Source organism: Cryptomeria japonica, chromosome 8 (genome assembly GCF_030272615.1).
Source record: "Cryptomeria japonica chromosome 8, Sugi_1.0, whole genome shotgun sequence".
NCBI lineage: Eukaryota > Viridiplantae > Streptophyta > Pinopsida > Cupressales > Cupressaceae > Cryptomeria > Cryptomeria japonica.
Genome location: NC_081412.1, coordinates 58,201,233 through 58,273,321, shown reverse-complemented (window position 1 = coordinate 58,273,321; position 72,089 = coordinate 58,201,233). Strand labels below are relative to the sequence as shown.

The 72,089-nt window shown below is 37.1% G+C and overlaps 1 protein-coding gene across 5 annotated transcripts; it reads right to left on the bottom strand.

Annotated features, from left to right (window-relative positions):
* Positions 1-29,151: 29,151 nt before the first annotated feature.
* Positions 29,152-68,208, bottom strand: LOC131042078 (uncharacterized). Of its 5 annotated transcripts, none has more exons than XM_057975383.2 (7): positions 67,901-68,208; positions 67,740-67,792; positions 62,668-62,709; positions 58,383-58,649; positions 30,036-30,167; positions 29,789-29,905; positions 29,152-29,655 (listed from the first exon to the last, which is right to left on the bottom strand). In XM_057975383.2, the coding sequence occupies exons 3-7, from the start codon at positions 62,698-62,700 to the stop codon at positions 29,332-29,334; spliced, it is 873 nt and encodes a 290-aa protein (XP_057831366.1). In that variant the 5' UTR covers positions 62,701-62,709; positions 67,740-67,792; positions 67,901-68,208; the 3' UTR covers positions 29,152-29,331. The 5 variants fall into 5 exon arrangements, with proteins under 5 accessions (XP_057831366.1, XP_057831368.1, XP_057831370.1 ...); XM_057975385.2 differs by lacking the exon at positions 62,668-62,709 and adding an exon at positions 65,193-65,346 and having other exon boundaries at positions 67,901-68,207; XM_057975387.2 differs by lacking the exon at positions 62,668-62,709 and adding an exon at positions 65,193-65,346 and having other exon boundaries at positions 67,740-67,788; positions 67,901-68,207.
* Positions 68,209-72,089: the final 3,881 nt, after the last annotated feature.

Below are 72,089 nucleotides of genomic sequence, written 5' to 3'. Positions count from 1 at the left end.
TCACCCCTTCTAATAATTCATCTGATCCCTAGTACACTGCTCAGTGCAAGTCATAATACAAATGAGTCAGCATGCATGACCCCCATGCAAATCGGGTTCCCTGTGTCACCAACTACTCAAGAAGGTGACCCCATCCATCAAATAATCCCTTTGATCTATGAGCAGGACAAAGGAAACCCCCAATGAATCTGGCAAGAACAGTGGGTAATGTGGCATAACCTAGCTCTAACATCTCCTGCCATGCAATGTCATATCCACCAATCCCATCATCCCCAAAAATTGGCAAAGTGCATTTGTCCCACCCTTCTCACTAAGATCGTAATACACCAGCTTTCCCATCACAGGGATGCGCAATATCCGATATACATCCTCGGGTGTCACTGTCATCTTGCTCGTCAGTAAGTAAAAAGTATTGTGATCACTATGCCAACGCTATGCTAAGGTTGTCAATAATCCTCGGTTAATCAAAGGTCGGGGCATTTTAAGAAGGGAAGATAAACCACAGCTATCAATGTGGTATCGCTCCACCTGGCTAAGGCGGGGTATCAGCATCCATGTCTTTGGGAAGCGCTCCTGAGACTGGAGGATTCTAAAGTGCTCCTACAATCAAAGCATCTCATCATATCAGTCTCTCGATTTATCTATCTATCAAATCAATCTCTTTATCAGTCTATCTTGCTCACTTGAAATTTTTATCAAATCTCATTGAGCCCCCATCAATGACACTCATCTATCATGAGGTCATTATAAATCCTATCTCATCTCGCAAGTACATTAAGATACTCAAAACTGATCATCAAAATTCATCAATCAAGAGTATCTAATTTTATCAATTAGATAGCTAATTCAATCTATCTTACCCATAGAATAGTAGGGATGCAGCCTATAGAATTTGAGGGGCTCGACGAAGGTTTCATTTTAGTACCCGGGGATCGATCCAACCAAAGTTTCTATCGGTTCAATCAGCCAGCTTCTGATCCAACAACCGGCCTATTGTTTCTTGTCGGCGGGTGGGAGGGAACTATAGCATGTTACGTATAGAATCTGCCCCTCCCTACATTCCCTTCGTGTTTCTTGAAACATAGGCCAATAGAAAGGCCCTACTATTCTAGACGAAAAAGATTTGAATCAATTGCTCAAAATTGGACATGAAACTATCGGACAGAAATGGAGAAACAATGCTTTCAAACTTTAGATGCATGTTACGTATAGAATCTGGAATCTATGACTAGACCCTATAGAGGAAACTCCCACTGCCATTAATCAACCTGCTAGCCCTTTAGATAGTAGGGGGGAAGCAAGAGTTCCGGCGAGAAGGGTGGGACTATAGTTTCCGGTACTTAGATTCTATACGTAATATGCCCCCTTGAAAATAGTAGGGCAATGTAACAATAGAATAGAGGGCCACCCACCCAACAACATTTCTACCGACTACTAGAATTCCCCAACCCTCCCGCCTCCCACAAATGGCATCTGGGAGGGAGATAAAGGTAGTTTCCCTCGGTCCAGCTGCCTAACCCATCTCTAGTTGAACAAGAACAAGGATCTCAGTGAGGCGACGAGCTTCCATCCTTAAATTCAGATTAGTCGCTTTTAAGGGCCCTCTAAAATGGAGCACCCCCAGTTGGAAATATTTTGGATCTACCGATTGGAGTTTGCCTCCCCTCACCCACAGGTAACTTTGGATGGGATGGAGGCAAACTCCCCTCACCTTAGGTATCAAGTGAACTTCAAGAAATAGCTTTCCTTGGCTTCGAGAAATAGCTTTCTTCGGCATCGCATCATCTGCTAGATAGCTTTCTTCGGCATCGCATCATCTGCTAGATAGCTTTCTTCGGCATCACATCATCAACAACTAGTTTAAGGAGGGCAACCTAAAGCCCCAGGCAATATCCACTATAGGATGCATGGGGTTGGGTGGGCTCCTACAAATAGAAGGAAGGTCCATCGCTCCTACTACTCCTACAGGTTGGAAGTTCACACCTGTCCTAATAGAACTGGATGGAAGTCAAGGAGAGATGTTCTAACTAGATGGAAGTAACATAAACTTCTGAGCTCGATCGCATAAAATTCAAGAAATAGCTCAGTCAAGGTAGTTAACTTCTAGCTAGCTTTCCTACTTCTGGCATCGCATCATCAACTAGACTGGTCCATCAACTACTTTGACTTTGTTGTATCTTCCTCCCTTAATAATAGAATAATAGGGCTCCTTGTTGCCTTCTAGCATGTTACATAGAGCCCTACTATTCTATGGTGGTCGAGATGCAAAAGATGGCCTTTCGAGCGAGCTTAACGACCGATCCACATCATTCTGCAGAGTAAATGGAGTACCTGCACCAATGATAAAGTAGTTAATATAGGCCTTTTCTTCCTTCTTAGTCTCGCCTACCCCCAGCTTATTATTCTGTAGAAGCAACGATAAAGACAGGGGTTTCACCACCTCGTCCAGCATCCTTTCCATGAGCATCACTGATAGAGCCAGAAGCAAAGCCATATGTAGGAGCAGAGCTAACAACACATGTTGTTTATCTAGCAGTAGTTGTTGATTTTGATCCAGCTTATCCACCGCCACCAGCACCAACACTAGTAGCAGTAGACCCAGCTTCAATAGAACCATAAGTAGAGACAGGAGCACCAGTGATAGATAAAGAAACAACAGTTCCAGATCGTTCTTGAAATATGCATATATAACCAGAACAGACACGGTATCTCTCCATAATAAGATCCAGTCCCATAAGCAGATTGAATACGAGTAGTTCAAGCTGCAGGAGCAGTTACAGGTCTAGATTAAGTAGTCGATCCAACACCAGCAGCAGAGCACTGCACCATCTTGTCTAGATTCAGAGCCACCAGCACGATACGCAGTTCCAGTTGCAGTTCCGGGTCCAACAGCACAACTAAAAAACTATAGGCGGTAGGACCTTACTTTAGGGACTCTCCCAATAGGAGGAGCCCAAGGATAAAGTGGGCAATCTCCTAGTTATTATCCTTCCTATTTCTTATCTAACTGATGCAAGAATATTTCATGAGTGAGAAACCATAGATTAGATTGGATCTACCCAATCGAATAGATCAGGATTGATCCCCTATGATCTACGAGAAAGGGAGGTAGTTCCCACTTCGATATCAATTAGCCTACCACTTCTTTAACGAGATAATGAATGTTGGACCCTAAGGAAGAAACATCTGGCTCAAAGGGGAGATGATCCATCAGACGCGAAGAAAGTCTCCATGCGGGCAGGGGATGGACAATAGTTTTTCAAACGAAACTGATTGGCCCATAACATAATAGTAGGGGTAGGGGCTATAATACAAAGCAGTGCATTTATAACAGTTGTCCCAACTCCTACTTGAAATCATGTTTGTCGATCCGACCTCGCTTGCAAAGCTCGATGCATCAAAACAAATTGACAACATTCCAGCATCTTTATCGAAAATCGTGATGTTTGTGGGTCGAAGGGGCAACGAGATTTTTATCAAAATCATCAAATTCAATCATCCGAAATTTACATCAAATCATACAAATTCATCAAAAATTCAATCGCAATCAAAAACTTAATAATGCGAAATCGAGAAAATCATGTTGAAAATTATTTGTGAAATCAAGAAAATCATGTCTAGCAATTTAACAAAACGCAAAAAACCATCCCATCAAAAAATCATTAAATAAATAAATAAAAATAAATAAATATTTTTATTTTTATTTTTTTTATTATTATTTTTGGATGTGAAATTCATTTTAAACCCAAAAAAAACTATTTTAAAGTTCAAAAAACCCATGTCAAAAACATAATTTTTTTTCAAACTCACATGGTGAAAATGCTAAAAAATAATTTTTTCTACAAATGGCTAAAATTTTTATAAACTAAAAATTGACGAAGTTGGGTTTTCTTGAAGAAGGTATTGGTGGACCGTAGGCCGGAGGACGCTCATGCCGCCGAACTCGCTCAAACCTGTGCTGGTGATACAGGATCACCATTCTTTCCTCCAGAGAAAATTTTTCAAACAACTGAAGTGCACAAATGAAGAGTGATAAAAAGAATTCACCTTTTTAAACTCAAAATGGGACATTTAAGTGGGATTTTTATTCCACTAATTTTTAATCATCTAATCAACTAATCAGTCTCGCAGGGAAACGTTTTCAAATTTCTTATCAGGAAATGAATCGGATCGACTCTAGGTATATCTAAAAATCGGAAAATCATTAAAAATCTAAAAATCATTAAAATTTCAAAAATATTAAAACAAAAAATTAAAAAAACGCGAAAAATGCAAAAACATTATAAAAAAAATTATCTGATTCATCTCCCAAGGGGGCATCCTCGCATTGATATCTATCAGTCAACGTCTGAGGCATCATATCGAGATTTATCATCTCAAAATCGAATTCGCATCAAATTCGCATCATATCGAGATTTATCATATCAAAATCGAAACCGCATCAAATCCACATCATATCGAGATTTATCATCTCAAAATCATATCAATATCATATCAAAACCAAATCTGCATCGAAATCAAGATCAAATCTGCATCCTATCAAAATCAATATCGGCAACATCATCAATCGAGTCTTCTATGAACCAATGCGTCGTCACACATCGCTTCAAAGAGGGGTAAAATGTATACACCTAAAAATGGTTTGAAGATAGTTAATTAAATACGCAGTTATTTGATTAATCCCCCTTCCTAATTAATTGAATTCGCAAGCGATTTGATTAATTTCTCTATTCATCTACTAGTAAATAAATCTACATGATTTATTTATATAGTTCATTTCATATCCCCCTTTTGATTAATTAATTCCCCTCATTTTAGTCAATTCTTCTAATTCCTTATTAAGATTAACAAACTCAAGTTTGTTGAGATTAATTACCATTTTCCGATTATTTCAATTTCTAAATTCAAATGAGCACATGGCTCCTAACTTTTAACCACCTAACCTAACCATCCCCTAACCTAACCCATTCCACCTAACCCTAGGTTTAACTAACCCTATCCTATCTTGTACATCATAACCTCCTTATCCTAACCTCCTATGGTGTGGATGTTCTCCCCTTAAGACACATGGCACATTTGCCACATGTCTCCTCCCTTGGACACTTGCCCTCTCATGAGCAAGGCTCCTTGACACTTGTCACCACAGAGATGACAAGTGTCCCTTCCTCCAATCTCTTCTCCAACTTCCTCAATCTTGGCCCTTGATATCTTCAGATCAAATCTGGACCGTCAATTCCTACCACCTCAGCTTTGGCCTTGGAATTCCTATAAATACCCCTCATTTTGGAGCAATAAGGATCCCTTGCATTGATAGTTTTAGCATCATTACTATAGGCAATTTTCATTTGAATTATCTAATAATTAGCATTTTGGATTAATCATAGCATGTTAATCTAGTTTCTTAGATCATGATCAAGTAGCTACTCAACTCTTGAGTTGCCACTTTGGAGGTCATTGCTCCGCTGCGAGCCAATCAATCCAACACCTTCAAGGTCCTCAAGAATAGAGGAAAATGGGGCATTCCAAGGAAGGCTTATGGTTTGCATCTTTAATTAAGTTTTCAATTAATCTTTCCATTGTGTTTTATTGTCTCATTATATGTGTATGCTTGCTTCTATTTACCACATTTTTAGCATCACAGAAAGAAAGGTGTTCAAACAATTAGAAGAATTGTTGAAGGTCAAATTAAGTATTGTTTGATTTCAAAGATTGAACCTAAGGATGTGAATGAAGCATGTAAAGATGGACATTGGGTAAAAGCAATGGAAGAAGAATTGATGCAAATTGAAAAGAACAATACATGGATTCTTGTTCCTAGACCTAAGGACAAAAATGTAATTGGAATTAAATGGGTCTTCCAGAACAAATTAAATGAGCAAGGTAAAGTTGTTAGAAACAAAGCAAGACTTGTTTGTAAAGGATATTCTCAAATGGAAGGAATTGATTTTGAAGATACTTTTGCTCTTGTGGAAAGGATTGAAATTGTTAGATTATTTCTTGCTTATGTTGCTTACAAGAATTTCAAAGTTTATCAGATGGATGTGAAGTTGGCATTCCTAAATGGTGAATTGGAAGAAGAGGTGTACATATAGCAACCGGATAGATTTCAATTGTATAAAATCAAGGAGATATGGTGTGCCAGTTGAAGAAAGCAGTGTACGGACTGAAGCAGGCCCCTAGAGCATGGTATGCTAAATTGGATAAGTATTTGTTGCAGCTTGGATTTAACAAAGATACTGCTGATAGTAATTTGTACTTAAAGATTGATCATGATAACATTCTGATTGTTGAAGTTTTTGTTGATAATATTATCTTTGGAGGGAATGATAGTTTGTGCAAAGAGTTTGCTAATGAATGCATAATGAATTTGAAATGTCTATGATTGGTGAGATGAAATTCTTTTTGGGATTGCAAATCACACAGTCAGAAAAAGGAATATTTATATCTCAATCCAAGTATGTAAAAGATTTATTGAAGAAGTTTGGTTTGGAAGATACAAAGCTAGATGGAACTCCTATGGTGACTGGATGTAAGTTGACTAAGGATGATGATTCCCATAAATCAAATCAAACTAGATATAGATCTATGATTGGTGGATTTCTATATTTGACTCAGACCAGACTTGATATCATGAATGTCATTGGTCTTGTTGCTAGATTTCAAGTTGATCATAAGGAATCTCATGTTGCAGCAGTTAAAAGAATTTTTAAATATTTGAAAGGAACTGTTATTTTGCCTTATGGTATCCTAAAGATGATGATTTTACGTTGAGTGTTTTTACTGATGTTGATTGGGCAGGAGATGTGGATGGTCGGAAGAGTACTAGTGGTGGTGCATTTTTCTTGGGAAAAAGATTGGTTTTTTGGTTGAACAAAAAGCAGAACTCTATTTCTCTATCTACTGCAGAGGAAGAATATATTGTTGCTGCTAACAATTGTACTCAGAGGTATGGATGAAGAAGATGTTGAAAGATATCATAGTAGTGTATGATGAACCTATTGTTATCTACTATGACAATGCAATTGCAATTAACATTTCTAAGAATTTGGTGTTGCATTCAAAGACTAAGCATATATCAATCAAGTTTTAATTTTTGAGAGTCAAGGTAAATGAGAAGGAAGTCATATTGGAGTATGTGCATACAAAGGAACAGATTGCAGACATTTTCATGAAGCCTTTTCCTAAAGATACTTTTGAGTATCTCAGAGGGAAGTTAGGGGTGATTTCCCCTCCTAATAAAAACTAAGATACATTGCTATGCATCAATCTAATGCATTTTACAGACATATCTTGTGATCCAGATTGATGAGTGGTGGCTGCTACTCAAGGGGAGTAGTCAATTTGTGAGTCATTCTTGTGGTTTAATTGCAAATGTGTCTTTTTTATTGACGTCAAAGGCGAAGAGAGTCATGTGAAAAACTGTAAAGTGATTTAGGGAGAGAGAGTATGCAAGGTCTAAGAGAGAGTTGTTGATTTCTTTGTCATTGATTGTTGTTCACATCATATGTTGCCATCAATGCCAAAGGGGGAGATTGTTGGGATATTGTTGGAATTATGCTACAAATATGTGCTTAAAAGAGAGATGTGTTGTCATTGATGTCAACATATTTCTCTGTCTGTGACAGTGATGCAGTGAAGTTCAATATGTCAGTTTGCGTATTAAGTGTGATGTTGATCAGATGTTGGGGCTTGCAGGATGTGTTGAGGATTGTTTGTAGATGCTCCAAAACAAATTTCTGAGGTCCGCATGAAGATTTGATTGAGTTATGGGTGTGTTCTCTAAAGTGTGGAATCTGCAAGAGAGAATCAAACAACATGAAACATTATGTTAAAGTTAGAAATCAAAATAGAAACTAAACTAAGTTAGCTTCAAAATCTAAGGTCCCCAAGCACATCTCATATTCCTCTATCTCCAAAGATCTTCAAGATTCAAGGTGGCTCTCACTTGGAAAAGTACTTGATCTTTTAGATGTCAACCTAAAGAATGATATTGAAGGATATGCCAAGATCAAAATGAATGCAACTAAGATCCTAGCTAGATGATCAAATGATATGAAAAGATGGAATACAAGATATGAGACTAAGATTGATTCCAAATTAAAAGCTTAAGTGTGCTAATTAAACTAACATGGAGATTGCTATGAAATTGATATGCAATGGCTATGGATTAAGCTAGCATGATACTATCAACATGATGAAAGCTAAACTAGCATGCAACTAAGATCATATAAGTGCTTGAAGATGAAAAATTGACCTCCTTGATAACCTAAAAAATGACTATAAGTTTGATGCACAAGATGATGGACCTTGAATAAAAAAGGCATTATAAGGCTATGATCAAAAGTATCTCTTTGATTGATGGATAAAGGCTCAATTTATAGAGTTGGAGGCTTGAAAACCGACAATCAAGATTGAAGATTGATCAAGGGCTAAGATTGAAAAGGAATGTGTTCCGAGGACTGAAGGCTTAGCCTTGTGAAAAGTGTCACAAGGAGAAGTGGGTGCAAGGGTAAATCTACTCACACATGTGTGAGAAAATCTTGGGAAGTCTAAGAGGTGACAAGTGGAAACACTTGTGGAAAGGTGTAAGGGCTAGTGGAAGAGAGTTTATGACACACGGGCCAAAAGGGGAAAGAGTAGGGTAGCTTTATGGGGAAGAGAATCTTCACACATGTGTGAGAACCCCTTGGTCAAAGGTGATGTGCACATGTGAAGTGACTTGTGAGTCACATGTGGAGTCACATGTGGGTTTTGGTAGATGTGTAGTATTTTTAATTTGAATAAATACTAACACTGGTTAGGATTTGGATTAATTAGGATAATGAGGGGTTCTAGAATAATATTATCATGCTAATGGAAAATGTACAAGAATGCAAGTGGAGGGAAATAGGCATTTTTTAGATAAAATAAAAGATTTATTTTAACCAAAAGGGGTGCAACTTGCATTTGTAGGATTTTGCAAGTGGGGGAACTATTCACAGATAAATAATGAGTTATTTAAATGCAAAGGGATTTAATCAAATGTAAATTCAATTAAAAGGGAAAAGGGGGGTTTTAATTAAAATAAATCAGGTTTATTAAATTAAATGGCTAAAGAGTTCTTAATCAAACCTTAGTTTAATTAATAGGTTAGGCTAGAAGAAAAGGATTTTAATCAAATCTTTAATTTGATTAATAGGTTGATTGGAGGAATAGGGATATTATTTAAACATTAGTATAATTAATAGGTGAATGAATGATAATTATTTAATTGCAAGTTTTAGGTGGCTACAATGGGTATTTGTTTTGTGACTACTTTTTCAGTTGTTCAGTGGTGAGAGTGTTAGTATTTTGATCCACACTGTAATATCTTAATCTGCGGATTTGGAGGAATGTTTGGGGCGTTGATGTGTCCTTAAATCATATGGTTAATGGTTTGGAGGTTGACAAGTAATTTTTCAAGGTTGACAGTCATTGCAGTTAGTGTTCTTGAAGTTCAATATGATGATGTTGTGATTCTAGTAATTTGTGTTGGTGTGGATGTTGTTGTGGTAATTTTTGATGCTTGTGGATGTTTTTGGATCATGTTCCTTTTATGTTGGTGGTCTGCATTGATCGTTGAGCTCATAATTGATGATTTTCTTTGATACGTTAGTGTTCTTCATGTTTTTGGCCGACCGAATGCTTGTAGCGTGCTCTGAATGTTTGATGCATAATTCTTGGAGGTGTTTCGTATTTGAGGCATATGATTTGGGTATGTGTTATGTCTTGGCTAACATTGCTTGGTCCGCATGTGATATTGTATTATGTGTGGTTATATTTTTGTAATTAGGTGGTGAGTGTTGAGCCAACCTTGATGATCTTTCCAAGGTTGATGTCATGTATAAATAAAAGTAATATCTTTGTATTTGAGTGTGGTGTTGTGGATGAGAGTGAGTAGATGTGTGAATAATGTATTGATCTTTCGGAAGCAAAGAAGAAGTGTGAAGAAGGAGAGAAAGTTGTTATGTGATTAACCGGAACTATAACCAGGCATTAAGGAGATGCTATTTTCATTTCATTTCTTTCGAATGTGATATAAATCTATTTGTAAGGCAGTGAGCCTTCCCTAGGTTGTATCCCTTTCTGTTAGCTCTAGGCAGTGTGCCTGAATTCATGTGCATTCACCATTGTAATACTTCTATACTTCTAACAGGATATACTCATATTGTGGATGTGTTCCCACCATGGTTTTTCCATTGACCAGGTTTTCCATGTCAAAAATCTTGGTGTTATGTGTGTTTATGTTGTGTTGATGATTTATGCTTTAATGTTTAATTATCGAATTTGAGAATAAGTTTAAGTAATGTGAGTTTTTATGACAACTAATTCACCCCCCCCCTCAGTTGTCTGCCCTATTTCTATTAGCAAGAAGGCTTCCAAATAAAAAAGATCTAGAAATCCACCTAAGCAACCCCTAGCCTTGTCATAACATTCCAAGCACCCTTGACCAAGGTGTAGGAAACACAAGCATATTTAGGAAGACCTCTTTTTCTTCTTTAAACAATCTTGCATGAGGCATCATCCTCCAAAGACTTGAAACAAGGGGGATGTTTGAAGACACAAACAACACTCTCACATGCATAGAAATAGGAGTTGAATACTACATTAAAATCTTTAGAAGATCAATAATAGAAGACTCAACATTTAGTGGAAGGAGGTCCAAAGGTGGAGTGGCTATTATTGGTCGTTGAGAAGATGACACATTAGGAGAAATATTTGGAGCCTTGTTAGCCCTAGAGGAGGGAGCCACCAAAGACTCAACATTGTCAAAATCAAAATTGTCTATTATAAAATGGTCATGAAGGGAATCCCTCCATCAAGGCACCTCACCCTTCTTCCAATGAGAATGAGGTAATTACAAATAAATGTGTCATATAGTAAAGCATCTCCTACAATATAAAAGAAGACTCATAGTCAAGTGGTTGAGTCCATGGTTTATCCCTAAAAATTAGGAAAATATCCCTAGGTAGAACCCTGATGTCCACAAAATTGCAAAAACAAGTAATGTATCCAATGTTTGATGATATTTGTCCATTTAAAAGCAACCAAGAGAATTGTTAATATATTTAAAATAAAAAACTTCCCAAAATTGGAGAGGGAAATTAAGTAGTTTGACTCAAATAGGCATGATACTTAAGGATTTCATTAAAGAGTTAAGGAGAGAAACCATGGTTTGAGTGGGGGATTCCTCATATGTAAACCCCATTCTTCAACACACACTTCCTATGATCTTCTTATAGGAAAGGCACAATGAAACATCCCCTAGCATAGAGATATAGTTCAATCTTTCCCTTAGTGAGAGGCCTCCATGATTCCAAAACCCATTTTTTTAGTTCCAAAAAAAAGAGGGCTAGAAATGATTGAATTTGAAAATGAGGACTTGACATTTAAAATGTTCTTCACTATCGATCATCTCCTAATCATAGATGATGATAGGTGCAAAGGAGAATAGGATATGGGCTAAGGTATGAGTACATCTCGTTGAATGGTGCAAACCAGGAACACCAATAGGGACAATTGCCCTAGCAATATTTGCATATGATTTCACTTGAACAAGAAAAGGTACAAGTGGGAGTAGGCCATGTGGTGACATAATTGATAAAAGCATAGTCAAGGATCACAACAATAGAAGAACCAACTACCAAAAAGGTGTCACACCCACTACAAATGTTGCATTGAATAATTTCATCTTCTACTATGGCAAACAAACCAAAAGCGATGGTTAAGAGCACAATGATAAATCACAATATTCTTATATATTTTGACACAAGGGAAGCATTTTATTTTTCTAAAATGTAAACTAACAAACATAAGACCCACATTTATGTGAGGGCAATTTGAAGACATTAAAACAAGCTAAAACTAATATTTTGAAATTTTGAACTATCAAATCCATACACATAAATCAACTTATATGATTCATATTACAATCATGAATTTGACTCAAAATAATAGATAAAACATCATTAATTTTCAAATATTTGACTAATATTTCTAACATCTCTACATAACTAAGAAACTAATTATATCATTTATCAAAATATTTCTATTTTAAGAAGAAGAATTATGTTATGGATTATTTAGCTCAGGGGGGAATAAAGTTTTAAGGTGATACCTTAAAAGACAAATTTGAAATCTTTAAGGTGCACATTCCTATAAGGAGTAGAATTACATTATGGATTAACTTGCTAATAAAGGAATAAATCAAAGAGATTATCTACATATTAGAAGTGACAATGTTATGGATTATCCAAATACATATAAACTTCTTAAATATTATTATCTACCTTGAATTATAGACTTAGACTATAATATTCAATAATTATCACAATCGAAGGTTGTAAGATATAATGTGTTGATATAAATGAGTAATTCATTCAAACACACGATGTCGAATTCACTCCAATATGAAATCTCACAACTAAAAGGAATGATGGTGTTGTGCTTAAGGTATTAATGATGGGAAAACTTGGTATTGTGGTAGAATGGGTATATTGTGCTATCAATTTGAGTGTGTTTGTGATAGGTAATTCTAGGTGGGTTGCTAGGTTTTATAGGAGGTATTGTATTAATGACAAGTGACAATAATTCTAAGGATTCAATTTAAAATAAAGGGACCTACATGATATTCTAACATATCCAACCATTTCTTGTTGAGGGGGGGAACTAGATGTAATTGACAGTTTGGTCTTTCCCTCCTTCCCAATTAAAACACAGTTACAAATTTATATACAACCCAAAGGATCAAGAAATTATTCATTTTAGAGCATTGACAAGCGATCAATAATGACACATTTCAATTTGGTTCACTAGAAGCAATAAATCAATTTGGTTCACTAGAAGCGATAAATCTATATTATTGAGCAATTGCATGTTGCTTTTGATCCCTATTCACTTTTCGAGAGTTTATTTAAGATAACTTGCCTCCTTGCAATGAAGCAACAGCACTTTTAGTATTTCTAAATAGCACCAAGTCCCTAAATCTTTTGGAAGAGCATAATAGACACCCATCCACCAAGTGACAAAGCAGAACATAGCCATGTACAAAGAAGAGTCCAAACCAAGTACAAATCCACAACCACAACTTTGTCCCAAATCTATGAAACTCATCTTTGACAAAGCAAAGATCTACCATAAGGCATTTTACTTGTTGAAAGGCACTATTTCCAAATCAAATGTCAAACAAAACCTAAAATATTCAACAAAAGCACCCAATCATTGATCATAGTGCTAAATACCTTATCTAATGCATTTACATTTCAAGTAATACCTTGCACATTTAACAAATTATTGATTTCCCAACCATAATTGATTATACTAGCGCTTGCACCTAAAAAGGTTCAAGGGTTACGCCGATAGTCAAATATACTCTAGATAAGATATTGGAGGGCACAATTTACTCTGAATAATTACAATAAGTTATACAAAAAATAATAATAATATATCGTGTTTCTAAAATCTATGTAAATAACTCTATTGGTAGGCAACCCTTGTGTGATACATTTGAGAATATGATTATCCACTATCACAGTAATTGGTATTTGATGCTCTGCAAAAAGGGATGGTTAGGATATTGTCACGACAAACACAAAACAACAAGCAACAAACAAGTGTTAGTGTTAGAAATCACAAATCAAACACTATCATAAGCAAGCATATCAAGAGAGACACAAGACATAAAATAGAAAGCTTGATAAACCTAAGAAATGCAATAAGGCATCTCAAAATGCCCTCGACCATGCTTGTAGCTTCTCCTCCCTTGTTCCTCTCCTCTCCAAGTTCCCAAATGAGTGTAGTTCTCAATAGCTTTTTGCACTATTCTGGATGTCTTATGGAGGTTCAAGATTGTAAAATGGATGATTATGAGAATGCAAATGTGAACAAGCTAAAATAGGATATTATCTAATTATCTAATGTTAATTTTAGCCCAAAATGACAAATGTAGATGATTATGCTAATGCTCTCTAAATTTCACGATAACTTAGATGCATACAAGATTTCGGGATCTGGATTATGAAGAAATGAGCTCTATTTATAGGTAAAATGGAGCAATGGAGGGTTGAGATTGAGTAATCTCAACAAGGGCCAAGATTGAGGGATTTATGATCCATGTGAGGGCGTTCAATCCAATCCCGGGATGACAAATGTCAACAAGAGATGGGTTGAGAGGGGAGGGAATAAGCATTAAATGCTTGACATGACTTGAGGGTTAACTTGGGAGGTAAGGTTAATGTTGAGTTGAAAGAATAAAGTCATTATCCAATAAATAATGTCTTTATCCAATGGATAAACTCTTGTGCAAGAGTGAGTGAGGATAACAATGGTCAAAGCAATAAATGCTTAAAGAGACCCATGGGCTAAATGAGGGTTGAGTTAGAGGCAAAGTCTCTAACCATGGGGGCAAGTGGATTTAACCATAAATGGTTATGTAAGAGCCATTAATGGTCATGTAAGAGCCATTAGTGGTTTGGAAGACTTTAGGGGTTAGTTTGTTGAACACATAAAGCATTAAATGCTTTTCAAAGACTTTGGAGGCTTTGAGAAGTGACTTCAAGTTGCTTAGGAATGTGACAATATTTAGAGGATGGATTAGGCTAATTAAGAATGGTTTAGAAGAGTCTAGAAGGGGATTTAGGATTGCAAGTGGGTTTGGTGGGTGAGAAAAAATAGGATTTAAATTAAAATAAAATTAATTTATTTCAATTATGGTGCAACTTGCATTTGTAGGAGAATGCAAGTGGGGGGGGGATTTAATGATTTAAATAAATGTTTTAATTATTTGTTTAAAAGAGGAAAGGGGTTGAAATTAAATAAATAGGATTTATTCATTTAATTGATTGGGAATTTGGTTTAATGAATTAATTAAAATATATTAAATAATTTATTTAATTAATAGGAGAATAGTTGAGGAGGAATTAATTAAATGTTAATTTGATTAATTGTTGGCTAGTGGGTTTATTAATCAAATAAATAGTAAATATTTATTTAATTAAATGCACATATTTATGTGACTACATTTGCCCCTCTTTGAGACAATGTGGTTTATCACATTGTTTCAAAGAAAGAAAAATAGGCGTGAATAAATATGCCCCATAAATGTTAATTTAGTGGGTGGTATGCCCCCTCGAGAGATGGGTCAAAAAATTTTGAAAAATCGAGCGATCTCTCGAAAAAGAACGAGAATTGGTGGGGAGGTAGAAGAGAAGAAAATAGCAATAATGGTGAAAGAATGGAAGAAATCAGGAGTAAAACGGAGAAATGAGAGGCGCTGGAAGTTCACGAGGACCACGATGGTGAACGGGGTAAAATTAGGGTTAGGGCTTAGGGTATACATGGAGAAGAAGGGGTAAAAATAGGGTCTCTTCAAGAATTTATAGTGACTTTTGTGAAAGAGCGAGTAGCAGTCAGCATGCCGGTACCGATAGCAAATTATCAGCTAGAGCGGGTCCATCTATTCCAGTGGCCAGATGACTACGGACCAGTGGTACGCAAATTTGAATTTTTGTGTTTTATGCATTTTTGATATGTTTTTGCAAGTGTCCAAGTCCAACTACGACAATAGCACTAAAATTGTGTTTTAGCGCGGTTGTCATCTAAAATAGCATTTTTGTGCCGCTATAGTGCTATTGCATAGTAGTTTTAGCGCTATTGTCTTGTGTTAGCGTAACTGTATAGTAGTATTAGCACTAATGTTGTTGTACCGCGACTGAGTCAATGTTGTAGTGCTATCGTCATGTTATGGTGCTATTGTATAGGCCATTTAGCTTGTTTGTTGTTTTAGCGCTAGTGTGTAGTGGTTTTAGCGTGATTGTTAACAGAATAACGCTATTGTCCGAAAAATAGATGCGCCAGTGTTAGAAAAAATAATCTCCTGATGTCGATGTTGGGTGGATGGATGGATAAGTTGTTTTGAATCATAGCAGCCCCGTTGAGACTAGGTCATTATGATAAATGCCTGTTGTAGTCTAGGTTTGCCATGATCGCTTACCTGTTGAGACCTGAAGATACTTGATCAAAGTATCTGTTGATAGTCTAGGTTTAAACTTAAGAAAATTTGAAACAAAACAACTGATGATGATGTTGATGTGTGTGTAGGAGGATCTTCTCGTGCTTCAGATGCGGGAGTAGCATCCGGCCACGCAGCAGTTGTGAGATCAATTGACTGAGGCGGAGATTGATTGTGTCACGGCGACTAGACTATATGACATGATGTACGTGCCCGTGATTCGGATGAATCGCGGACTAGTGACTACATTAGCGGAGCAGTGGCACAATTAGACGTGCACATTCCATTTATCAATGGGAGAGATGACCATTACACCAGAGGATGTGTGGAGGATTTTGCACATTCATATCCGAGGGGACCTGGTGATGTATGACCGTGGATTGGGTACAGCAGCGGTACAGCAGTTGTACAGCAGATATTCGATGAGGATGTCTACATTCAGGATGGCTCGATCGTGTGGGAGGAGATAGTAGCATTATATGAGCCATTACCAGTGGTTTTATCAAGCATTGTCGGGGGTTTGATGTGCCTCGATCGACCATCACATGTATTGGTCGTGGGTTGGGTCCAGGTGATTGAGCACATGATGACAGATGAGACCCGTTATGCATGGGGGCCTTGTGTGCTATCACACCTATGTAGGGAGCTTCATGAGGTGGTTTACCGGGAGATGAGCTCTCTAGGAGTTGGCATTACTTTATTACATATCTAGGCATGGGAGCACCTACCATTTACACAACCAGTATGTCTAAGATTTAGGGTGGTAGATCAACCATACGTGTACATGTATGGAGGTATGATGAGTCAGCCCCACCTGGGGAAGTTGGAGTGGTGGCGGAGGGCATTGGATGATTTGGATGCAGTGATATGGAGGCCATACATTGAGTGTGAGCCTTGGGAGGATGATGCAGAGGCTTTGCCTTATGTATTTATGACACGGTATTTGATTGGTAGGACATCCTACAATGTTGAGAGACAGGTGTCAGGTAGAGTGATGAGGTAGTTCAGTCGGAGGTAGGGATTGTCGAGTGGATCAAGGGGAGTATGCACGGGCAGTATGGGAGAGATTCCAGTGGGGGCCAGTGTTACTATATGATCAGGTCTTAGCCGAGTTCCAAACTTTACAGGTGAGACCATGGCATATGAGGTCGGGGATTGTGGATGCAGGAGTGACAGAGGAGTACATGCAGTATCGTACTGCGCATCCTATTCCATGCATTTTAGATCCAGCTGAGTCGATACCATCATTTGAGGATGATAGGAGACAGCAACGGAGGAGAGGAAGCATAGGAGTAGGAGTAGGAGGAGGAGGAGGTAGAGGTGATGGAGAAGGAGGTGGTGGGGGGGTGGTGGTGGTGGTGGATTTGGAGGTGGGGGTGGATTTGGAGGTGGAGGTGGAGGTGGTGGAGGAGGATGGTTACAGTGGAGAGGGAGAGGGAGAGGCGGACAGCTGTTACGACTGTCATAGGGTCCTTTGATTCAGGGAGGAGTCAAATTAGGTGGCAGGGATATTAGGGAGGGAGAGGCACCTATGGATATGGAAGAGGGAGCTACTGGTGGAGGAGAGGATCCTATGGGGATGGGAGGAGTAGATCTGTGGGAGCATATGCTAGTATATATGTAGACTCGACTTACAAACGCCAAGGCACGGGTGGAGGATTGTGAGGCAAAGATTGCAGCTAAAGATGTTCAGCTGTTTGCATAGGAGTCAAAGTTGACAGTAGTGAGGCGAGAGCAGGATGATGTTGTGGATAGGGTGATTCAGCTGCAGGAGAGAGTTCGAGCCTTGGAGGGAGCACAGGGACATGATTCGTTGATTGTTTCGTTGACGAGGGAGCTACGGCGGGCAGGTGGAGAGGCTGACTATTGGCGGGGCCTATATGAGCAGGTGGTGCCATCCACTCAGCGAGCACTAAGCTATTCGCAGATGCGTCGAGCGATATCAGAGCGGTCTTAGAGGATACAAAGCAGTGGTGGTGTTATAGGTTCTCCACAGCGAGATAGTGTGAGTGGTGCAGGGGGTAGTGGTGGAGCAGGCGGTGATGGGGGTGCAACATCTGGCCAGAGTGCCATTTGAGAGAGATTTTATGTATTTTATTACATTGTCATTTTGGACTGTGACTTGGATGGCTCTTAGTAGCCGATATTTTTGACATCATTGTACTCTGATACATGTATGTTTTTTAGAGATGATATATGATGTGATATATGAGGAGATCCCATATTTGTGATGATATGCATGTTGATGATATGTATGGGTTTATGTAGGATGATGATTATGATTGATGCTTTATATGCATGAGATTTTTTTTACTTGCTAGATGTACATGTTGATGAGATGATTTTTATATGTGTATGATGATGATTGTATGATGTCTATATGCATGTTTATGAATGTGATGCTAACATGTGGATGTAGGTTAATATATGTATGATGCTTTGTTTGTAATTATGTATGTAATGCCATGATGACTATGTATGCAAAATGATGAATGAATGATGTTGCTTATGAGTTAGATTACAAAAGTCAAGAGAATAGAAAGTTACCTTGGTTTTATCCACTGCATATAATTCAAAGGCAAATAAACGTGCCAAGACCGTTCAATTGTAACCTCATAAGGTCTAACTAAATTCAAAGGCTGCAAAAAAATTTTAATTTTAATTGAGTATGATCTTAAAATTATAGAGGGGAGCTTATTAATTCAATATATAACACAGCAAATATTACAAAATATTTGGTAGATCGTATATTTGTTTATTTTATTTAGACAAATAAATTATTTTTTAGATGTTAGTTTATGTATAAATAGATAGTCAAATCAATCTCAATTTTTTTAGTGAATTATTTAGTATGATCTAAAATAATTAATTTTATTGTTATTTCTATTTATTTAATAAATTATATTTTATTTTTTTGATAATAAAAATTTATCTTTATCTTTCTCACTAAATATATATAATAATAACAATGCATACATAAATACATGCAAATTGTTAATACTAATTTAATATCTTAAAAGAACAATAAAGTACAAGTACATAAATTCTATTCATTATAAAAAAAAATTATATATGAAATTGATGAAAGTGTACGATTCATTAAATGGTATTATATATTTTGATTTTTAAATTTATTGTCTTTTCACAATCTAACATTTAAGAATTGTTGATAACTTGTTTAATTTATTATATATTTTAATATTTAAAATTATAATAAAATGTTTTCATTTATAGTCTATGTCCTATTCACTTTAATGACATCTATTCTAGAGATGAAACTTTTTTGAATAATACTTTTCCCTCTACCAAAGTTGGTCTTATTCATAAGGATGTTTTGGTACAAGCGGAGGATGTCACTGGAAATATTATTAATTCTCTATTTATCTATACTAAAGATGAAAGTTTAGTGAATAAGGAGCCCAACCATATTCAAGTTAACCATATTCATGTTATTAGTAATGTGAAACCTCAAAGTGTTCTCCATATTCATCAAGATGCCCTTCAACTTTTTAAAAAATCATGCTTATTGTAAAAGTGGTAGGAATCCAACTAGACATCCAACAATTTCTTAAACTTGGCAATACAACTTGCTCAAAGTCATAGGCTTAATCAGCAACCTAATCATAATGTAGTAGCTCACACATATAACACTCATAATACAACAAGCAAGATTCAAATGTTCTCATCTTCCCAACCTTTTCTTCCTCCAACCCCAAATTTTTCACAACATGGTTTAAGGAGTATCGTATCGTTTAGCAACTTTGTGCTACTATAGCTAAGATGTCCCTTTGGGATTTGATTCAAATTTTAGATACATACCATGAGATACTCCAAGAATCCTTGCAAAAGGTATTTATCTCACATTTTGCTAGACCAAATGATGTAACGCCCTTGCTAGATCATATACATGAAACAAGGTTGGATATTAGGTTCAAACAACATGAGTTACCACCTTGTGAAGTTCAAAATTTGTATGATCCCCCTAATTATTATCATGCTCATTAATGGTACTGTAATAAGAAGTATCTTAGTTGATAATGGATTAGATCTTAATGTTTGCAACATATACTTCTTACATAAAATTAAGGTAAATACCTCCTTAATTCAACCTAATTATGTCTCTACTCGTGGATTTGATAATGTTGGTAGATAGTCTTTAGGTACAAATACATTTCCTATTAAAGTAGGACATGATCTTACCCAGACTTATTGATTCCATGAGTAAAATTCTCAAAGAAGAAATCAAAACTTCTCACAAGATCTTGGATGTAAATATGTCAATATTTATTCCTATCAAAGTCGCCATGCCCATTCACAAAGCTATATCTCTTGATATTGATCATGGAAAAAATTGCAACCATAAAAAAATTGTGAAAACCATAAATGAATAGAATTCAATAACATGAATATCCAAAAAATGTGCAAAATACAATCAATGGAAAGCTTGAAATTATGACATGAAAAACTGTGATAAAAAACTCTTCCAATTGAAGATCATCATTGCAAAAAAGTGGTTAATTTGGTTCCATTAGAGAACCACACATGGAAACTTCTTATAGCTGAATATTACACATGAAATATTTAAAAGAATGAACTTCTACAAGTCTGTAAAATTCCTTAACTAAGAAATGATTGCAAATAGATGTATATATCCAGATTAAAACACAAACGTATTATTCAACACAGCGAGTGGATTATTGGCATGCTAATGAATATCGTTTAACAGTATTATTGTTCAATAGACGCAATCTCTATTTTACTTTCATGTTTAATGATAAACATAGCATTTATCAACAGAGAACAGAACAATTATTATTCAACAATCATTATCAAATGATTAAATGTTTCACTAGGAAATGGGTTAAAGAATTTCTTTCATGATGCACCTGTTAATTACGCAGTGACTGTTGATGCCAAACTTGTTGTTGTGTGCCACCCGAAGAGTCTTCATATATTCACTGAAGACAATGTAGAAAGAAACATCCACAACCGCAAACGATTCCCCCGAACTTAATTCCACAGAAAAATCAATTTACATGAATAGGTCTGGGTTGCGATATCATCACTATGTACTGCGTGTTTAGTAACTCTTCCAATTTCCGCTGCGCGATGACTGCGATCCCCCACTATGGTAGAAACGGACCATACACTACAACCTGATATCGAATTACAGGGCCACGGAAGTAAGAATGAGTTAGATGTGTCGTCTTTCACCTACGTCTGGAGGTCTTATTCCCGTCACGTGCATAAGGAAATGCATGCATCTGTATACAAATCTGAGACTCATGCCATTAAGTCACTCCATTGCTTCTATAAAACACGGTTCCACTCCAGAACTTACGTCCAATGGGTCAGACAATAACTGACGAAAGGAGATTTGATTCAGTATCATATCACACAAATGACCAATCTTTTCCCCCATTTGCCAAATCACCTCCTCCTTAAATCTGTTCCCAGGGTGGTTCCCCAACTGAATCAAACCAATTCTCTTTATTAATCATAATCATCGAAAAGTTTAAGCTTTTATTAGTTATTTTATATTAACAGACGAGTGATTAATATAAAATAATTAATATTACAATAAATATTAATTAATTAATTAATTAATTTATATTAATGAATTGGAAACTAATATAAAAGAATTAATGTGACTTTGACTTGGAAATTATTAGGGCATATTACAGACTCCCCTGCCTCTTGTAGCTTGTCCACAAGCAACTATAAGGTAGAATGTTGGAGAATATGTTCATTTTCCCATGTAGCATCATCTAAAGGCAAATCCTTCCACTTAATTAGATATTCTCGGATAGTCCTGTTCTACAATTGTCTGTCTCGAGATTCTAAAATCACTTCAGGAATCATTTCCAATTTTCCTTCATCATTCATGGGGGGTAGTTCTTTCGACACGATCATTTGTTGTCCCAAGGCCTTTTTGAGACAAGATACGTGAAACACATTGTGTATCTTGCTAGTTGCTAGTAAATCAAGTTCGTAAGCTACTGTGCCAACTTTCCGAACAACTGGATACGATCCATAAAACCGAGGCTTTAATTTTTCAGCACCACTACGCTTAAGAGATTATTGTCGGTAGGGTTGTAACCTTAGATATACCAAATCACCAACTTCAAAATGTCGCTCGACTCGTCTTTTATAAGCATAAATTTTCTGTTGATTCTATGCACATTGCAAATTATCCTTAAGTGCTTTCAAAATATCCTGGCAATCCTGAAGCAAATCACGGGATTTGGGAACATTACTCTGATCAAAAACAAGATTAAGGAAAGAGAGTGCATCATAACCATATAATGCCCTGAAAGGAGTCATACCAATTGACATATGAAATGTAGTATTATAGCAGTATTCACCCAAATACAACCAACGAACCCAATCTTTTTAATGTCCTGCCACATAGTTATGAATGTAACCTTCTATCCATTTGTTCACTATTTTTGTTTGTCCGTCAGTTTGTGGATGATAACTAGTACTGTGATTCAATTCTGTACTTGTCAATCTAAAAAGTTCTTCCCAAAATATACTCAAAAATCTGCTATCTCGATCACTGATTATATTCGTCGGTAATCCATGTAAACGGAATATGTCTCTAAAGAACAGGTCTGTGATCTGAACAGCTGTAAATCTGGTAGTGATAGAAAAGAAATGTGCAAATTTAGCCAATCTATCAACCACAACAAAAATACAATCTTTACCTTGGGACCTAGGTAAACCCGTGATAAAATTCATAGATATACTTTCCCATTTCTGTTCCGGTATTGACAGTGGTTGTAACAAACCTGCAGGATAAGTATGTTCTGCTTTATTTTGCTGGCAAGTGGTGCATTCCTTGACATAACGAAGGATTCATTTTTTAATCCTTTCCATGTGAACCTTTCTCTTATCTGTCGATAAGTTTTAAAGTATCAGGGATGCACTGCTAAAGGAATATCATGCACTGATTGGAGGATTTTCTCCTTCAGCTTTGAACCGAGTACCAACTAAATTATGTCCTTGTAATAGATAACATTATTTACAACCTTATATTTGTCATCTTGTACATTCCCATCTAGCAAATCACATGCAAAAGAATCCTTAGAGTATTCAACCAGCGATAGATATTTCCAATCCATTGTTACTACAGATGATGTATTTATTTCAGGCTTCCTAGACAAGGCATCTGCAACAACATTGTTTTTACCCTTCACATATTCAATTTCAAAATCATAGGCTTGGATCTTACTAATCCATTTTTGTTGCCTGTCATTTAAATCTTTTTGTCCCAAGAAATATTTCAAACTGTTATGGTCAGTTCTTACTACAAATTTGCTACCAACCAAATATTGCCTAAATTTTGTCACTGCATGCAAGATTGCCAACATTTCCTTGTCATAAATGGAATATAATCTCTCAAGGTTACTAAGTTTCCTGCTTTCATAAGCTATAAGATGTTTATTTGCATTAAAATTGCTCCTATTCCCTCACCGGAAGCATCACATTCCAAAACAAAAGGTTGATTAAAATCAGGGAGTGCAAGTACTGGGCAAGAACTCATTACCTCTTTAAGTTTCTCAAAAACTAATTGTGCTTCTTCGGTCCATCGAAATGCCCCCTTTTTGGTAAGATCTGTCAACGGTGCCCCAAGTTGTGAAAACCCTCTGACAAATCGCCTATAATAACTGCATAAACCAAAGAATCCTCTTAACTCGGGAAGATTTCGTGGCGATGGCCAATCCAAAATGGCTCTTATCTTTTCTTGATGAACCTGTACACCTGTAGCACTGATCATATGCCCTAAATACAAAATTTATGTCATTCCAAATTCACATTTAGAAGCCTTTGCATAAAGTGAATGAGATTCCATAATACCAATAACTATATCAATGTGTTTTAGGTGATCATCCAAGGTTTTACAGTAAATTAATATATCATCAAAGAAAACCAACAAAAATTTCCTCAACTGTTTGCTAAAGATATGATTCATACAAGACTGAAATGTTGTCGGAGCATTTGTTAAACCAAATGGCATAACCAAGAATTCATAATGACCATAATGACAGCGAAAAGTTGTTTTATGAATATCTTGATCTCTTAACTTAATCTGATGATATCCTGATCTCAAATCGGTTTTAGAAAAATAAACAGCACCATGTAATTCATCTAACAACTCATCATTACGAGGAATTGGATACATGTTTTTTATCGTCTTCTTGTTAAGAGCCCGGTAATCAATACACCTACGAAGAGTTCCATCCTTCTTTTTTACCAATACTACTGACGATGCAAAAGGGCTAGAACTAGGTCTGATATGCCCCATATCCAACAATTCTTTAATTGTCTTTTCTATTCCATCCTTGAATGTTTTAGGATGTCTGTAAGGAGTTGTGATAACTGGTTGGGCACCCTCTTCTAGTTCAATGGTATGTTCAAATCCTCTATCAGGTGGGACTCCTGAGGGAATATCACTGAAAACCACACAATGTGAATCTAATTCCTTGAACAAATCATCTTGATAAGATTTTGATTCAAATCTTGGTACCTTGTTAGAGATTAAACATTGTGCTGACCATGCCACATCTCCATGTTTGAATATAGCCTTCATTCTTCTAGCACTAACGATCCTGGTACCATCGTTAGACATACCACGAAGCACTACTTTCTTATCATCAATCTTAAAAGAAAATTCCAATCTTTTAAAACTCTAAGTGTACTTGTCTAATGTTTCCATCCATTGAATGCCCAAAACAACATTAGTATCAGCCAAATCAATCACATAAAAATCATCAGTAACAGTATAATTGCCAAGAGTAATACTCAATTTAGGAACTTTATGAGTACTGGACAAATTAGTTCCACCTGCAACTCTAACATCAAAACCTTCATGTTTTTCAGTTTGCAATCCATGTTTTTCCACAAGAGTTGCATCTATAAAATTATGAGTAGAACCACTATCAAGCATGACAACCACACCCTGCCCATTCAAACTCCTCTAACTCTGAAAATATTATAATGTGGTGTTCTTGACATAGATGCTATCACCCCTTCTCCATGTTTAGTACTAGACTCTGATTCTGTGTTATGTGGCATAAGTTCTATGTTAGGTTCAACATTCTCTTCGTCGTCACTATCTGACATAACCTCTATGTAATGAATTTTTCCCTTTCCCAAACATCTATGTCATGGCTGCCATGATTCTCTACAGCTGAAACATAGTTTTTTCCTTCTAAATTCTTCCCTCTCTTCTTTAGCTAACTTGTTTTTAGGGAAATTATCTTTATTGAAGGGTTGTTTATCTTTTTCGGGTTTAGGTGGTGGTGTTTTATTTTAAAAAATCCCTTTTGAAGATGGTTCCAATTCTCTTGCTCTTTTAATGGTTGTTTGTAAAGTAGGAGGGTTCAAGGATTTAACCCAACCTTTGAGTGAATCAGACAATCTATCTATGAATATCACAATTTTTTGTCTCTCTGAAATTTCAATTACTAAAACTGCCAATTTTTCAAATTCAGAAATGTATTGTTCAACAATTCCACATTGCTGAAGTTGAGTTAAATCTTTTAGATGAAGTTCAAGATCTTTAGAATCAAATCTGTCAATAAGTTTCTCAGTGAATTCAACATATGTAATAATCTGATTGTTCCAAAGTTACTTGCCCATGATGCCACCATTCGTGTGCTACACCATCCAGATGTAATGTTGCATATTTGATTGCTTCATCTTCTAAAATAAGATTTAATTGAAAGTAAGTATCAAGTTTTTGCACCCAAGCCCTAGTTGTGGTTTTCCCTAACCCATCAAAGTAAAGAATAGACATCTTACCGATTTTCCTCTGTAATTCACTGTTATTCCCACGTTGTCATCTTGGCCTATGTTTCATTCTGACATCCAGGTACTATCTAAAGGTCATTGTAGACCTAAAGTCATCCCCTGATAATAACCAGTCATGGTGTATCTCATCCTCTAATTCTCTATTTGTCGGTTCATTTTTTCGTTACACATTCCTAACAATGAAAGTTGGCATAAAAGGTCTGGATGTTCTTGTTCTTTCCGACTGATTATTATTGACAGAATGCTCATCTCTACCCCCATTATTTGCCCCAATATTATGGTGTTGATTATTTCCATTATTTTGATGCTGATGAATAAATTGGGTCATTAAATTAGTCATTTTGTTGACATTGTCCTACATATCTTGTTGACTTCTGATTAAAGTTGTTATAAGATCCCTATTGTTTTCAGGTTCTCCCAGACTATTTGTTTCAAAAATAATCTGTTCGTCAGTTGCCATATGGTTGTCCCCAATCTCAAACTGAATAAAAGAGCTACTTTGTGCTAAAGGCAAGTTTTGATCTCTGTCTTGTCGGACCCTAGTATTCTGAAAGTTATAATTTCCCTGGTGCATACTCAACTACACAAGAATTTTCAACTCCAAAACACCCTACAAGCTGGCAAAATTTCAAGGCTCTGATACCACTATAAAATTCCTTAACTAAGAACTGATTGCAAATAGATGTATATATCCAAATTAAAACAGAAACGTATTATTCAACACAGCCAGTGGATTATTGGCATGCCAATGAATATCGTTTAACTGTATTATTGTTCAATACACACAGTCTCCATTTTACTTGCATGCTTAATGATAAACATAGCATTTATCAACAAAGAACAAAACAATTATTATTCAACAATCATTATCAAATGATTAAATGTTTCACCAAGAAATGGGTTAAAGAATTTCTTTCATGATGCACCTGTTAATTACGCAGTGACTGTTGATGCCAAACTCGTCGTTGTGTGCCACCTGAAGAGTCTTCATATATTCACCGAAGACAATGTAGAAAGAAACATCCACAACCACAAACGATTCCCCCGAACTTAATTCCATGGAAAAAACAATTTACATGAACAGGTCTGGGTTACAATATCATCACGGTGTACTACGTGTTTAGTAACCCTTGCAATTTCCGCTGCACGATGACTGCGACCCCCCACTACGATAGAAACGAACCATATACTACAACCCGATATCAAGTTACAAGGCCACGGAAGTAAGAAAGAGTTAGATGTGTCATCTTTCACTTGCGTCCGGAGGTCTTATTCCCATCACGTGCATAAGGAAACACACGCGTCTGTATACAAATCTGAAACTCACACCATTAAGTCACTCTACTGCTTCTATAAAACACGGTTCCACTCCAAAACTTACGCCCAATAGGTCAGACAATAACTGACGAAAGGAGATTTGATTCAATAAGTATCCTATCACACAGATGACCAATCTTTTCCCCCATTTGCCAAATCGCCTCCTTAAATCCGTTCCCAAGGTGGTTCCCCAACTGAATCGAACCAATTCTCTTTATTATCATAACCATCGAAAAGTTTAAGCTTTTATTAGTTATTTTATATTAACAGACGAGTGATTAATATAAAATAATTAATATTACAATAAACATTTATTAATTTATTTATTTATTTATATTAGTGAATTGGAAACTAATATAAAAGAATTAATGTGACTTTGACTTATAAATTATTAGGGTATATTACAAAGTCCACCACTTATTATTCCATGAACTAATGTTTTTGATTAAAAAAGCAACGTTAACTAGGGCATTGGCCCTTTACATAGCCAGAGACTATCAATTTTAAACAAACCAAGCAAGGGTGCAAACCCCAAAAGAACAAAGTCGGGCAGGCCAAACAAACCTGTCAAACTGGCAACAACCCAACCCAACTCAAGAGGGGGGAGAAATATCCAAAACTTGACAATGGGGGGGTTGGGAAAGGGGGGTAAAATTTCCCTTTCGCCTACGACAAACAACCGTCCAAACAACACTATCATGAGGGCCAGAGTCGCTATCAAACTGCTGCTGCAGAACAACAACAGGTTGTTGCTATAGAACAGCAACAAGAGCTGAATCGCCAGGAGAAGAGCAAAGGTGTGGAGCAGGAGCAACAGAAGTAGGAGCCAAGGAGACAGAAGAGTCCACAGGAGCAGTATCATCAGCAGTAAGGGGCACTTCATGAACTAGTGTTATGCTCACTAATAGCTTCAGAAATTTCACTCATGAACCACACTAAACCCTAATAAAATTTCATGATATTTCTAACCAAAAAAATTCATCGTCTACATAATTTACAGAGTATAAAAGGAAATCATGTATGCTACGTACCTTGATGATGATATTTTAAAAATCATCCGCTATCAGAGGGGACAGAAGTGAACGCAGATTTCCATTATTGACTCTCTTGTGCGGAGGCATTGCATATCAATACTGTCATTACCGAGCAGTTTACACAGAGAAAAACAATATCTTTGCATATCAATACTGTCATTACCGAGCAGTTTACACAGAGAAAAACAATATCTTTGCATATCAATACTGTCATTAACGCTGCTATAATTCCACAGACAGGAGATTTGATGATAGCAGTGAATGATGGCTGGCGGTCCCAAAAAAAATGACAACCTTTCTGCATGAGTTTCCGGCAACGTGAGATGGTAAAAAAAAACGGGCGGCATAAGACAATTTCCCGGTGGGGAGCTTCCCCACAGGGAATAGCCTATCAGCTAACTAGACTAACTATACTTGTTTAATTGTATGTATTTAATCAAGCTAGGTTACCCTAAGAAAACTTTCTTTCTTTCACAAGCCTGTTATACTACCTAATACCAAAAATCATACCTAGACATTGAAGGGTAGACCGTATAAATATTTATCTTCATGACTAAGCCAAATGAAATCAATTTGCAAAACAATTTGACAGTTTAGTTTGCAAATAAATTAGTTAAAAACAGCATTAATTATCAAAGATCCAATGAACCCAACAATTTATAAATTTGAGCATTGATCCCCAATGAAAAAAAATTATAAATCAATGGCTATAGCATAAAGACTTCTAAGGAGAATCACAATAATGGACAATCATAAGCTGCAATATGGAGTTTCCACATATCTGCGCGATCAATGGTCTGCAATAATGTCAGGTCTAGTTAGTTAGTTAGTTAGTGAATGATAACCATCTCAGCAATCTCTAGGGCATGAAACATTTTGACAGCGGATAAACATACTTCAGCTACTTGAAACGCTATATTTCTGTACAAAAAGTACAGTGGCCAATCTATCCTAAGGTAGACAAAAAGTTGTAATTTATAATCAGTGTTAAAATCCAATTACAGTCTCAAAATCAAACTTAAAAATCTTCCAATTGAACCATCACATATAGACTCATTTCTTAACTGGCTTGCAGCATAATTGGAAGAATGAAGGTTAGCATTAGAAATTATCTTAAAATCCGTTATCTGAAATTTTTCATTTGAAAAGCTCTGGCATGTGGACATTGGTTAATTTTGTTCTCTTGGAAAAATCACGCTTCTTCTTTTGTTTTGGTTTCTGCTGGGCTCCCTGAACTTGCATTGCAAGCTTTCTGTTGGCAGTGTTGGTTGCAGGTTTCATCCCACTTTTAAATAAATCTCTTTCAAGGTCAACCATGTCTTTTGGCAACTCAATTTCTCGATACAATTGTTTCACATCATCATCAACCTTGATCTTCATCTTTGGGTCATTTGGGTAAACAATATCTTCCTGGGAGTCGTAATTTGATAACAGCCAAATATCACCATTCGCCTTAAGTTCCTGCACAACAAAGGGAATATTATAATCCTAAAACGGCTTACCAGAATTTAATCGCTGGCATTTTAAAATCTCTCTCAATGATGACAAGCAACTAGAGTGTTTAATGATTGAAGAGACAATGATCCAACTTAACCTGCAAATCATTTACGACAGACGGGTATGCATCCTTCAGGTCAACAACCGCTATACCTTCTGGACATTTGCGTATCAGCACCAGGAGCTCATTTTTGTCCTTAAGGTCATGCTTGGACTGCAGAGAAGTTGAAATAGTTCATTCCAATACCAATATACATCTCACACATATAAGTATGTGTATGTGCACACTACCTGAAAAATTTAAAAGCCTACAGCCAATCTATGCCAGATGCACAGAAGAGTACCCTGTAAGAGAACCGCCGACCATCATAATTGACTTTCACATTTTTCTTCAAACTCTCAAAAACACCCTTATTGTTATTTATATCCACATAACATGCCTCATTTATCTCCTCTGCTGTATGAGCCCGCCTGGTCTGTGTGCAAAGACAAAAAGTTATAAGAAATTTAACTCGTTAAAAAAGGTTGATAATGGTCATGTCAAGATCATATACATTCAGGTAAACCGTATATATATAGGTGAAAGAAAAACCATACCAAGGAAAAAATCACTCCCATTTCTAAATTTCTTCACATTTTGGGGAGGAAGTATAAATAGAATTAGATTTCAAATACACCGATGTGTTCTTTAAGCACTGCGCTACTATCTCATAATATGGAAGCATGACCAATCATAATAAGACCCAATGTTGATGATACAACTAAATTTCAAACACTTAATCAACGAGTAAAATATTTTAAAAAGTCATATCTAGTTTCCATACTCGTAACAAATATGAGGAATGCAATTATGAATCCAACAAAAACTAACCAAAATCATATAATTGTTGGGGGATGTAAATGTGGTACAACTTGAAGTAGGGTTCTCTCCAAGAAAAGCAATAGTGTGTCATAATAAGCAACAAAAACCCAAGCAATTGTTATATCAAGGCCTCGTGCAAAAACAATTAAAGACCCAAGCACTTTACGCAGATAGAAAATTTAATATCCAATTTCTATACCCTTAGTAATAGATGTAATTGTATGCACTGACGTGAGTCAAATGCTCATGAAACCAAGAAATACAACCAGAATAATGTAATCTTTATGCTATAAACATGGTAAGCATAAAAACATCACAATTACAAAAGGCCGTACCCACTCATTTCATTCTTACTAAATACCCTGGTACTTGACACTCAAAGAATTAACATCCACAGATCTGGTAAGAATAAATAGAATCAAATAACTGCAAACAAAATGGATACATTCACAGTCATACACAAGAACTTCTGGAGTATGAGGTAAAGCATGAATAAAAATTAAGCTACATAAAGGTCTAGCATGGCAATATTATGACAACAAAAATGCCCAAGGAATTGGCATAAAGTGTTATATTTAAAATCCTATGTCTGTAACTTGGAAGCTCCTTTCAGATGACGCTGCCAGCCAACAACAAATTTTGAAATTCTGCATTCAATTTTTCCTGTCTTATTTTTCCTACATTTATGGGAATTTTGTTATGGAGTCTTTACTTTTGTGTGTGTTTAATTTCTTAATATTTGCTAATTTGCATGAGATTTGGAATAGGGCATGCCCTACTGGATACTAGCCAGTAATTTCAGGAGCATTTTCTGCCTCTTGTTTTATGTGTTCATCGCAAAATTAACAATTAATTCACACAGATTTGGTTAAGCCCACGAGAGAGACAATTTATTCAAACAATTTCACACAAGCCTCAGAAAAATCTGTTTTAAGTGTGTTTCAAAGAAAACCGAAAATCCAATTGTAAAACTAATAGGCTGTCCATGAAGTGATGCAATATATACAGATCAAGAACAGTTATTTAAGTGTGATTATAATGGTATCTCTTGTTATCATGGTTCTCAAATGTAATTTGCAATTCAAAACCTTTTTGGAAATCTTCAATTGCTATGGCACTATAAGAAGGATATCAATATAAGACATTTAAAGTCAAAATATTTGGTGTTCATTGACTAATCAAAAAATCAAAAAATTGTTTTGAATCTTCAATAAACCTTAACTAATCATTCTTCTAGCTTCCAGCATTCCATGGGGAAACTATGCCTGCTTCCATTGAGATGCTTGGCCCTGTACTTTCAAAAACTGTAAGCATCAAGCAGCAGTTTCCTAGGCCTACTAGATGACTTATTTCATTGTTCCACCCAATCAAAGCTATAGCATATAATGCATGTCCTTCAGCCTCACCAGATATCAACACTGAAATAAGAAGACATGTCAGACTCTGCACGTACCACACTTTATTGAGAAACCTCCATGCTGTTAAACATCACAGTCAACACATAACTAATAGCCAGTTTTCTGATATCCTTCAGGAGATCTTGAAACTTGGATGTCATTAGAATGATGAGAGATAAAGCACATCTAAGGATTAACCCACCAACTTCAATCAGGCTTGTCCGTCTAATAACTTTAGCAACTAAATTTCACTTATTGGAAGACTAGGGTTCTCACTTAGTTTATACCTGGGGACTGTTTTTCCTATGACTAATGCTTTAAGATGTTGAATTTGCACTTTTTCCACCCACATTTAGTTTAAATTTTCTTATTCTTCTCTTCCTCTGTATCTATACTTTCTACTTCAACTAACCTAATCCAATCATTCCATTTCTTTGAATTCGACTAGAAAGGCCTCTTTTACAGACCATTCAAATGTCAAATATTGCATGGGTATCTGTATAAGGGAAATTTAAAAACATTGTCTTCAAAATAACATCTTCACAATAGTTTTCTGTCATAGATTCTTAATTATTCACTTCTTAATGTTCCAATCAAATGTGTATGATTACACGAATCTTGCCACCCTTTGTCAGTTATTTCGACCAAACACCTTGGTGCATACTTGTTAGCAGAAAAAAGTGCGTCTTGTTGATGTGTTTTTTACTCACATGCAAACACAAAATAAAATACCTTAAAGTATCTTATCCTCTCTTGAACAAAATCTGTCAAATGCTTAAGATTGGCTTAAGGATCACTTGAGAAGACTCAAAGGTTCATGAATGTAGGGTCACTACGTGTGGATAAGCTCATTGGTTTGATGTGATTATGCTGGAATCACAAGGGGACTTACGTTTAAATGCCTGAATACTTGATTTGCTGGAACTTAGATCATTTGATGTTGCCATATGGTGATGCTTTGTTTCCTAAACTAACTTGATTTTGAAAAAAATAGCAAAAGGTGAAGGGTTAAGAGAGTCTATTCTAAAGCCTAGAATGTAAGAAGATGAGTGAATGACTAGGTGGAATCCTACTGGGCAAGGTCTCACCATCAACCTGAACAATTGGACACAAGCTCGGTGCAATCTTCTAAGGACATTTCAAAGATGTTCAAATCATTACCATCAAACATTGATCACCATTCAAGTTAATGCATAAGCAATGAGTGTAGAATGATTCGAAGTTAAGCTCATATCATTCCAGTTGACCATGCAAGGCACATTTACAGTCAGCAAGAGGCTAGTGGTATGGACTAACGGATTCCACGCAAATGCATTCAATAAATTCCTCCATTCAATCTAATTATTTACCATCTAACATGAAGATCCAACAAGAAACCATGCACATTGTAAAGAAACAACACACTTCACCATAACTTCAATGATAATGGAGTTCATTTACAACTTAGGCAACAATTTCTGCCTTGTCCTCCTATTCTATTCTAACTGCTATTCCATCTTCTATTCTCTCCTATTACTAACTATTCGCTATTAGCTAACTATCAACTATTAACCTTTACAAATGAAGAGTCTGAGCTTTTATAGAGAGCTCATTTACAATGAATGGCCAAGATTGAATCTCCATCAATGGCCAAGATTTTACAATGAAAACCCTAATTAGGGTTTGTTACAACAAACTCTCCTTAACCAATGAGAAAATTACATTCAATGAGTGTGGACCAATAGATATCAAGGATAGGTACATCGGAGTTTGTGCATCCATGGATAGGTCTGGTTCATTGAATCTAGGCGCACTAAAGTGGAACCTTTCTGATTGGTGGAGTAGTGACTGGGATGCCACCTCAATCTTGCACTTGTAAACTTGATTTGATTCATCATCATGAAGGCATGTTGAGAGATATCTCTTTGATACTCAACATTATTTAGTTGCTCAATGTGATGATTGATTGTGTGATGACCTTGATTGTTCCTGCCTTGCTCTTGATACATTTGATGAATGGTGCACCTGATTGAATGCAACTCTTCAATGTACAGACTTCAATTGTTGGACTCCCGAAGGGAATTCAAGATTGTAAAACATTCTTCCCCTCATGTAGGTTATCCTTCCTTTATGCTCTAGTCCCTTGAGGTAGTTGTATGATCTCTTCTTTGCAGTTTATGATATCCTCATGCTTCCATGATGTGGTGAGAGCCTTCGAAGATCATGAGATCTTCTCTTGCTTGATTTCCTTGTATTTGATGAAGCTTCTTCTTGAACTTGCATAATGGTGATAGGAAGTATGTGTCGTGGCCAAGTCATTCCTTAATCTTTTGATTGCTCATTTTGCCTTGAAGTAGTATCATCTTCCTTACATATCTGCAAAACAAAGCAAGTATAATATCAAACACACATGATTTATGACCTTTACATACTCCTATTTTGACTTGATCTCTTACTCTGATCTTATGAGATTTTTCACTAAATCTGATCAAAGGACTGACAATAATCAATGAATTCACCGTGTGGAAGGTAAATTTAATGTCCTAGGGCAAATCTGGGCTGCCTTAATGATGAAATCTGCTGGTTGATAGGTCTCTTAACTGGACAAATTCGCTCCAACCTGATGCTCCAATGATAAATTGCCCTTCTCAAAACATCAGACCTGCTCCTTTAATGATTGAAATTCGCCTTTATGTTGACTGAAAATCGCTGATGCTTGATGAAGTTCACTGTCCTTCTGGTGAAATTCGCTGCTAGAGAGGGATTATGTTCTGAATTGATGCTAAAATGATTAACTCAACCTCTCTTTATATATGCGCTTAGGGCAAAGGATGTGTCTTTTGGGTATAAGGCTGACTTGATAACAAATTACCTTTCTCATGCTGACCGACTTCACCTCCTTGCCAGAATGCTTGAATTTGAGGAATTCGCTCAAAACAGGGGACAAGGTACATGATTTCAAAAAATTCGCTCTCAAACTTGGACAAGGTACATGCCTTGGTAAATTCGCTCAAAACAGGGGACAAGGTACATGATTTCAAAAAATTCGCTCTCAAACTTGGACAAGGTACATGCCTTGGTAAATTTGCTCCAAGGCTTGGACAAGGTACATGCCTTCATGAAAAAGTTCGCTCTCAATCCTTAGCAAGGTACGGGGGTCTATGTACGCAAATTTCGCTCCAGCGAGGTACAAGGCCTAAATGAAATTCAAGGAGGACACCATTCAAACAACCAAGGTTTACTCTTGCAACTAGAAATATGATCAGATAACACAAGAAACCTAGGCATGATCCTAGGGGTTCTAGATCTACTTTCATGCTCACAACCAACTATCTTCACTTCACCCTAAGGAGACCACCCTGACATGATGAACCCTCTAGCTACTTGAGAAACTCTATCCCTTCAATGCAAAGATTAATAGCAAAGACTCTAACACAACCTAGGACTGAGCAAAAAGCAGGGGGTCCCCATTTGCAATGGGGCGACGTGTGAGTACCTCGCAACAGGTCTCCACTCACGGGCTATGACAGGTTTTCAGGATGCATTCTCTAAACAACTTGGGGCTGCACTTTGCAAACTACAAGCATATATGACACAGGCTTGTACTCCAAGTAATATGATGACTGAACAAACAGCAATAGATGGATTTACTTTCTCTGGAAAATCTTTCTGTCCGTATCACAAAAGGAAGACAGACATTAATATATGGCTTTACTTTAAAGCAGTCCAAGGCCATTATGAGTTTTCGACAAGATGTTTTTCTCTTCAATGTATAATCCAAATATGACTTACATTTTTTATTTCTACACCTACACTTAAGTCTACTACAAAACCAGATAACATGACCTCACAATACACTTAAATATTTAATCTTATCCCATTTGAGCCACTGTTGTCCCATGAAAACTTATCAAAATCAATGAGAGTAACCGTTGTTCAGAACTTTTTCCTCTCCCATTCTTGGAATTATATAATAGAAATGCTCAAGATATGGTGGATCTCTCAGAGATCAACTAGGCAAGATTTGCTTTGCACACAATCCTGGCTCTATACCTATTGTGTATTACAATACCATTCACCCTTTTATGGGTAAATGGTAAAGCAATTCTGTATCAACACCAGGGACGTTACATAGAATGCAATGTAACCCTCGGAAAAATTGTGTTCAAGCATTTTAGTACTTTACAATAAAAGACCTGTCTTAACAATAGTATTCAGTACTATGACCATTACAAATACTGGTACTGGTTACTTAAGTTGTACAAGCAATGTGGCTTGGGCTGACTGGTTAGTTACTAGACTGTGATGGCATTGCATCTTAAATCACCCAGCTTCTCTGCTTGACCTTGAAGTTCTTACAAGTGTTATCATTACAATTGGGATTAATCTAAGTATAACTAAACCCCTTGCACTGAAACAACTATAATGGGAAAGTATTTTACCTCTGAGTGAGAAGCTCAAATCTGCATTGTTGATTTAGCTATTTACCACATTTTGTTCTTTCTAGCAGCTGTCGTGGTCGTTCTAAGTTTCTAACTACTGATTGTTGTAACATAGTAACAATTCGAGTAACTGCTCGTATTTGCACTGTAGCCAATTTCACAGATGCACTAACTTCCATCACCTACAATATACGGATGGAGCATAAAAGTGTTTGACCATTACCTAAATTTGACTAAATGAGTTATAGAACTCCAAATGTTTCAATGATGATATTAATAAACAAAATTCCAGAACTCAATTTTAAACATCATGTTCTAATCAAGAATAGGTTATTTTTAAAGCATTTGACGACCAAAAGAAAAACTGGATAAAGAGGATGGATACAACTGGGCTTTATTGTGAAGTAATTATAGTCAGAATGTTACAACCCTCTCTCTCTCTTTTGAGCAATTTTATTTTTTCCTTTGTTGCATAATAGTGATGTGATGAATATATGTGAAGCTATGTGGGTCCATCAGTTAGATGAGTTGCAATGAAATGTATGAATTTTGATTTGAATGAACATATGAACTAATGCTTTGATATGAATGTTCTTGAAATGGTATTAAGTTATTGCCTAACTACATTTGTGTATCTAAGTGGATGCAGCAGATTCACTAACCTCCGGGAGGAGAGGGAGAGTATCATTGGGAATAGGGATGCAGACATGAGAAGAGGTTGTGTTGCCATTAGAGCCAAGAACACCCCCTAGTAAGTGGAGTCAACCATTGGTCAAACCTAGGAAGGGATTCCATGTTCTCCCTGTTGTGTCAGTTGATCATTAAGGTAACTTCTGTCACCAACCTTGATCCAAGATTGGAACGAGGGATGGACAACATCAATTGACTTGTGCCTTTAGTTTGGAGGCATTTTTGTGTTATTTTGCGTCTATCTTGTGGTGCTGTTGATATGAGTTGCGATTAACTAGTATACAAGTATAGTATCTTGCAATTCACGTACACATGAATATATGAATACAAATATTTATATAAATATATATATATATAGACATAAATACATATATGTACCTATTGTATGTATATAAGTATATATGTATGCGTTTCTTATTGTAACTTATGCTTAAGTTCGTGTGTGAACCAAACCAAATTTCATTATCAACTTGGAGTGACCATATCCATATCGGCTAATAACATTTAGAGCTTTGTATGTCCTCAATATTATCGTGGGAGCTAGAAAAGCTCATACCGCTGCATAACAATAACTTGGAAAGCTTCAATGTGCACTTAATGCAAAATCGATGGTAGTGATTCGTTGAACTATTTTGGAGCCACATGAAGGCAGATGCTTTGAATGGGAGTATAACCATTTCTTGTTTTTGATGCATTGTATAAAAGATTTAGAATCCAGCCTTATAGAGGCTGCAGTCTTGTCTTGGATATAAGTATGCATAGCATTGAGCCAAAAACTTAACAAAAAGTAAAATACCAATATGTTGGAAAAGGCTCGAACTAAAAGCTCCAGTGAGCATCAAGGAGCATTACAAAAGGAAGATACAGCTTGTCATACTATCACCAGTTGCCAGATAATCTTCAGGCGTGAATCTCCTTCATTTAATCCTTGCTTTATTGAAATATTTCTTGAGTATTCTTAATAAACTAAGTTTACGTGGAACTCCTAATGAGTTCGAAGAAGCTAGTATGCAGTTGTTGGTATATCAAATCCAAAGAAATCTTTCTTCAACCCATTCTGAAAGGATTGCATGCAATAGTAAAGTATATTGATATCTTATGGGAATTCTCTGCATTTCCATTCTGAAAGTTAGCAAACTGTAGTCAAGTGCGTTGAATTTTTATGGAATCATTCTTCATTCAATCCCCTCTGAGCTGTTAATGCCGCCATATTAAGGATCTTAGAGCTCTGTTTTTATTCTCGCGACTCGAGCAATGTAGAAGTAGATAACATAAGTCAAATGAAAGAACTTCTGTATATTTTGGATAAGACTAACTTCTGAAGAAGTACATCCTAAAGCTGAAATGGAAGGGTTTGAATTCTTACTATAGCAATGTCTTTTAATTCTTTCATTTCCAAAGACATGATAGAACAAATGAGCTCACTGTCATTACCTTTTGAACAATATAATAGCTACATAAATGTAATAGAATTTGGCTTGACTGAATAGATTTTTGTGCACATGCAGAGGACTTATAACCATCTGAAGTTAATCACAATCGGGAAACCCTTTATTATGTCCACTTCATGGACTGTAGTCTTTATATTTTCTAATGCTAATTTGTATAACTGAAGTGACAATCAATTCAAGTAGTACAACCAAATATCTGTTGAAACATGACTTGCTCAATTAAGAAATGTCTTTCCAACATAGCTGTGTAGAGAGTAAGTGGGCAACGCTTGAGCTTTAACATGTTACCAAGAGTGCAAGTAGGCACATAATTGCATGCATGTTGGGTGCAGAGTAGCACACGAATGTGTGTAAGCTAAGAAAATGAGACCTACTAGTCCCTAGACATTATGAAATTACAATCATTAGTATGAGACACTATGGTAGAATGATCATTCACATAGGAGTTTATTGTAATACTCATCCATTCCTTCACATTTGTAAGGAAAGATAATAGTGTCGATTATGAACCTTATCCTAATACTAATGAGCAAACTAAGTAGAACTACTCTGAAAACTGTCAAGAAGTGAAAGACAGAATGCAGTGTATGCATGTCCTTGTGATACTTGACAACTTTAAACACAAGGGTCAAAGATACCAATGATGGTATGGAAGTTCAAGTAGAGTAGGGTGGGTGGACAAATGATTGCATGTATGACGTGCCAATTAACATAGTTAAAAACCTTTGACCATGGTGGCACAAAGTTCTGCTTGTGCCAGTCAGTCCACTAAGACCAGATACATAACCTTGTAAGAGGGTCATACTAGTTAGCAAGGGTCTATAGTGTGCGGCCAACTAGAGTTGTGTAGGTATCTAAAGAACAGGCCCAAATGGCGTCTAGACCTAGTCCTGTGTCTGCACCCTTGTGAAAGGTAGGGCTACTTCTGTAAGGAAGGTGTGCGGGGGACCACCAGGTCTGTGGTTGGAGGTGAAGCATCCTAATGATACTCTCCCTCAAGCAGAATATGCCAAGACTTGATTGGACATCAACACAGACAAGCTAAGAAACACTGTAGCTTCTAAACCCTACTTAAATCTTTCTTATTTACAAATGGCATGATTTCATGTAATAGTAGAAATGAATATATTAGAATCTCTTACTTTCATTCTTTCTTTCTGTTAGTATTAAATGCTTACTTGTCAGATCTTGAAAGATGAAGTGTGTATATATATAGAGAGAGAGAGAGAGAGAGATATGCAAAAAATTTGATTATGCAATTTTAGATAGCATTTTATTTTATGAAAGTTGCATGACCACCTTGTAATTTTATCGTTGGAATAAAAGTTACTTTTACAAAAAAGGTTGTACAAACTTTCTAACTATCCAACTCAAAATGCCAATCAATACTAGGAGGAATGCTTCTCAAAGGCTATGTTTCAGAGTATCATGAAACATTAGTTTCAATGCCCTCAAAGGTGTTAGAGCGAGCTTATTTACAACCAACATAGTTTTTTTTTCAAAACTTTGCTCACAGCCTGTTACACTGTTTGTCAATCTGTTGCCTAGTTAGAAGACCATGTCTATTCTTAGTCATGATCAAGAGTAACAACCAACTAATTCTACGACCATTGTCAAAAAATAATATATAAGTTACACGTAGTCTTCAACACAGTAAAATGTGTAAGAAGTTTTGCATTTTGATTCTAATATAGCAACAAGGTAGTATTAAATTGTGCAAATTCAATCAAGAACCCGGACATAAGCATTTTAGGCTAGATAAGTCACACATAAGAAGTTAAACTCTAAAAACCCCAAGGAAATGATAAATATACACATAACGTAACAGAATCCAAATCCATGGAAAGGCATACGGTGCTATAAAATCAAATTCATAAAAGCAATTTAAGGCCATAATTTCATTTTTGCATGTCAAAGCATCAATCTATAACAGCGACCATAGTTACAGTACCAAAGGTGTCTAAATAACTACAGAAAGAAATTATTGGTTACACCACAGAATTGCAACAGACAAGGCTTCAAGGCTTGCACTGTGATGCCCCCATCCCTTACACATCATAGTCTCCAAGTCCTTCAATTTTGTGAAATCTCTTTAAGAGACAGAATTGTAAATGAATAGACAGTTTGAGTAGGGAAATCAAACGATTACATACAAGAAGGCATCGTTGAACATCTGACAAGTATCAGTAAAATAAGATGCCGAATTGAGAAGATATGGCTAGATAACAATAACAAATCAATCACTCAAATACCAACATCGATTATAATACCAATTTTAATACAAGTCAAAGCTAACTATCGACGGTAACTATAATGGGTGCAGTCAGTAATCCAGTAATGAGGAATTCTCGCAGACGATGACTATAGTTAGTGACTCCCCTAATATCAATTGGAGAGTAGCGATTATATCAAAGATGAATGGAGACCCCCTTAATTACAAAGGGATTGGCTATGACATTAAAACAACCATTAAGAATATATGATATCGATGAATGATTAGTGTTACCATTACAAATCAATAAACAATTAACATCAGTATATCGATTATCTTCAAAGTCCTGGATCATGAAGAGGTGACAACAACTGTCTATATCATCTCTGGCGGAGTATTGGACGGCAGTGAATTATGTTAACAATCATCCAAATTGGTGTCAAACATCGATTAATGATTACAATGTGTTCAGTACAAATCAGTGACTCTGATTAGGCAGCGATGATATAGGAGCTAGATGTATGGAAGCAGCGGCCACGATTATGATCGATTCGACCAAGTCAGCAATCACAATAGTAAATTAACATTAACTGATAAACATTAAGCATGGAAGACACAATGAAAGGAGAGGTGCAAGTAGATAGACAACGAATATACCAGACTAATCAATATTATTAGGTAAACCAATCATCATGAAGAGTTACAATTTGAATAACAAATCTATTTGTTATAAAGAGATCCCATCTGCACGAGATGTCCTTTCCTTATTCAAGAGGTTTTAAATTTAAAACCTTAAAGAGAAGGTTTTAAATTTAGAGAAGCAGTTGAAGTTTTCAAAGGATGAAAATGAAGAATACAAGAAACTTGTAGAACAGAATGAAGAAGATTGTATCAAGTCGTTTGAAAGGGCTTTGCAGTCGGATAACTTACTTCTACTAACTGAGTCAAGGACAAAAGAAATGGAAAATTTTATAATATTACTACAGAAAAAGATTTCTGAGCTTTATCAAAAGGTCTAGAACTGATAGTGAATAGGGAACTCAAGACACAGTGATGTAAAAGGACAGTCATTGTGTAAATGTCAGTTCTAAAGATGGTTAAGGGGCAGCTTTGATCATGCTTAATGAACAGAGATTAAAAGGAAACGAGGTCAGTTCAAAGCCTTCATAACAAAGTACAGAGCTTCAAGAAGGCAGAAGTAAAGTCTATGAGAAGCAAAGGAGCAAGGTTCTCAATACCAAAAGGTCAAGCCTCATGACAAAATAAGAGATGGAAAGTTCTCATACCTAAGAGAAGGTATAAGATGGAAATAAGAGCAAAAGATCAACTAATACAATCAGAGTAATAGAGATAGCAGTAGAAAACAGTCATTGTGTGTTTAGGGTGACTTATCAAAGGACAGTACAACTAGATTAATAAGGACAATGTATCTACAAAAGGTTGGAGTGATGATCCCCTAATACCACGATCATGATGGGTAAAAGTTAATGGCATTTTCAATGAGCAAAATGGAGTAAGAAAGTCCTAAAAAGGATAACAGAAGACAGCTCTTGCAAAATCCAGTGCCCTATCAAGGAACACTGAACAGTCAAGGTTCTTGGGAAGAAAAGATTGAGCACATAAAAGGTACAACCTCATAAAGTCATGCAAAATAGTGTTTTTCGAAGGAACCATAAAAGATAGCCTCAAGAAACTGTCACATGATATACCTTAGATATCAGGCATATGGCAGTGATGCAGCCATCATGACGAAATCACAGCCCTTGGCAAGAAAAGCATAAAGAATACAAAGAGGGAGAACTTATGATTCACAGAGACAATGCATGTTGAATCATCAAAGAACTCTAGATAACGTGATATGTTTAGTTACAAAGGCAATTCAAGATCTTTTTTCAAGGAGATGCAAGATTTTGATAGCAGACAAGATGCTGGTGTATCCATCAAGCACAAAGAGTTTTCATCTCTTATTCAAGCAAATCCAAGCTCTGCTGACATTGTTGATAGTTTTGGCCCCAAATCGTTTATGAAACAACTAGAAATCGTCTAAAAATTTCAAAAGAGAAAAATCATTATTCTGAGGACATTAAAAGATAGTCAAAAAGCTACAATATCCGAGTCATATGAAACCACCAGTGACTTTAGCAAGCCAGAAACAACTCCAATGCTTGCTATAATAAAACATAACCTGGAATCAGCTCCAAGGAATAATATTTGTGCATCAATTCACTACTTTAAGGGACTAATTCAGAATCCAGACAACTTGAAAGCCAATTATAATATTATTCTATTCTCATGAAACTGAAGCATGTTAGGACCTGCAGTACTAGCTATTCCTTTCTAATTATTTTCTTTTGTATTAAACTTTATTAATAAAAGCATTGGGTGCACAAGCTGTGTTAGTTATCCCTTTTGTTAAGTATCTTTATCCCACGTGCATGGGAAGTAGTACTTTTCTTGAGTAGTACTAATTAAATAGAGGATTTAGCTAGAAGAATGGGTTATCCATGAATTACATTGTACTAAGCTTTGTTCAAAGGAGGACTCCCTCTCAAAGAGGCCAGCATTATATTGTAATTTGATTTTTTCATTTCAATGCAATATTGTTCATTGTGTTCTCATTTACAGCATTCATTTATGGGAAGATTAATTATTCTGCACAGAAAAAAAATCACACTCGTAGATTTGGAAATGGATGGTAAAGCTAATGTAATTGCATTGGAAATTGTCATATTCCCATGTAGACAGCTGGCAATGATTAGAAACATTAAACAATACATGTACATAAATATATATATTTTCAATACATAAATTATTTTTACGCTTAAAATACGTTTTATCTTAACTAGTGGGAGTAATGAAGGGATGCGTCCATTCCCAAGCCACCTCCGGAATAGACGCCATGTTTCAAGGGGAATTGCATGGTTTCAAAGAGGTATAAACCCGCACCCCAAAGAAACATGGGAGAGGAGGTGACAAGGAGAGAAGGGCAAGGAGAAGCATCCAACAAGTAACTTTGTTACTCAATAATAATATTTATTTCAGTTTTCATAATTTATGATGCCTAGACAACCATGAGGACTGCCCTGGGAACGCATCAGCCAGCAGACGATTGAAAGAGCTAGTCGCTGGTTCTTCCCAGCGATGAAGAACCAGCGCCTAGTAAGCATCCCTCCCCATCGCCAGCAGGCTGGTACGTCCCCAGGCCAATCCGCTTAAATGTCGAAATGATGAAGTATGTCTTTGTGCAAGTTGTATTAAATCTGTTTTCATTCCTCATATAACAGTAATTAATATAATTTAACTAGTGGCCCAGATTAATTGCTAAATCGGTTCCATGCCTAAAAATGTCTTGCCAAATGAACTAAGCACATCTGTAATGTACAAAAGGGTAAAATGAACTTAATCTTCACGCTAGATAGGTAACCTGCAATATCAGGTTTAGTATGCTGCATTAAAATACACTTTAGTGACAAATAGAAGAATAAAAATAATTCATTCATTCTCAAACACAACTAATAAGTAAAGAAAAGGAATACTAATTAATGATAGTCATGTTTCAGCAACTAGGCACAAATATAATGAATTAATCCCTACAAATTTATATATAATGGATAAATGTTAACCAAGTAATATAGTCATGAATCTATGTTTTCTGTAGGCATTTATTATCTTCCTGATATCCTCTGTTTGTTAGTACATTCAAGATAATGAGTGCAAGCCAAGGGTATGTTGGGCCCATCCTCAGGTGGCCCTATTAGCCCTACGAGACGAGATGGGTCTAAATGGGTAGCCCAGCCAACCTAGAAAATCCTCAAAATCTAGAATGGGTCATGTATGTATTTTGTGCTGCAATAATTATGCCACTGATCTAATATTACTACTGACATAAAATGAAATATCTAAATGTTGTAGGAAACCGTAAATCCTTTTGTGGCCGTAAATCCAACCTTCGGTGGATAGATCAGGCCCTAATTACCAAGAAGGCCAGGCAGGTACAGCAAAGGTTCATTACAGTGGTATCAGAGCCTCCTTCCTGCCACCTTGTGGAAATAGTTGATGCAACAAAGCCAAAGATCTCGTAGGGCCTTAGAAAGAGAGAGAAAAAAAGGAGCTAACAACATGAGTGAACAAGCTAGTAATGAACTTAGGGCCTTCATGGAGCAAATCGCTCAAGCACTGAGGGAACAAACTGAAAGAACCATGCAAGCCTTCATTGAACAGAATGAGAGGAACAACCAACTAGTCCTCAGGCCCTCCAAAACATAAGCAACCATAACACCAAAGAAGCCCAATCCAATCATTCTGAAAACCACCACCCCACCCCGTCAAAGGACACTAGCTCAAGGCCCACTCAACCTTCATTCCTACCTGAGGAAGCGCCAATAAGTGATGATAACCATAGTTTTAAAACTCGTGGACTCGCCACAGACTCGCGAGTCCATGGGAGCCACGAGTCCATCTGAAAGACTCGCGATGATAACCATAGTTTTAAAACTCGTGGACTCGCCACAGACTCGTGAGTCCATGGGAGCCACGAGTCCATCTGAAAGACTCGCAAGTCTTTTGCAAGGACTCGCGTGAGTCTTTTGTATGGACTTGCGAGTCTTTCAGATGGACTCGCGCGACCCAGAAAAAAAGTCATGAAAGCTTAAAAATTGAGTTTTTTTAAAAAAAATTTGCCTTCATTTGGCATAACTGAGGGAGTGAAAAATAAAATAAAAATAACACCCGACGCCTTTATAAAATAATAAAAGTATTTTTGGCCTCGCGGGGCATTGCCCCTCGACCCTGCCCTGTATTGCGACAGGGAACGCGCAAGGGGCACTGCCCCTTGACCCCAACTTGGGGGCGCTGCCCCCAAACCCCCGTCGAAAAATATAGGGGGAAACTGCGCCGATGGAAGTAGGGAAAATTTAACCTCCAAGTCTGATTAGGCTCCATATAACAACATAATTAGCATTGAAGAAATCTTGGTATTATACATTTTAGAGTTGGAAGTTTGAAACTATGAGTATGTGACATGTGTAATGTTTCAATTATGGCTCTTATGCTCTCTAAATGCATTAATTTCTTTATGTTTTTTTGTAAAACTACGGTTTTTCTTTTTGTCGAGTCCTTGCCGAGTCTTTCACGAGTCTTTCACGAGTCCGAGTCTGAGTCCAAATTTTTGGTTTGCCGAGTCCAAGGCGAGTCCGAGATTTTCAACTATGATGATAACCATGACAGACCCATGGGAAATGTAGACCAAATCCTTGCAGACTACCGCGGGTTGGATCCCGAACTACAAGATCTTGTAACCTTCAAAGACTATTGTGATGCCAAACTAAAGACACTTGGTCGTAACGAAAGACATCCTCCAACCCACAAAGAGCTTCAAAGCAAGCTCAATAAGGTGATTATCCCCAACTATGATGGGGAAGGAAAGGTATCGGCTAGGTCATGGGTCCAAAAATTGGATACCTATTTATCCCTCAGCCCCATGACTCAATCCAATGCCATTAAATTTGCTATACTTCATCTATCCGGAGTTGCCCATGAGTGGTGGCACCATGGCCTCATCACTCAAGGACATCAACTTATAAACACATGAGGAGTTCACCCAAAAGCTCATAAAAAGATTTGACCAAAAGCATCCTGAGTGGTACTTTCGAGAGCTCACCCAACTAAGGCAGTAGGGGACTATTGAAAACTATGCCACAGAATTCCAGAATTTAGCAATGATGGTACCGGGTCTAACACAAGAAAGGCTTACTTACCTATTCATAGAAGGCCTAAAGGGATCAATCAAAAGCACAGTAAGTGCCCATGAACCCCAAACATTAGATGAGGCTATACAAAAAACTATGAAATTTGAAGAAAGCTCACCCAAGGACAAGACCAAGCCCTTTGGCAACTCCTCCAAACCTCCACCCAAAGACAGTAAACACAATCAAGAAGGGATTGTAAGGTCTTGCACCTATTGCAAGGGAAAGAGAGAAAAGGGACATATGTGTTCAACCTTGGAGGACCTTAAAAAGAAGGGACTTTGTTTCACATGCCTAAAACCCTATGAAGGAAGGAGCCATACATGTCAAGGTCGGGCTCACAAAATAGAAGCCTCGCCATATGAGGATGAGGAAGAGCCACCTAGCAAAAGGATGAGACTGGGGGAGGAAGATCAGGCCATAGTTGCCACCATAGATGGACTACTCGCCGAGTTTTTGAGCCTGGCAAGTAGTTACCACTTCTACTCGCCAGAAAACTCGCCGAGTTTTTTGGCAAAAACTCGACGAGTCCAAGTTAAAAACTCGGCCGCCTGGGTCTCTTAGCCGAAAACGGCAAAACAATAATGCATTTTTTGTTTTTTGATTGTGTTTTGGGTTGAGAAGGGGGAAGTGGACTTGTAGTGAGTTGCAAGGTGATTTGGAGTGATTTTTGAGTGATTCCAAGTGGATTTGAAGGGGATTTGAAGGGAAAATCAGATTCCCAGGTAAGTTTTTGCATTTTTTTTCTATGCTTTTTTAAAACAATTTGTTTATTTTTTGTTGCATTTAGATGGATTAGAAATGATTCCTAGGTAATCTAAATCATTTCTAAGTTATTTGCACAAGATTTAACACTAGATTTGACAAGTTTTGTTGAATTTTCACAAATTTTTTTGAAGAATCTAGTTTTCAAAAAAAAATTCAAACCCTACTTTTTTTGAAAAAAAACTTTGAATGATGTCTAAATTTATTTAAACTAATGTAAATAGTTTGCTGAATTGTTTAACTAAAATGTTAATTTTTTTTTTCACTTTGTATGTGTAGGTTAAGTAAGCATTAATCATGGCAAGGGAGCAATGGCCACTAGATCCATGCCCATCTGGATATATAGGCACCCGTCCTAGAGGTGCTAGAGATGGGGCATGGAGGTATGCCTATGAGGGACCCGATCCTGGGTCAATTATATGCATAAAATGTGAGAAAATACTTCATGGGGGCATCAATCGCCTCAAATACCACCTTGCAGGAATAGATAGGCATGATGCTAGAGCATGCCCTGGGACCAATGAAGAAATAAAAAGACAAATGAATGCCCTACTTGCAGCTGGGGAAGAGAAGAAATTGCAAAAGGAGAGGGCAAAGCTAGCCATGAGATCAGCCATAGCTGAATCTCAAGGTGTTTCTGTTGACCTTGAAGAGGAACAAGAAGCACTTGAGGGCATAATGGGCTCTCGACGTGGCCCACGTATCCGCAAACCCACCATCACCTCGCCCATTGCTTCTGCTTCCTCTAGTAGAGTACCTGGCACTGTTCCACTTCCATCACCACGAGCAGGGTCCATAGGTGATTATTTTGTGCCCAGGAACACACCTAGAGCACAACCATCATTAGAGGCCACTGAATGGAATAAGGAGGTACATGAGAAAACTGACATTGCAGTAGCTGATTTTTGGTACTTCAACAACATTGCATTCAATGTGGCGGAGAATGCTTATTGGCTGAATTTGGTGACTGCTATGACAGTTTCGGGTACAAGGCCCCTTCTCACAAGGATTTGAGTGGGAGGTTAGTAAATAACTACATAGTCCACTTGATTTCATTTTTAATTATTTTTTAGATTTCTTATTTATTAAATCAAAATTGTGTAGTAAGACCTAATTTCACTTTGCACTTACAGGTTGCTCACAATGGCAGTTGGTAGGGCAAGAGAAGTGATGGAGGATCAAAAAATTGAATGGGCAAATTATGGCTGCACCATTCTTTCTAATGGGTGGACAGATGGCAAGAACCGCACCATCATCAATTTTTTGGTTGCTTGCAAGGAGAATGTAGGCTATGGAGGAGGGGGGTGGATTTGGTTTCAGGCTGGATGACATTGAGGAGGATGAGGATGAGGATGAGGATTCATTGCCAGTGCCAGAGGCAGGTGGAGACATAGCTTCATCCAGGATGGAGGATGAGTCTCAATCAACCATACCGAGCGAGGAGGCACAGTCACGCCCAGTCCCACAGCAGACTTATACGATTAGACAGTCTAGACCCTCTAGTTCTACCTCTCCCCATGTTTTTGCTAGAGGTGGGACGAGGAAGTTGTAATTGTAATTTGTAATGATGTATTTACTTTTGCTTTTACAAAAACTATTTAGTAATTTACTATTTTGCTTCCAAGCTTCCAGCCATCAACATTCCTCATGAGGATGCGATTTTGTAGACACTTTGCATTTAAATATATCCAGAATCAGCTTGTTTCTTTTGTGTTATCATTTATTGACTCATTGGATGCATCTTCTCATTAAATTTCGCAAAAAAAATGCATTTTTTACTAAGTTTAAGCATGTTTTTAAGTTCCGAGTTTTTCGCCGAGTTTTTCCAAGTTTTTCCCAAGTTTTCGCCGAGTTTTTTTCCCAGGGGCTTGGCGAGTCGAGCCGAGTCGCGAGTAATTAAACTATGGTTGCCACTATCACCCATGCTGCTAAACACAACCTGTTTAGAATCAAGAGTTCACTTAAGGGAAGAAAGTAGTCACACTTGTGGACAACGGAGCCTCCCATAACTTCATCAATGAAAGGGTTGTCAAGCAGCATAAATTACCCACACAGACTTTTAAGGGGTTCGAAGCAGCAACAGCCACAGGGGCAAGGGTCCAATGCACTAAGTTGGTACCTAAGTTGGAGTTCATAATAGGTAGCCATCTGGTAGGGTTGTCAAGCAGCATAAATTACCCACATAGACTTTTAAGGGGTTCGAAGTAGCAACAACCACAGGGGCAAGGGTCCAATGCACTAAGTTGGTACCTAAGTTGGAGTTCATAATAGGTAGCCATCTGGTAAGGGAAGATCTCTACGTGGTACTATTGATGTGTCTTTTGTACACGACCAAACACAGAATAAAATACCTAAAGGTACCTTATCCTCTCTTGAACAAAGTTTCCCGACTGCTGAAGATCTCGCCGAAGGATCAGTCGAAGTAACTCCAAGGTTCTGATATGTAGGTTCTCGACGTGTGGATAAGCTCTTTGCGATACGATGTGATTTTGCTGGAATCACAAGGGGACTTAAATTCGATGACCTGAGCGTCTGATTTGCTGGAATCACAAGTCCTATTTACTAACTGGAAGATAAAGAAATGGCAAAAGATACAAGGTTCAGGAAGTCTACTCTAAGACCTAGAATGCGAGAAGATGGATGAATGACTAGATGGAGTCCTCCTAGGTTGGGTCTCACCATCAGGTTGAACAATTCAACACCAACTCAGTACGATCTTCTAAGGGATGTTTCAAATATGTCCAAATCGTACACCATCAGATACTGATCACCATTCAAGATAATGCGTGAACAACAGAGGTGTTATGACTCGGGATTAAGCTCATTCTATGCCAGTTGACCACGCAAGGCGCTTTTATAGTCAGCAAGAGGCTAGTGGTTTGGACTAGGTGGATTCCATGCAAGTGCATTCAATGACTTCTTTCAGTCAATTTAATTATCTATCATCTAAAATGAAGATTCAACAAGAGACCATGCATATTGCAAAGAAACAACACACTTCACCATAACTTCAATGAAAATGGAGTTTATTTACAATCAATGGCAACAATTTCTTGCCTTGTCCTCCTAATCTACTCTAATTGCTATTCTATCAGCTGACTATTCACTATTTCTAACTATTCACCGACTATTAACCTTTTACAAATGAGGAGCCAGGGTTTTATATAGAGAACCCTTTACAAACAGACGGCTCTGATTGACTTATTAGAATCAATGGCTAGGATTACAAGATAGAAACCCTAATTAGGGTTTGTTAAAACAAACTTCCTTAGCCAATTAGAAAATTACATTTCAGGAGTGAGGACCAATAAGAAGCAAGGGTAGGTACATCGAAGTTTGTGCCGCCTTCGATAAATTAGGTACATTGAATCTGGTCATGCTGAGGTGGACCAATCCGACTGGAAGAATGATGACTGGGATGCCACCTTGTCTAACGCTTGTGGCTTGGTTGATCCTCTTCTCTGTCTCAATTTGATGAATGGTGTACCTCTTTTACTCCCAAGTGCTTGATGAGGCTTTCTTATCGTCAAGTCTTCCTTCCCCGGTAGCATGCCTTTGCCTTGAAGTGCTGGTGAAGCCTTTCTTTGTCATCTTGTGGTAGAATGAGGTCTTGAGGCTAACTTGAACTCCTTGAACACCCCCGGTCTTCCAATGCTTCAAAGCACCTTGAATCCTCCCTTTTTGCATGTGGAACGTCCTTGATGATTATGGACTGGAAGAGGTCGTCCTTGTCCCGGCCTGGTCTTCTTTCATCTGCAAAACAAACCATAAGATGATTAAGGACACATAATATATTCATTCTAACATAGCGTTTTCCACCTTAAATCATCAATAAGAGTTATCAAAATGAAGTTCTCTTGAAATCCTTCCCAGGGACAAGCCCCATAAAATTTCGCCCTGGACCCTGGCCAAGGACAGGACCTATTTGGGATATTCGCCCTGGACCCTCTGGAAGGGTCAGGAGCGAAATTCATTTCTTGCTTGTTTTCCCTCATTCAACTCCATTCCTCTCACTTTGTTCTTACTTGATTCTCACCTTTGGATCTATCTCTCAACATAAAAACGCTTGCTTTACCTCAAAATGGCTAAAAAGGAGAATTTTGCTAAAAACCATGGCCAGGTACAGGACCTATTTAGGATTTCGCCGTGGACCCTTTGGAAGGGTCAGGAGTGAAATTCTTGTCCTAGCTCAAAATCTTGGCCATTGGTGGCCACAATCCATTCCAAGGCATGCCTAGGGGTCCTTCCAAACTCAATCTACCTTGATCCACACTTAGCTTGGCACAAAAATGAAAGGAAAAGGTGGATTTTAGGAATTTAGCTCTGGACCCTTTGGAAAGGTCAGGAGTGAAATTCACCTTCTTGAGCTTATTTCATCATTTTTAATTTTTTCCACTTCAATTCACCTCAAAAGGGCAAGGACATATCAATCTATTCCTATCCAGACCATAAAAACCAAAAACTTGACTTGTTTTGAAAGGGAAATAGGTGCTCTTAAGAATTTCGCTTTGGACCCTTTGGAAGGGTCAGGAGTGAAATTCTCCTTCTAGGCCAAAACCCTTCACATTTGATGATCACTAGCAACTCAAAGCCATGCTTAAGGACATCTCCAATCCTAATTCACCCTAACCCACACTTGGCTTGGCACAAAATTGAGAAAAAAGGGAGGTTTTGGGGAATTTTGCTTTGGACCCTTTGGAAGGGTCAGGAGCGAAATTTCAGCTCTAGGCTTGACTCTTCATCTTTTCAACTCCAATCTTCTTTGCAAGGTAAAAATACACCACTCTTTGCCCAAGGAACAAGGTTTGGGGCCTAAACATGGAAGCAAAAGAGGTTTATCAAGAATTCCACTCTGGACCCTTTGGAAGGGTCAGGAGCGAAATTCTTGTTCTAGGCAAGAACACATCAAAATCTTTCTAACCATGCCACAAAACTAAAGAAATTGACCATCTCCAAGAAGAAAATATGAGTTTCCAAGAATTTCGGTCTGGACCCTTTGGGAGGGTCAAGAGCGAAATTCTAATTTTAGGACAAAATCTTTCACATTTTTACATCCCATCACTTCAAAAGGCAAAGACATGCTAATCCACTTCCAAATATGTCCAAGGAACTAGAATGTTGGTCTAAACAAGGAAGAAAATGAGGTTTATGGGGAATTTCGCTTTGGACCCTTTGGAAGGGTCATGAACGAAATTTCCATTCTTGGACAAAACCCTCACTTTTCGATACTTCCAATCACTTCCTTGGGCAAGAACATATCAAAACCTTCACGACATGCCTTGGAAACTAAGACCTTGGTCTAATCTAGGAAGGAAAGGATGTCTTCTAAGAATTTCGCTCTGGACCCTTTGGAAGGGTCAGGAGCGAAATTCATAAATTAGGTTGATTTCACACTCCATTGCCTCAATTCACCTTCTTTCAAAGGCTAGAACACCTCAAGGTCACTCCAACCATGCCTTAGAAGTCCAAAACTTGGCCATATCAAGGAAGATAATGAAGGTTATGTGCATTTCGCTCAGGACCCTTTGGAAGGGTCAAGAGCGAAATTCCTAATTGGGCTCATTTCTCACCTTTTTCCTCCCTTTCTTGGTTTGAATATGACTTCTTAGGCCTCCTCCTACCATCATCAAGTAAAATTGCTCTCAAAGTGGCATTTATTTCAAGGTCTAAGTGAGAAAATAAGGTCATTCAAGAATTTCGCTCTGGACCCTTTGGAAGGGTTAGGAGCGAAATTCATATTTAGGCTCAAATCTTGACTTCATTTCTCACATTTCTTCATCCAAACAAGTGTTTTGCCCTCAATAATGCCTAGGAATGAGTTAGTTCTAAGTTTGGGTCAAAGTAGAATGTCTTATGGAGAATTTCGCTCTGGACCCTTTGGAAGGGTCAGAAGCGAAATTGAAATTCGCTTTGGACCCTTTGGGAGGGTCAAGGGCGAAATTTGACATTTTGATCTCTCCGTCAGGTTTCATATATGGAATATAATATTTAAGTTAAGAAAGAAGATCTTATACTTTTAAGTTATATTCCATATACACTGTCAGGATGTTTGAGAGTGCTTTCGGACCTCCAGAAGTTATAATGCCAAATCTAGTTTTTGGAGGATTCTTCAATTTTCCAGACAGTCAAATTTCAGGATCAGGAAGACATTCCAGACTTAGCCAAATTTCAGGGCATTTGAAGATCAGGACGACATTCCAGACTTCATCACTAACCAACTTGACCTAACTTAGACCTTTAAAGAGGATATTCACTCACCAAGCAAGACACAATTAGCAACAAGAGCAAAACCGGGCCCTAAGGAAGACTTTCAAAGAAACCCTAACCCGAAGCATCCACTGACTCACCTTTAGCTAAAACAAAGCCTGTTATCTTAGTGATCCCTCTGGCAACATTCAAAATGCAAAGGCTAACAAACAAAACCCTAAAAGACCTAAAAAAAAACCCCAGAAAGCAAAAAGTAAGGGTCCCCATTTGCAATGGGGCGATGTGTGAATACATCACAACAGGTACCATTGGACACAGATATCATATTGGGGACTCCGTGGATTTATTCACTGGGATGTTTCATGTTTGATCTCCCAAACCAAATAATCCGATTTCAGCATGAAGGGAAGGAAGTTACTCTCAACGGCTTACATGATGGTAGCCCTAAAGTGGTTTCTTGTAAGAAATTAGAGCAAATTTTTAGAAAAGGACGAGGAGAATGGGTGGCCCAATGCATGATACTAGATAAGAGCAATACTCATGAGAAATCCACGCATATGAACATCAAACCCATCATGGAGAAATATAAAGGGGTGTTTGGGGAAATTCCCCAAGGTTTGCCTCCCAAACAGGGATTTGAACACACTATAGAATTGGAAGAGGGGGCAAAACCAGTCATCACTACCCCTTATTGCCACCCTCACAAATATAAGGAAGAAATTGAGAAAACCATTAAGGAACAACTTGCTATGGGACATCCAACCTAGTTCCAGCCCTTTCGCATCATCAGTGGTACTTGTTAAAAAGAAAGATGGCACTCTAAGAATGTGTATTGACTACAGAGCATCGAATATGAAAACCATCAAAAATAGGTACCAGATCCCAAGGGTAGATGAGTTGATTGATGAACTACACGGAGCCAGATATTTCTCCAAGATCGACCTTCGATCAGGATATCATCAAATTAGGATGAGGGAAGAGGACATCCACAAAACAGCTTTTCGGTGTCACTATGGACATTTTGAATTCTTGGTTCTACCTTTCAGACCAATGCACCAGCAACATTTCAGTCATGTATGAATCATACTTTCCGCAAGCAACTAAGGCAATTTCTACTAGTTTTTTTTTACGACATTTTGATCTACAACAAAACTTGGGAGGAGCACCTCAAACACATTGAGGAAACATTGAGGATCCTAGAGCAAGAGTCACTTTATGCTAAGGCGTCCAAATGCGAGTTTGGAATGGAGGAAATCCTATATGTATGGCATAAGATTAATGCGGAGGGGGTTAGCGTGGATGAGCAGAAGATAGCCACTATCAGAGAATGGCCTAGACCTAAGTCCCTCACACAATTAAGGGGGTTCTTGGGGTTATGCAGTTACTACAGAAGGTTTGTACGGGGTTTCTCCAAAGTGGCAGCCCCTCTCACCGATCTAACTAAGAAAGGGGCTTTCGCTTGGAGCGAAGCAGCCCAAAGAGATTTTGAAAGTCTTAAGGAAGCTATGAGCTCATGCCCCGTCCTAGCTATCCCTGATTTTTCCCTTCCTTTTGAACTACAATGTGATGCCTCTAGAGAAGGGATTGGAGCTGTCCTCATGCAAAACAAACACTCATAGCCTTCGAAAGCCGTAAGCTGACAGAAACAAAAAAGCATTACCCCGTCTATGATAAAGAGATGTTAGCCATCATGCATGCCCTAGCCAAATTCCGCCAATACCTGGTTTGCACCAAATTCCATGTAAAGACAGATCATAACAGCCTAAGATTCTTTTTAAACCAAAAAGATCTAAATGATAGGCAACAAAAATGGGTCAGCAGGATACAAGCTTATGACTTTGATATTGAATACGTTAAAGGAACAACCAATGTGGTAGCAGATGCCTTATCAAGGAAGCCACAAATAAATATCATAACTTCTATAAATGCTGATTGGAAATATGGTCTTTTGGCCGAATACGCCAAAGACCTTTTTGCTAGCGAGATCTTGAGGGGCCCATCAAGTCATGAAATGCTGATTGGAAATATGATCTTTTGGTAGAATACACCAAAGACCCTTTTGCTAGCGAGATCTTGAGGGACCCATCAAGTCATGCATAATACAAAGTTGTGGAGGAGCTTATCCTATATAAGGACAGGTTGTGCTTGGTGCCCAACTCTAAACTCAAGGAAGTAATAGTTAAAGAGTACCATGATAATCCATTGGCAGGACACCCAGGGTTCTTTAAGACATATAAACAAATCAGAGAACGGTATTCTTGGAAGGACTTCAGAAGGAAGTCCAAAAATACATACAAGAATGTACACAGTGCCAGAAGAACAAAGCAGAACTCCACCACCCAGCTGGGTTGCCACAGCCATTGCCCATTCCCGAACAGAAGTGGGAAAGCATTTCGATGGATTTTATCACCAACCAACCCAAGGCCGAAGGAAAAGATTGTATATATGTGGTCGTTGACCGTCTCACCAAATATGCACACTTCTTTGCTATAACAAACAAATTCCAAGCATCTCAAGTAGCAGAAGTGTTTTTTAAGGGAGTCTTCAGACTTCATGGGCTTCCCCAAAATATCATAAATGACCGAGACAACCGGTTTACGGGGCAATTTGGGCAAGAAACCTTTAGGATGGCAGGGACTAGTCTCACTCCGAGTACTAGCTATCATCCCCAAACCGATGGACAAATTGAAATCGTCAACAAATGGATTGAAGGATATCTAAGAAATTATGTCATTGGACAGCAAAAAGCTTGGATCAAATGGTTACATTTAGGAGAATATTGTTATAACACTACACATCATATGTCGATCCAAATGAGCCCATTCAAAGCACTTTATGGTTATGAACGCACCTCTTTTGGATCACTAATTACTCCAGAAAGTCAAGTACCATGAGCCAGGGATTTTACTCAAAAAAGCATGGACATCCTAAGGGCTCTAATAAATCACATACATCAAGCCCAAAATCAACAAAAGATATACGCCGATCGTAATCATATTGAAAGATCATTTGAGATAGGAGACTTAGTCTTCCTACGGTTGCAACCTTACAAGTAGTCTTCGTTGAAATCTAGTGGGGCAAAGAAGCTGAAGCCACGGTTCTACGGACCCTACCCAATATCAAGGAAGGTAGGAGAGGTAGCATATGTCTAGATTAAAAAGAGCATTAGGGCAGCAGATATTCCCATGCAAGGAGTTACCTCCGTTAGATGACAAGGGAAAATTAACACTGGAGCCAGAAGCCCTTTTAGACGTAAGAGAAAGGAGAATAAAGAGTAAAAACATTGTAGAATACTTGATCTTATGGAAAGGGTTGCCGGAGGAGGATGCAACCTGGGAGGGTGAAGAGATCTTCAACCACCCAAATCTCCACATCGCTTGAGGACAAGCAATGTAAGGGGGGAAGATTGTCATATTCCTATGTAGACAACAGGCAATGATTAGAAACATTAAACAATACATGTACATAAATATATATATTTTCAATACATAAATTATTTTCATATCCATTCCCAAGCCACCTCCGAAATAGACGCCATGTTTCAAGGGGAATCGCGTGGTTTCAAAGAGGTATAAACCCGCACCCCAAGGAAACATGGGAGAGGAGGTGACAAGGAGAGAAGGGCAAGGAGAAGCATCCAACAAGTAACTTCATTACTCAGTAATAATATTTATTTCAGTTTTCATAATTTATGATGCCTAGACAACCATGAGGACTGCCCTAGGAACACATCAGTCAACAGACGATGTGAAAGGGCTAGTCGCTGGTTCTTCCCAGCGATGAAGACCCAGCGCCTAGTAAGCATCCCTCCCCATCGCCAGCAGGCTGGTACATCCCCAGGCCAATCCGCTTAAATGTCGAAATGATGAAGTATGTCTTTGTGCAAGTTGTATTAAATCTGCTTTCATTCCTCATATAAGAGTAATTAATATAATTTAACTAGTGGCCCAGATTAATTTCTAAATAGGTTTCATGCCTAAAAATGTCTTGCCAAATGAACTAAGCACATATGTAATGTACAAAAGGGTAAAATGAACTTAATCTTCACGCTAGATAGGTAACCTGCAATATCAGGTTTAGTATGCTGCATTAAAATACACTTTAGTGACAGATAGTAAAAAATAAAAATAATTCATTCATTCTCAGACACAACTAATAAGTAAAGAAAAGGAATACTAATTAATGATAGTCATGTTTCAGCAACTAGGCACAAATATAATGAATTAATCCCTACAAATTTATATATAATGGATAAATGTTAACCAAGTAATATAGTCATGAATCTATGTTTTCTGTAGGCATTTATTATCTTCCTGATATCCTCTGTTTGTTAGTACATTCAAGATAATGAGTGCAAGCCAAGGGTATGTTGGGCCCATCCTCAGGTGGCCCTATTAGCCCTAAGAGACGGGATGGGTCTGGATGGGTAGCCCAGCTAACCAGGAAAATCCTCAAAATCTAGAATGGGTTGTGTATGTATTTTGTGCTGCAATAATTATGCCACTGATCTAATATTACTGCTGACATATAAAATGAAATATCTAAATGTTGCAGGAAACCGTAAATAACCTTTTGTGGGCCTAAATCCAACCTTTGATGGATAGATCAGGCCCTAATTATCAGGAAGGCCAGGAAGTTACAGCAAAGGTTCATTACAGAAATGCTGCTGAAATCCTCTGTCAGCAAAGAAATTGATGGAAACTGTGCACAATCAGAATTACTTGTGTAGTTTCAGGTGTTCAGTTGTGATTTTAAGTTCTATGTTGCTATATTTATGTCCCAGCCTATATCCCCTTAATGTTCTGATGATTAACACCAGCCAATAGATGAATGTAGCTGATCCTCTTGAATTAAGGTTTCACATAGCAGCCTTAATTTAGAACCAGTGATAACAAACTCTCCCAGACAATTAAAAAAGAAAATGGAGCCAAGCCCTAAATACCTCATAAAGGAGGTCAATAACACGTTTGATCTGTGCACCAACTGCAGATTTTCTAATGCTGTTAATATGCTGAAGCCTCTCTGTATCATTTGAAAACTTTTGACCTTGAAGTGAAGAAGCAGCAACAGAAGGAGGAGGAGCCACTGCAGCATGCTTTGAATTGCTGTTCTTGGAAGAGGGTGGTCTAGATGCTGCAACCTTTGCCAATGTTGATTGACAATTAGCCTGCTGCTTCTTGAACTGGTCTAATTTCTTATTCAAATCCATCTGCAGAAGCATAAACAAAATTAACAGTTAGATCAATTTAAAATCATAAACATATACAGGTACACAAAATTGTAAAGTATTAAGTAACATTTATATTCATACCCTATATGGATAAATGGCTTTATGCAGCATTGAAATATGGATACTTAGAATCTGAAACAAGTAATACTGTGGAGTGTGGAGTATTGAAACACATACAATAACATTCATATTGAAAATCAACAAACAAGGTTGAGTATTGAAAATAGGTAGAATTAACTGATCTACGGGCTGTGATCCAGTTGTAATTAACTCTAATTTACCCTTGCTGCCGCAATTTTGAGTCTCGGGGCTGCATGCAGGTTATGCTACCCAAGAAGTTATTCTCGGGATTTCTGTACTTCCCAATCAAAAATACAAGTTTACCAATCAGGGATAAAAACATTTCTATTTATGCACCTAAATGAATGAGGCAAAGATTTCCCTCTCCCATTGGCTGAGTGCCTAAATACCCTCCACCTCATAATGTCACGATAACCTCGTGCAAAAGCAAGGGCACTTATGCAGACCACCTCTAGGGCCAGGTCACGGGGACCAAGGTTCTCCCTCAATTCCTACAAGAAATCCCAACCTAAGGGCATGCATTTAATGGACCAAATATATAGGTTCAGGAGGCCAAAGTTCAACCTCAATCCTTGCAAGAAAGTCCAACCTCAAGGAGGGAGAGGTTTTGCCTTGTGTCGACATCAGGAGTACAAGGAGAGATCACACTAAACCAACCCACCTGCACGTCCATTGCCTAAAGGCGTTAAACCTACAATATGATACATTTGTAATTGTGTCAGCCCGGTACCAGGTTGGGCATAATGTTGTATTAAAGAAACCTATAGCCTTACCCTCACACATCAATTAGATGACTGAACCTCTCAGTTCTCGACTCTAGGAAAAATTATTAAACACAAAAAGAATCAAAACACACTACATCGCAGCCCAGAAACTCAGCCGGACCCGGGCACGGCAAATTCAAGTTTACAAGTAAACTTGGTCATGAGGATTAATCTCCATATCGATGTCTACAAGGGATTCCACATACACCGAATTCTTTTCTCCCTTGGCAGAGACTAACCTTGCCTTTTACAATCTCAGAGCTGAAGCCTAAGATTTAAAAAAAAACATACCCACAAATTTGTCCTAACCAAACAATCCATGCGTTCTTGTGTTAAGCCCTAAGGGAAAAATGAACAAACCCATAAATCTTTAATTCTTTAAACAAGATGCCCTTCAGTCTTTGATTTTTAAAACAACGTAACCAAAAATGAAAAACAAACTCATTAATTTTATTTTATAAGTGTACCCATAAATTTGATTTCCTTTAACTGTAAATTCATTAATCTGGGAAACAAATCTTACAGTTTTGTGCTCGGTGTCCTGCTATATTTTATAGCCCTGATGATTTTTTTCTATCAATCAGAATTTGGGTGCAATTATTCAAGTGAATTTCAACCGAAGAGGAAGATCCCACGCCTGACATCAAAATTAGGGTTTTTATTTACTAATATTCATGTTTTGTGTAAAATTGTGAAAAAAAATTATGTTTTCTTTTGGCAAATGCAATTGTGAGTGTACCAGAAAGCTGGAGGGTGTTGTATGTTCAGAAAACAGGCGTCTTCTTCTCTGCAATTAAAAAAACCCAGCTGTCAACTTATGGATTTTTTGCAACTGAATGTCATGACTCTGAATTTTTCACGACAAAATGGCTCCGTTTGTTTATGGATTTAGACCTCCGTAATCAGTTGAATCCAATCCAGATCGATCAGTTGAAACTCTTGCGTCTTAACTGATCGATGCAGCAAGTGAATTTTCTCTCAAGCTTGTAGATTTAGTCGATCAATCGACAAGTGAAATTTTATTTAAGCCTATTAAAATATATAGTGATGTTTCGATCTGGAATCTCTATGTTAAAATTAACATAAAACGATTACCTCAAGGCTTGTCAATTAATCAAATTTATTAGCTTCTTCTATTAAAAAAATTAAAATATATAAGAAAAACAAATTTATTTATAAGACATTTAAAATATATAATGGAAAAATCATTTATTGAAAATAATTATTATTTTTTAATATTTAAATAATCTCTTTTTATAAAGTAGGTAGGAGAAAATTTATTATTGAAAGATATTTTGGAGGAGAAGTAAACTAAGGAGTTATTATAGTTAGGATTCAATTATATAGATTATTATTTCTAATTTTTTTTATAGAAGCTAATAAATTTGATTAATTGACAAGCCGTGAGGTAATCATTTTATGTTAATGTTAACATAGAGATTCCAGATTGAAACATCACTATATATTTTTTAAACTAGCGCTTGCACCTGTGAAAGGTGCAATGTGTACCACCAATAGGAACTCATATTATTTGTACTGGAAGATTATGATGTACAAATTCACATCATTGAAAAGAAAAATGTGCGAGAAGTGTGTAAAAATTGCCGATTGGAACAGCATATGTTCCTCTACGGCAAACACATAGATCAAACAAATTTAAGACCTGCCATAGAAATCAGATATTTTAAAGAAATAAAATTCACGGATTTGTCTGAATGACGAGCATGTACAGAAATTTAGCTATAAATAAGTGAACCCAGAAACTTTAGTGTGCAGAATTCAGTTATGTTGTCTTAGGCTTTCTGTACACTCAACAATTGTAAAGACAGTAACTATATGAAAACATCAGTTTATGTGGTATTCATTGTGTGTATTGTTACTTCTGTCATCATTTATATTGCTGCAATCTGATACTATAGAATCAGTAGCCAACGTGCCCCTTTTACTCTAGTTTGCTTACATATTTCGGTCATTTTTTCTTATTCTGATACTGTCGTTCATCTAATTTTTTACATATTTCAGTCATTTTCTTTGTTGTTGACAAACTCGTTGAGGAATATCCTTATAGACTTGACATGGTGAAGTATTGTATCAATCTTATTCTTGTTTCACTAAACACGTACAGTCCAGATTAATAGGAATATTAAATCTCAACAGAGAAACAAGCTCATAGACCCCAAAGTGTTAGACATATCCTGTTTGTGTGAGTGGGAGAGTGTTTTTGGATCTGATCATTTCCATCACAAAATCAGATGAGAGAATTACATGACATAAGCAATCCATGATGCGCAGAAGGAAGCCTACAAGTAGATAGTGTACATAGCAACTTTGATCTTCATTCTTATTTCATCCATATATCTCTGACCCTATTTATCTTCCGAGCTCACCAACAAGGCTCTAGACTTTTCCAGAGTTTATAATCTGTGTTCCACAATGTTGCAGGGACATCTGATTGTTCACCATGAGACAAAATCCAAATTACAACCAACAACAAATGTAGACAACTGTAGGCACAACATTTCACTGAGAGAGCCAAAACTCTTTCATTCCATAGTTTAGTATTCTTGTGGATGGACTAATTTAAAATAGCAATAGTTCCTATAGCTTATAATGATGGATTTGAAATCTTTTTTCCAAAGTACCGCATATCCCATCACAAATCAAACGTGCAGAATCATGAATTTCAAGACAGCAAGAAGAGTGTTGGTCTGCTGCCTTATTTTGCTGTTGTAATTGGAGAGATATGAGGTGAGGTATAGTTAGCAGGATAGTTGGACCGACTTCTAAGTTATAGGTCTGGGTTGTCAATTATGTTACCCTGCAGGTTTGTAATGTATTTTATTATTATCTGGATTCTGAATATATAATTTAAGAAGTACAATGTGCTATTATTACTTGATGGGAAGAAGCTTGAACGCCTCCCATAAGCTGGCGTTGGAGAAAGGTTCTGAGTTTTATTTTAAACTTTTAAGCTAACCTTTTCCCTGAAACAAGTTCCCACCTGCCATTTCTTAAAATTACTGTCTAGAGGTGATGGAGGTGATGGCAGTGTGGCATTGGCAGTTGCTCTGTTTTAAACAAAACCACACCACTGTTTAACTGTTTACGTGGCCCTTGTTAGCAGTGGCACAAAGAGAGAGTCAGAACATAACTCCCATAGCTAAGGTAAACATCGTCGCATACATTGTTGAATCCTGCAAAAATCAAACTTAATCAAAAGTTGCATAAGCTCCATTTCACAAAATTAACTTCATATGCAGTCAGTCTAGAAACATCTTCCAAAATATTTCCTAGCTACCATGCATCAATTCTGCCCATTGAGAAAAGATCACTATCATAAATGACATTACAAGGAACTCATCACAAGAATGCAAAATAGTCCATATACCTTGTCGATGCTTCTAAAATTTTCATACTCATATAACATGGAGGATAGTGATAGTGATATAGAATTTGCCTTTACTAATTGAAATTAAAAAGCCCAACTGGACACACACAGACATATTTCTACTATGATTCCCAGTCAAAAAGCAATACACCAGAAATAAAACTCAAAGCAATCAATGCTGGAGACATGTGATTTTGTTTCTATTAAAACTGAAAAAGACATTTGCAAAATGAAATAAATCTGATTAGAAACTATCCATTACAAATTTCCCTATAGCGATTTGGACTTGTGTTAAGGACTCATGAAATAGTTGACGGAGGTGGAATCGGATTCGGATATTGCTGCATTGTTTATTGGTGCAGGCACCGGGTTTCGTGATAGATGCTTGTCTGACGCACCGCCAGGTATGGTAACAATATCTCCAGGTTTATTGCAACTGTCCATAGCCTGTTGGCACGAGGTAATCACAAAGTAAGTCAACATGTTTTCAATTGTTTATTCTCCAATACTTTCAGTTTTAACATCCAATCTTCTTGTATATGATTAATTCCCATTTTTTGTGTGTCTTTTTTTATCACAATTCAATTATGGGGAGACTTATTTTTGGTTACTACTTGTGTCAATGAAAGTTACATTCCATTCAAAAATTGGATATTTCCATTGTCGAAAGTTCATTTAGAATATTAGTTGAATGGTTTAGTACCTAATTTGCTGGAATAACTATAAATATTAATTGATTGATTATAATTATAAAGGATATCTAATATCAATCAACAGGAAGACTAATATCATGTAAAAATTTATAATTTTGGTAAATGTACAATAGTTGTTTTAATTTGATAGATTTTAAGATTTATATTATGTTTTTGACTATTTGCTTAAATACTTTGTTAGTTGTTTCTATGTTTTTGGGGTAAGAAACTATGAGTGATTTTCTATGTGAAGATATCCATTCTTTCTATTTGATCTTATACCCTAATCTATTTGATAATCTATTGGTAAAAGATTCATGATCTAAAAGATAGATCATCCAAGTGTCAAGTGATAGTAGTAACTAGTATGTCCCTATGATGTCTTGTTCTGAACTCACTCATACACACATAAACGTGCTATTTATTAATATAATAAGTTTATATGAATATATTTACTAATTTACTGATTTGTTATGGCATCACTTCTGTATCTAGATGTTTTTTTCGGTCCAAATCTTTTATATTCTGATAAATGAGATATTCTGAGGTGTGATGAGACAAAACACTGAAATTCAATGCATTGAATGCAATATGTGCAAGATGAATTTATTGAACAGGCTACAGGAGCTTCAAAATGATGGTGTGCAGAAACAAAGACGTGACCGAGCATATGAACTGTTTAAAAAAATATCTCGAAAAGATGCATCATTTCATCTAATGCACTGATAAAAGGGTATGCACAAAATATATCTGTACAAAGCATTGAGGGCTATCGAGCAGATATTTTGCAGCGATAAAGACAAGATCCACTAGTTAGAACAAGGTGTAAATACCCATCAAAATGTGATGTAAATATGAAGTTTGAGTTGTAATTACCCTTGCAGACATACATGTCTATGTGGAACAGACATCGCATATAAATTTTGACAAAGTGTGTCATAAAGATGCCATCTTGAGGAATGAAATCGAATCATTGCAGGAGTGTCAAAGGAACAAAATACAATTAATGTAATTTTCATTGAATGGAAGTGTCTCACAGGAATGCCAAAAGGGAGGAGAAGATAAATTTTGTTGAAAAAGCTACAGGAGCTTCAAAATGATAGTGAAGCAGAAACAAAGACGTGACAGAGCATATGAACTGTTTGACAAAATGTCTCGAAAAGATGCATCATTTCCTGTAATGCACTGATAAAAGGGTATGCACAAAATAGATCTGTACAAAATATTGAAGGCTAACGAGCAAATATTTTGCAGCGATAAAGACAAGATCCACTATTTAGGGCAAGGTGTAAATACCCATCAAAATGTGATGTACATATGAAATTTGAGTTGTAATTACCCTTGCAGACATACATGTGTGTGTGGAACAGACATAGTATATAAATTTTGACACAGTGTGTCATAAAGATGCCATCTCGAGGAATTAAATGGAATGATTGTAGGATGTACATTTGAATAAAGGAAGATTTTCCAGGATTAAACAAGTCTAAAGATCATGAAAACAAGCACCCTCTATTGGAATATCTGTTGTCAGTGAATTGCACAGGAATGGTATAATTGGAACAGCTAAATGAGATATGAACCTGCTGCCAAATACCTGTATGTTAAATATGAACCAATTGCCGAAGAATGGACTCTCTTTGTATGGCACAAGATCCTTAAGCTTCCACTGTTCCCCCAGCTTGTTCACATCTTTATCCCAACAGCTACATATTGTTCTGAGAAATGCAATCACATCGTTCTGTGTTTGGCTGATAATCAATACCAAGTAGCAGCTTTTCTATTGTTAGTGCCTCACACAAAGATATATGTTCAATGGCAGTGATATAAAGACATTAAAGGATATGTTGTCCTATGAAATCAATGTCCATAAGGTGGGAAAAGTATATAATGACAAAATTGGACAGTGAGCAAACCAAGGGACAATGGCAGAGGTGTATTGATGGTGAATGGTGATCTACTAAAATGTGGCATTATCTTACAGTAGGAGAGACAGTCATTTGAATAAAGGAAGATTTTCCAGGATTAAACAAGTTTAAAGATCATGGAAAGGTCCAGAGTGAATAAGCAATGACGACAGTCAATTTACATGTAAAGTGAACAGCAATTTACATGCACGATGAGCATAAGAATGATAGAAAAGACCAGTGTTCCACGGGCGTTGGGGACGGGGGGGCGCGGGGACGCGGGGACGGGACGGGGGGACCAAGGGTCTAAGTTTGGGGACGGCGGGGGGACGGCGGCGGGGGGGTGGCGGCGTGGTGGTGCTGATATAGTTATACATATACATATAGCACTTGAAAAACTAGTTTTGAAAAGATGTATGACAGTATTACAGTGTAAGAATTATATTTCAAATGAGACTATAGGAAATTTGAAATACTAAATCTAAATACCAAGATTTCTAAGTTGTGTTGTTATATGGAGCCTAATCAGACTCGGAGGTTAGATTTTCCCTACTTCTATCGGCGCAGTTTCCCCCTATATTTTTCAACAGGGGTTTGGGGGCAGCGCCCCCAAGTTGGGGTCGAGGGGCATCGCCCCTTGCGCGTTCCTTGTCGCGATACAGGGCGGGGTCAAGGGGCAGTGCCCCGTGAGGCCAAAAATACTTTTATTATTTTCTAAAGGCGTCGGGTGTTATTTTTCTTTTGGCCCACGTCCAATTAGAGTTACCCCTTAACCCTCAAAAAACTTAAAGTCACTTTTTTTTTAAATTTTAATATTAAATATTGCATATACGTGGGGGCGACAGGAGACGTCTGGGCATCTCCCCGTCCTTGGAGAGACGTCTGCACGTCTCTCAAAGGACGGGGAGACGCCCAAACGTCTCCCAAGGAGACGTGGAGGCGTCTCCATGTCTCTTTGGGGGATGCCCAGACGTCTCCTTGGGAGACGTCTCCACATCTCCCCGTCTCCCTGGGAGACGCGGGGACGCGGGGACGTCTCCACATCCCGGCGGCGCTTGGGTGGCAGTGGCGGGACGGCGGGGGACGTCGCATCCCCGTCCCCCCATCCCCGAGACGTTTCTGACGGGGGGGGGACGCGTCCCGTGGAATGAGGGAAAAGACAGAGAGGAGAGTGGCCTTGCAAAGTAGATACTCTTACCAAGAAGTCAAAGACAATCCAAAATTTGAAGAGAAGTTAGAGAACCGGAGTATAAGGTGGACAGTCATCATCATAAAGAACAAAAGGGTATGATACAAGGCAGATCTGGTCACAAGTTGAGTTGAAAATCCTATTAAGCTCTTTGCATAACAGGGTCCATTAAAAATATGTTTTACTCGATAATTTTAATATGTTAATTTTAGAAAATACAAAAAAATAATAAAATAAAATAAAAACAAATATAAAGAAGAAAGAACAAAACATATAAAAATGAATGAAACATAAAATGAAATCCTCAGCAGTAGGATACAGAGTCCACGAAAGCAATTGTTAAAATAGAAAGCAGAATTTGGATTTCACCCACCCTACTAGTATATTTCCTAATTTGTACCCAAATAGCTCTAATCTACGGACAAAAATGGGCAAAATCCACCAACGATGACTGCAGAAGGGAGTCGGCAAAAGTCAATAAGGCAAGACATCTGCATACCGCAGCGCAGATTCGCTGAATAAACAGTAAAGCCCAGAATGAAGATCGTGAAATGATTTTACTATGAAAGGAAAATATTAGCTTTTGCAGATTTCTACGTAAGAGACTACCCTTCTATACCTACTCTCAGATTGATATATGGTTTTGCTCACCTACGTATTACAAGATGCATTTTTTGCAGGATATTCTATGATGTTGGGCATTATATCGCCTCTAATATATTTGTTGATACGATACATACATGTTTTGATGCTAATTGTAATTAACTGCATCTAGGGATTTGTTCAAAAGCAAATTGATTGTGGGTTTGATACCCCTAACTCCTCTGAGGGTTGTTGAATAGGCACTGGACAGTCGATCGTTGCAACAATGAAAAAAATAACCAAAGCAGGCAAAACACAAGTGTCAGGGCAAATATTTATTATGGTATACAGAATGCATTAAATCGAGCATGACCCAAAGTGGTGATTAGGTTTGATTTTTTTTAGGGCTAACCACGATTTAGGGCATACGACTAAGATTTAGCAAAATAAACAATAAAAGTCACACCTGTGTAGAGGGATCTCGTGATTTTGTTGTTTTCTGAGGCGATCTGTCCCTGACTATATAATCAACAACGCTACATTAGTAACTTGTCAAACAGTCGCCCAATAATTACGAACACAAAAAGCAGTTACAGAAGCATCAACAAAAATAAATTAAGGCCAAACCTGGAAGAGACTGATATCGTGTTTTTTTTTTCCTTGTCTGGATTTCGTCTTGTTTTCGTCACTGTTCTACAACAATTACGCTGAGAGGCGTCTACAATCGCAGCCACCCGTTGACGACATCCGTATAAATAAAAACTGCAGAGTAAATCACGGTTTGAGCTTTTAATCGTCAGTGTTCACCTTATTTCGTAAAACTGCAGAGTAAATCACGGTTTGAGCTTTTAATCGCCAGTGTTCACCTTATTTCGTTCAGCGTAATATTAAAAATTAATTTCATTCTTTCCATCGATGCAGCTTCGAGGGTGGGAGATTTGTGGAATTGAAATAACTATATTTGAAGCTTCATGCGGAATGAGACACGTATCCTCTTTGCTTTTTGCTCCAACACAGTTATTTTAAAGGAATATTACTGTTTCTATTAAAATAATATTATGAATTTTATGGTGTTCAACGTCATTTGATAAACTTAAAAGTAGATTTAAAGTGGAGATGTTTTATGCTTTAAATATTCAATTTCATTGTCATTATATAAATATTATGTTTATTTAGTGGAATTTTCAAAACATATATTCATTTCTTTTTAAGTGAGAGGAATTGCATTCGAATCCTTTTTCAAACAAGATAATATTTAATTGTCTCCACAAATTAAATGCATTGAATAATTTTATTATTAATTAATAATTTATTTTTTTTTAAATGTCTTGATACTCTTCGACATACTTTATATAGATTAAAGTTAAAATATATAAGCTGGCTGAATGGTAGTGAGCGCGTGATATGTGGCAAGCACTTGGACACATAAGTATCTCCACTCACGCGGCGGGTAATCAGCGATTCGGTGGGTGTCGTTGACAACAACCCACCGTGGGTGTTCTTTGGGAAGCCTTAAACTCATTATATTTTTTTTTAATAAATCTTTTTGCCAATCCTGAGAGTAAAGTAACCTCTTTTTGAATTCGTGACTGTGAAACGTCAAATGTGCACCGTTGCTGCCAGCGAGGCATATATTTATTAGTCGATAACTATTTATTACAAACTTATGAAATTTAACAAACATCTTGTTCATTGTATAACTTATGAAATTTAATTAGTCATATTTTTAGCAACCGGGGAAATTGTCAGACAGAAAAAACCAAACTCACAGCGTGAGACAGTTTCCTGACGTGGGGTACCCCACAGGGAATAGCCTATCGGCTAAATATATAAGAAAAATAAATTTATTTATAAGAAATTTAAAAAATATATAAATGGAAAAATCATTTATTGAAAATAATTATTATTTTTTAATATTTAAATAATCTCTTTTTATAAAGTAGGTAGGAGAAAATTTATTATTGAAAGACATTTTGGAGGGAAGTAAACTGAGTTATTATAGTTAGGATTCAATTATATAAATTATTATTTCTAATTTAAATCTACAAATAATCTATAGTTTCGTATATTAATAGAAGTCTAATCATGTGACATTTATTAGACAAAATGTAATTGATTTTGAATTTGATATATTTTGACTAAGGTAAACACTTTTGAGTGAAGCTATGAATCAGAATACATGAGAAGGGTTTGAACCCAAAAACACATTAGCCAAGGAGGTGAAAAAACCATGTCTTACAGGAAGAGATATAGAGGCCAAAAAAGACCAAGGGGAAGGAAAAGACCTCCCAATGCTTTTGATTGGAGCATGGAATAAGAAGCTAGAAATGGAAAGAACTTGAAACCAACAGCAAAGCCAACACAATCAAGTTGGTTTGAAACAATACTTCAGGAAAGGGTTCAAATGAGGAGTGGGATAGGAGTTGAAAGTCCTTCCTTTTTTCAAAGAAAACTCAATCAAAGGATTTCCAAGAACATCATCAATTTTCCTGTTTGTCTTGCATGAGGAGTCATTTTCATCATCAGTATGGTTCTCCAAATAATCAAAAACCTTGGCATCACACATTGTAGTATCCAACACCATCCTATTAAAATGAGATTGAGTGTCTTTCGCATCAAAAGTGCCCTCATGCCAAAACATGGGGTGACCTTTAATCAGCTAAGAGGGATCATAAATAATTTCCTACTCCCAATCACCTAACTTGGAACACAGCTTAATGCTACTCGGCAAAACCTTATTAGTTTCAACATAGACACAAAACATGGTGAAAAGAAAACTTTTTTTAGATTCGATAACATTGTCAATGGCAACCCATTAACCAATAGCATTGGTTATCCCTTCGATTATATATCTTTATCCCAGAAATTCAAAGGAAGCTCGGGAAGATGAACCCAAATCATAGTCATATGAACACCTTGGTAACATCAAAGCCAATAGTTCATCTAGTCAAATGAATATAGGTCCTTGGATATAGGTCCTACCAAGGATCCAAGGGTCTCCTTGAAGAATATCTAAATAGTCCTTCATGTATTGAAATGAAGAAATGAGGTGTGGACACTAAGCATAGTTGTAACACGGATACCAGAAACATACCAGCAATTGGTTGCCCAACTATGGAAAACATCAATGTTTTGGCCTATATATAAAGAATCTACCAATGAGAGAAAAATCCAAACCATTAGAAGCTTATCCAAGGAGATTTCGAGAATCCTAATAGAGTCCATAGAAACATTGTTAATGCCTACACAACAAACCTAAGTCATTAGAGAGGGCACACCAATAGGGGAGGAATAGGAGCCACCTCTTGGGTAGGAAACCTTGTACTAAATCCCACATCCAACATCCTACACACATGTATTAACAATATAGGAAGATGTGGGATCTAAGACAAGCACGGGAGAAGAAGTAGGAGAAAAGTCATTGACAAGATTATTAAGCAAGGGAGCAACCACATCACCCCTAGCATTGAAAAATAGCAAGATCTCAACATGCAAAGGAGGATGACACTCATGTTGTGCAAGGTGAGAACAAGGTAGCATGAAACCCCTCTTAAGAGCCTTACCTGGGTCACATGACCTTGACCTAGGGGCATTGTTTCTTCAAGAAGCTTCCAACTCAAGAATAGGCTTAAGAAACCCCTTGTCTAGAACACCTTACACTTTAGAGATTGAGTGTATTTGAGCAACTTGTTAGGTCTCCAACCACATTGTCATAAGAAAATAATCCTTTTTAGGATCCTCAACACATGTAGCTTTTTGAGCCTCCACCTACACAATCCTTACTTCCCTCAATGTCAATTCTTAAGGTTGTTGCCCCTGCTTGCCTTATCCTCCTCAACATTCATTTTTTTTTTAGTTATATCATTTGAAATAGATGTTATTTAGGATTCGATGACATAGAATAACACCTTTAATTCAATAACATTGAATTAGAGATAATATTCTATGTTACTGAATCCTAAGTATTTTAAATGTTTAGTTTGTTTCTCCTCCAAAATATATTTTCTATAATAAATTTTAAATTGATTCAATTTTATTTAACTATTTAACAAAATATTTTTCTTTCTTAATCAAGAAAATTGTAATTATTGAATAATTTAATTTCTTATAATTAATAAATAAATTTACTCTCATGTCCTTTATTTTTATTTGAAATTATCTTTTAAATATTTGTTATCCATTTAATTTATTTTTCTTATTTTTTTAAACCTAACATTTTCTCTATTTTTAATTTTAATTTATTTAAAATATTTTAAGGTGTATTATTATTTAAAGGTTGGGGCTTTGTGTTTTTTCTACATACCACTTGCTCATGTCTTGCATCATACTGCATTAACTATAGGAGTCCTCTTAGTTTTATAATGGCCTTAGCCAATCTCAACCCAACAGTTTTTGTTGGAGTTGATGTTGTAGCAACTGACGATAATGGCTCCCTTGAACAAACCTCTCCAAGAAATTGTGCCCAAATTTTTCCACAAGGTATGCCTTCTAATACACCTACAAATGTGGTTTTACCCACTCAGGATTTTGATAACGCATGTTAATGGTTAGAGTAGCATACTCTTGTAAGATATTTTGTTAGGAGAGTCCGTGTTGAAAGCCTCTAGAATTTGGTTGCCAAGGCATGGATCCCTCATAGGGTCTTCCTAGATGGCATCCAAAACCTAACAAAAGGTTTTTTCTTTTTCCTTTTGTTGAAGTTAGCCATGTTCAGGCCATTCTTCAACACACCCCTTGGTATGTTAGGTTTTCTTTGTTGTTTTTCTAGCCTTGGTCTCAAGACTTTGTCATCTCTAATGATAGAAACCTTAGTGTC

Excerpts from the sequence above, each read along its gene's own strand:
- LOC131042078 (XM_057975383.2), bottom strand. The coding sequence starts at position 62,700 with ATGTATGCGACGATGTTTACCTTAGCTATGGGA. Across the intron at positions 30,168-58,382 it reads TTATTGACCTCCTTTATGAG|ACCAGGCGGGCTCATACAGC; the intron begins GTATTTAGGGCT and ends CTTTGCACACAG. Across the intron at positions 29,906-30,035 it reads GTCGGCGGTTCTCTTACAGG|TCCAAGCATGACCTTAAGGA; the intron begins GTACTCTTCTGT and ends ACTTCTCTGCAG.